This window comes from Zalophus californianus, chromosome 1 (genome assembly GCF_009762305.2).
Source record: "Zalophus californianus isolate mZalCal1 chromosome 1, mZalCal1.pri.v2, whole genome shotgun sequence".
NCBI classification, from domain to species: domain Eukaryota; kingdom Metazoa; phylum Chordata; class Mammalia; order Carnivora; family Otariidae; genus Zalophus; species Zalophus californianus.
Window position 1 is genome coordinate 163,030,482 of NC_045595.1, and position 72,089 is coordinate 163,102,570.

Genomic DNA, 72,089 nt, shown 5'->3' on the forward strand with positions numbered 1-72,089 from the left:
TCTTAGTAGATTGTTTGTTACGGTTTTTGTTTTAAGAATTTATATATATATTTTAGCTATTAGTTCTTTGTTGGTTTGGTAAATTTTCTGTCTGTGGCTTGTCTTTTCAAAGTCTTAACAGGGTCTTTGCAGAGCAAAAGTTTTTAATTTTGATGGAGTTCATTTTTATCAGTTTTTCCTTTTATGAGTTGTGCTTTTGGTGTCCAGTCTAAGAACCCTTTGCCTAGCTCTAGATCCAGATGATTTTCTCCAATTTTCTTCTAAAAGTTTTTCATTTTAAGTTCACGATACATTTTAGTTAATTTTGGGTAAAGTATGTGACTTAGGTTGAGATTCAGTTATTTTTTCCCCTCATGGATGTTCAGTTATTCCAGGACCATTTGTTGAAAAGACTTTTCTTCCTCCCTTGAGTGGCTTTTGCACCCTAGTCAAAAATAAATGTGTATTTATGTGGGTCTGTTTGTGGATTCTCTATTCTGTTCCATTGATCTGTTGTCTGTTGCTTCACTAACCCTGCACTGTCTTGATAATGTAGATATATATAATATTGACAGAGTGACTCTTCCCACTTATTCTTCTATTCAAAATTGGTTTAGTTATTCTAGAATCTGTGTCTTTCCAAAAAATTTAAAGTAAGCTTGTCTATGTATATAAAACACCTTAGTGAGATTTTGATAGGAATTGTTTTAAACCTATAAATCAATATAGGGAGAATTGACATCTTTACTATGTTGAATTTTCCAATTCATGAACATGATCTGTCTCTCTGTTTATTTAGATCTTTGATTTCTTTTATCAGCATTTTGTAGTTTTAAGCATACAGATCTTGTACATGTTTTGGTAAGATTATTACCTGAGTATTTCAGTTTTTTGGAGCAATTGTAAAAGGTACTCTTTTTAATTTTAGTTTCTGCATATTCATTGTTAGTATATAGAAGTGCTGTTGATTTTGGTGTGTTGATCTTGTATGACTCCACTTTTGCTGAACTCATTTCTTAGTTCTACAGGTGTTTTTGTAGATTTCTTGGGATTTTCTACACAAAAAATCATGTTATCTGAAAATAAAGAAAGTTTATTTCTTACTTTCCATAATGTATGCCTTCTATTCCTTTTTCTTGCCTTATTGCAGGGTCTAGAACTATGTTGAATAAGAGAAGTGAGAGTGGATATCTTTGCCTTGTTCTTAATTTTAGGAGGAAAGCATTCAGTATTTTACTATTAAGTATGTTGTTAGCTATAGGCTAAGGTACTTCTCCCCATTCCTAACTTGCTAAGAATTTTTTTCTTCTTTAGTTGTTACTGTGGTAGGTTACATCGATTTTCAAATGTTGAAACAGTCTTTTATACCTGAAATAAATTGCAGATGGTTGTGGTGTTTGATCCATTTTATACATTCCTCAATTTGATTTGTTAATATTTTTGAGGATTTTTGCATCTAAATTCATAAGAGATATTGGTCTGCAGTTTTGCTTTCTGTTTTATCCTTGCCTGACTTTGATATTCAGGTAATACTGGCCTTGTAAATTGAACTTAGAAATGTTCCCTCTTTTATTTTCTGGAAGAGATTATGCAATTTTTCTTTAAACATTTGGTGGAGTTTAAACATTTGGCTTGGAGATTTCTTTTTTGGAAGTTTTAAGTTTGAATTTGTTATATAATTATTCAGATTATTTACTTAATTGAAATTTGGTAGTTTGTGGTGTTCAGTGAATTGGTACATTTCATCTAAATTGTTGAATATATGAACATAAGGTTGTTTATAGCATTCCTTTTATTTTTGAATGGTTTATCAGGATCTGTTTTGATATCCTTTGTTTTATTCTTTATATTGGATTTGTGTATTTGTGTCTTCTCTCTCTTTTATCTGTGTCAGTCTTGCTAGAGGTTTGCCAATTTTATAAAGTTTTTTGAACAAGCATCTTTTTGTTTCATTGATCTTTCTCTATTGTTTTCTTGTTTCCAATTTCATTGATTTCTGCTCTTTATTATCTCTTTTGCTTGAGCTGGGCTTATTTTGATCTTTTTTTTTTTAGTTTCTTGAAGTAACAATTTTGGTTTTTAATTTGAGACTTTTTCTCTTTTCTTCTGTAAGCATTTAGTGCTATAAAATTTCCTTTCAGGGGTGCCTGAGTAGCACAGTTGGTTAAGTGTCAAACTCTTGGTTTCAGCTCAGGTCCTTATCTCAGGGTTGTGAGATTGAGCCCCATGTCCAGCTCTATGCTCAGTGCAGAATCTGCATGAGACTCTCTCTGCCTCTCCAGTTGCCCCTCCCCCTCTCTAAAATAAATACATAAATCTTTAAAAAAATAAAATTTCCTTTCAACAATATTTAGCTGTATTCTACATATTTTGATACATTGTATCCTCATTTTCATTTAGTTCTTTGTATTTTAAATTTTCTTTGATACTTCTTCTTTGGCCTATGGGTTATTGAGATGTGTCATTTAATTTTCATGTACTTAGAGATTTAAGTTGACTTGCTGTTATCAATTTCTATTTTGATTCCATTGTGGTCAGAGAACATACTCTGTATGATTTTAATTCTTTTAAACTTGCTGAGGTTTGTTTTGTGACCTAGGATTGGTTTAGCTTAGTGAATGTTCCATGGGCACTTGGAAAAAAAGTGTATTCTATCTTGTTGGATGGAAGGCTCTATATATGTAAATTAGATCCTTTTGAATTACTGTGTTCAGATATTTTATATCATTGCTGACTTTCTGTCTAGTAGTTCTTTCAACTGCTGAGTGTGGGATGTTGACATCCCTATCATTTGTCTACTTTTTTTTTTTTTATCTCTATTGGTTTTTGCTTCATGTATTTTGAAACTTGTTTGATATGTACACATTTAGGATTATTATTTCCTCCCAGTAGACTCATTTTTTTTATCATAATATATTGTCCTTCTTTATCCTTAGTAATTCCTTGTTAATTTTCCTTTTTCTGAAGTATATTTTATCAGATATTGATATAGCCACTTCTGATTTTTAAAAAAAAAATTAATTTTGCATGCTGTATCATTTTCCACCCTTTTATTTTCAACCTACCTATGTTGAATTTGAGGTAAGTTTCTTATAAACAGCATGTAGTTGCATCATATTTTTCTATCTATGCCTTTTAATTGATGATTTTAGACTATTTATATTTTAGGTAATTATTAATATTTTAGGACATGTCTGTCATTTCATTGTTTTCTGTTTGTTTCCTTTGTTTCTCATTTTTGTGTTTCTTTTTACCTTTCTTTGTGTTACTTGAACATTTCTTAGGATTCTATTCTTAGTGTTTTTTAACACATCTGTTTGTATAGATTTCTTAGGGGTTCCTCTGTGTATTACAATGTACATATGTTTATTATCACAGTGATACCAGTATTTTATCACTTTAGTTGCAATGTATATCTTACTGCTGTTTAGGTCCCTTTACCTTCCTTTCTTTTAAATGTTATTGTCTTGAGTATCAGATAGTGTTACAATTTTTGTTTCAGTAATCAAATATGATTTATAAAATTCACAAGGAGATAGTCTATCATAGTTCTTATGTATTTTTTAAAAGATTTTATTTACTTATTTGACAGAGAGAGAGATAGTGAGAGCAGGAACACAAGCAGGGGTAGTGACAGAGGGAGAAGCAGGCTTCCCGCCTGAGCAGGGAGCCTGATGTGGGGTTCCATCCCAGCACCTTGGGATCATGACCCAAGCCAAAGGCAGATGCTTAACCGACTAAACCACCCAGGTGCCCTGTAATTCTTATATTTGTGTTCTTTCTTTTGTTCATTCTTACTTCCCAGTGCTCCAAGATTTTCTTTCATCATTTTATTTCTGTTTGTGGAATTTATTTTAGTCATGTTTTACAGTTCTGTCTGCTATCAACAAATTATTTCAGTTCTCTTTCATCTGAGAATTTCCTTATTTTCTCTCTATTCCTGAAGGGTAGTTTCACTGGTTATAGAATCCATAGTTGACAGTTATTTTCTTTCAGCACTTGGAAAAATTTTGCCACTTTCTTCTGACTTCAGTGGTTTTATATGAGAAATCAGCTATTTTTCAAATTAGTTTTACCTATACATATGTTATTTCTCTCTGGCTGCTTTTAAGATTTGTTATTTGTCTTTAGTTTTCAGATGTTTAAATATAATGTATCTTAGATTGAATTTCTTTGGATTTATCATATTTGGGTTTGCTATGCTTCTTGGATCTGTAGGTTTATGCCCTTTGTCAAATTGGAAAGTTTTCAGTCATTATTTCTTCAAGCACCTTTTCAGCCCCATTCTTCCCTATTCAGAGACTCCAGTGACATGAATGTTGGATATTTTGCTATTTGTCCAGGTCCTTGAGGCACTTTTTTGGGGGGGCTGATTTCTATTTTCTCTTTGCTATTCAGATTGTGTAAATTCCATTGTTCACTGAGTTTATCTTCTGTTCTCTTCATTATACCACCTCGCCCATTCATAACCATTCATCGGGTTTTTACCCTCAGTTTATTGCATTTCTCAGTTTTGTTTTATTTGGTTATTATTATTATTGGTATTTTAAAACTTCTGTTATTTGCTGAGACTTTCCATTTCTTTGTTTGTTTTAAGAGAATTTGTAATTGCTTGTTGAAGTATTTTTTGTCACTTGTTTGCAGACATTTTCATGTTCTTTATATTAAGTTTCATGTTACTCCTCTCTCTCTCTCTCTCTTTTTTTTAAAATTGTAGTTTGTTGAAGTATTTATTATGATGGCTGCCTTAAAATCATTGTCAGATAATTCCAGCATCTAATTTACCTTGTTGTTTGTGTCATTTGATTTTTTTTCCCACATTCAAGTTATGATTTTCCTGGTTCTTGGTATGAGAAGTGATTTTTTTTTCTCTTTTGTTGTGTTCTGTATATTTTGGTTATTATGTTAGGAGACTCTGGGTCCTATTTAAGTCTTTATTTTAGTATGCAGTCATCTTGTTAAGGTTTAGTTTTAGATCCTGGCCTGCTTTTTGGGTTGTGATTCTGGTGGATATTTAATTTTCAGAGCTTTTATGGTGCTATTTTCATTTGTTTAGTATCTGGTGCTGCCTAGGTTTCCATGGGTTTCTGATGGTGCTGCCTGAAGTGTCAAGGTGCGTCTCCAGCCCAGACTTCTGGTGCCTCTAGCTGGGAGAAGGGAGTCCAGCTCATGGGGTTGACAACCACTTTCTAGGCCAGGCACTTGTTTTTGCTCCTGTTGGTGCTACCTGAAGGAGGAGATTCTCTAGCCTGTGCGGACTAAGAGGCTTCCTGAACTGGGCCACTGGACATGGTAGGATTCCCCTTGCTGGTGTTTGGTGATTCTCGGTGGGGAAGGGTAGCCGCATTAGAGGAGAGTGCTTTGTCTAGCCTTTTACTGTCAGTGGGTTTTCTGATCAGTCTCCTCTGTCAGTATTGCTGGGTTCTTCTGGTGTTGTTGTTAGGACACCTAACAACACCCATATTTGATATGGGTGAAAAACGAAACTGTATGGGTCACCTTCTGTTGATAGGTAGGATATTGGGAAATGCTAGGCCTGGGTTGTTTTCTTCTGTTGATTTGAAGGTCATGAGAAACCCTACTGCTATATTTCTCCAGTCCTGGGTTCCATAATCAGTGTACTTCCTCTTTCTATGTTCAGGGTTCTCTTTTGGATACCTCTTGCATTATTTCCAGGGTTTATATTTGTACTTAATGGGAAGGAGCAAAAAGAAAGGAGAATATGGCATCTTGTCTAGTATGCACTATGCATTTTAAATCTAGGAACTGACCTCTGACATAGGAATAATTGCCTTCCTTCTCCTGCCTGCTATGTATGACATTTTTCCTCAACAATTGGTGCTATGGCTGTTAAGATGTTTTGAAAATCCTAAAAGGATTTTATCATGATATTAATTTATGGTTTGATAAAAATTAAAGACACATTTTAGAGAAGACTATTTCATGTTGTTTCCAGTGATTATTATTACTTTTTTCTTGTTTCTTCAGTAGTCCAATAAGACACTTTTGAGGTTTTCTCCAAGTCCAAAGTCAAACCTCATAGTTTCTGGAACCGTTATATTCATTTAAGAAATTTGCTTGTATTTCATCATTTGAAATCTTTAAAAACTATATGAATTCTGTATCTTATGCATTGTGATATAATATTAATATGGGGACTTGCATCATTTAGATATACTCTTATTTCATGATGTGCATATCCCTCTTTCTTTAATCATTCCAGACTATTCTTTTTGCTAGTGTTCTATAGTATCATTCATTGCATTGATAGTATCATTAAAATAATATTCATTTCAGTGGTAAAAATGGAAGAAAACTAGGAGTTGAATAAGGTCTGTGGTCTTTGTTATTTGTTAACATTGTACCATTTCCCCCCAAAAAAGGACCTATCCATCCTTAGACCTTTATTTTTTCTGAGTATAAGTTTTGTTCTTTTTATATTTTATATCATTAATCTTTGATTTTTATTCCAAAGTTTTTTCTTTCTTGGTCCCACAAGTCTTCGTAGTTCTCTTAAATAGAAGGAATTAGTCATTGTCATTATATAAGAAATAGGATTAATTTTTTCTCCAAATGTCAAAATAATACTGTTGTATATAGACAATATATTATATGATGTGCTGTCCATCATATACAATGATAGAAAGGATTTATTATTATCCCATGAGAATGGAGTCCCTTTGGATAACATATTTTTTTTCTAGTGTTGAAGGATTAGTTTTTATCCATTTGTATGTTCTGTCTTTTTTTTTTTTTCTTTGTAATCAGGGACACTTTTTTTAAAAAAAAAGATTTATTTATTTATTTGAGACAGACAGAGAGAGAGAGAGACCAAGAGAGTGGAGGGGAGGGGCAGAGGGAGAGGGAGAGAGAGTCCTAAGCAGATTCCATGCTCAGCATGGAGCCCGACATGGGGCTTGATCTCACAACATGACCCTGAGATCATAACCGAAGCTGAAACCAAGAGTTGAATGCACCACCCAGGCGCCCTGACATGTTTTTGATATAACTGTAGCTGTCGGGAATAACAGTAGAATTAGAATAGACCAACTAGTCATATGAGATTTGAACATGCTATTAGTCTCAAAGCAGAATCTGGATTGAGCTGGCTGGATACTGAATTATAGTATACAGAATTTTTGTCAACTGGGTGGGCTTTGCAATAGGGTCAGGAAGTTCCTTTTTGCCATACATAGATTATTTCAGTTTCTGGGTACTACACTCAATATTTTGTTCTACCTGTTCACTCTTAGAAATACATGTCATGAAGGAAAATTCATTACCTATGAAATTTATTACTTTCTCAAATAAAACTTATTTTGTTGATCACTCTTATTAATTATTATTATTATTATTTTATTCTTAGAGTGTAGTTGACACACATGTTACATTAATTTCAGGTGTACAACTGTAGTGACTAAACAGCTCTGTAGGTTACATTATACTCACCGCAAAGTGTAGCTAACGTCTATCACCATGCAACACTATCAACACCATAGACTATATCTCCTGTATTGTGTCTTTCATTCCTGTGATTTATTTCAAAGGTAGAAGGCTGTATCTCCCACTCTCCTTCACCATTTTGCCCATTCCCCCACTTTTTCCTCTCTGGTGACCATCAGTTCTCTGTATTTATAGGTCTGATTCTGCTTTTTGTTTGTTTATTCATTTTTTTTAAGATTCTGCATATAAGTGAAATGATATGGCATTTGTCTTTCCCTGTCTGACTCATTTCATGTAACATAATCCCCTCTAGGTCCATCCATGTTGTCTCAGATGGCAAAATCTCATCCTTTTTTTTTTTTTTTTTTTTCCATGGCTGGGTAATGATCACTCTTATTTTTAGACAAACCCTATGACCCAAGAGTATTTCTCATCCTTATTTCTACATAAACATATCTCCCCAGTTTTGATATTCTTTTCTATACTGTTCCATTTCTTTGGACAATGACTGTCTTGTCTAATGTGAGGAATTGCTTTACCCTCAGACCAGGAATGGCAGCAGATACCATAGTTAAGTATGTGGCTTTGTAATCAGAATGCATCCTAACTTCACAACTGGGTAACTTAGTTTTGTGACCTTGGGCAAGTTCATTAAGGTCCTCAAAATCTCAGAAAAAATTGAAAAGTTGATGGTTTAATTCTTGGTTACCAGCAGTTAAAACTGATCTATCATAGTTGAGTTCTGTCTGGCCTGGGGCCTGCTCCATAGGCCTCATCCAGTGGTGCACTTCTCCATTCCTTCCTCCCTTCCCTCCTTCTTTATTCTTTTTAAATTGAAACAAGATGAAATCAGAGAGGAAGACAAACCATAAGAAACTCTTAATCTTAGGAAACAAACTGAGGGTTGCTGGAGGGAAGGGGGGTTGGGGGAGGGTATGTGTTGTAATGAGCACTGGGTGTTATATAAGACTGATGAATCACAGACCTGTACCCCTGAAACAAGTAATACATTATATGTTAATTAATTGAATTTTAATTAAAAAATAAGTTAAAAACTGATATATAATTTGCATATCATAAAATCGGACATTTAAAGTGTACATTTATTTATTTTTTATTTATTTATTTTTTAAAAGATTTTATTTATTTATTTAATTGACAGAGAGAGAGAGAGAGAGAGACAGCGAGAGAGGGAACACAAGCAGGGGGAGTGGGAGAGGAAGAAGCAGGTTTCCCACCGAGCAGGGAGCCCGATGTGGGGCTCGATCCCAGGACCCTGGGATCATGACCTGAGCTGAGGGCAGTCGCTTAACCGACTGAGCCACCCAGGCGCCTTAAAGTGTACATTTTTTTAAATGGGTTTTGGCATTTTCACAAGGTGGTGCATCCATCACCATTATCTAATTATAGATAATTTTCATCACCCCAGAAGGAAATCCCATACCCATTAGTATTCTCTGTTTCTCCCTCCCTCAAGCCCCTGGCAACCATAATCTATTTTCTGTCTCTATGGCTTTGCTTATCTGGATATTTCGTATAATGGAAACATAAAATATATGGTCTTTTGTGTTTGTCATCTTTCACTTAGCATAATGTTTTCATTTTCATGTTATAGACTGTAAAATACTTCATTTCTTTTTGTAGCTTAATAGTATTCCGTTGCGTGGAATGGATAAATCATATTTTATTTATTCATTTATCATTTGATGGATATTTGGGTGGTTTCCAGTTTTTGGCTTTTTGGTGCTGTGAATATTCATGTATAGGTTTTTGGTAAATCTATGTCTTAAGTCTATCGGTTATGTACCTGGTGGAATTAATGAGTCATATGGCAACTCTGTGTTTAAGTTCTTTAATTTTTTTGGTTATGTACTGGCTCTTTTATTTTTATTTTTAATTTTTAAAATTAAAAAAATTAGTTCCAGTACAGTTAACAACTAATATAGTTACATTAGTTTCAGTTGTACAATATAGTGATTCAACAATTCTATACATTTCTCAGTGCTCATCAAGGTCAGTGTACTCTCAGTCCCCTTCACTTATTTTACCCACCTTCCCACTTACCTCCCGTCTGGTAACCATTAGTTTGTTCTCTATAGTTAAGAGTCTGTTTTTTGGTTTGTCTCTTTCTTTCTTTGTTTTGTTTCTTAAATTCCACATATGAGTGAAAATGTATCTCTGACTGACTTATTTTACTTAACATTATACTCTCTAGATCCAGCCATGTTGTTGCAGATGGTGAGATTTCATTCTTTTTTATGGCTGAATAATATTCCATCGTGTGTGTGTGTGTGTGTGTGTGTGTGTGTGTGTTTGTGTGTGTGTGTGTATACACACACATATATACAAATACACACACACCATGTCTTTATCCATTTATCCATTGTTGGGCACTTGGGCTGCTTCCATTATTTAGCTATTGTAAATAATGCTGCAATAAACACAGAGTGCATATTTTTTGAATTAGTGTTTTTGTATTTGTTGGGTAAATACCCAGTAGTGGACTTACTGGATCATACAGTAATTCTATTCTTTATTTTTTGAGGAACCTCCATATTATTTTCCACATTGGCTATTTGCATTTTCTTGATAATTACTGATATTGAGCATCTTTCCATGTGTCTATTGGCCATCTGTATGTCTTCTTTGGAGAAATGTATGCTTATGTCTCTGCCCATTTTTAACTGGATTATTTGGGGTTTTTTTTAGTGTTGAGTTGTGTAAGTTCTTTAGATATTTTGGATACTAACCCCTAATTGGATATACATTTATGAATATTTTCTATTCAGTAGGTTGCCTTTTTGTTTCTTTAATGATTTCCTTCACTGCACAAAAGCTTCTCATTTTAGTGTAGTCCCAATAGTTTATTTTTGCTTTTGTTTCTCTTGCCTGAGGAGACATATCTAGAAAAATGTTGCTATGGCCAATGTCAGAGAAATTACTTCCTATGCTCTCTTCTAGGATTTTTATGGTTTCAGGTCTCACACTTAAGTCCTTAATCCACTTTGAGTTTATTTTTGTGTATTGTGTGAGAAAGTGGTCCATTTTCATTCTCTTGTATGTAGCTATCCAGTTTTCCCAACACCATTTGTTGCAGAGACTATCTTTTTGCCATTGCATATTCTTGCCTCCTTTGTCATGGAATAATTGACCATATAAGTGTGGGTTTATTTCTCGATTCTTTATTCTGTTTTGCTGATCTATCTGTTTTTGTACCAGTATCATACTGTTTTGATTACTGTAGCTTTGTAATGTATCTTGAAATCTGGGATTGTGATACCTGTTGTTTTTTTTCAAGATTGCTTTGGCTATTTGGGATCTTTTGTGATTCCATACAAAATTCAGAATTATTTGTTCTAGTTGTGTGAAAAATGCTATTGGTATTTTGATAAGGATTGCATTAAATCTGTAGATTGCTTTTGATAGTATGAACATTTTAGCAATATCAATTCTTCTAATCCATAGCATGGAATATCTTTCCATTTGTGTTGTCTTCAATTTCTTTCATCAGTGCTTTATAGTTTTCAGAGTTCAGGTCTTCTACTTCTTTGGTTAAATTTATTCTTAGGTATTTTATTCTTTTTGGTGCAATTGTAAATGGGATTATTTTCTTAATTTTTCTTTCTGCTACTTCATTATTAGTGTATGGAAATGCAACAGATTTCTGTATATTGATTTTGTATTCTGCGACTTTACTGAGTTCATTTATCAGTTCTAGTTATTTTTTGGTGGTCTTTAGGGTTTTCTATACATAGCTTCATGTTATCTGCAAATAGTGAAAATTTTATGTCTTCTTTGCCAGTTTGGATGCCTTTTATTTCTTTTTCTTGTCTGATTGCTGAGGCTAGGACTTCCAGTACTATGTTGAATAAAAGTGGTGAGAGTGGACATCTTTGTCTTGTTCCTGACATTAGAGGAAGGCTCTCGGTTTTTTCCCATTAAGGATGATGTTGGGTCTATGTTTAACTTTTTAAGGAACTAACAAACTGTTTTACAAAGATGCTTCACTATTTTATAATCCCAGCAGTATATAAAGGTTCTGATTTTTCTCTGCATCCTCACCAACACTTGTAATTTTTTTAATATAGCAATTTTTGTGAGCGAAGTGGTATCTCATTGAAGTTTTGATTTGCACTTCTCTAATGAGTTCGTTAGAGCTAATCTCCCACCTTTTCCAAATATATTGCACTATTAACTCAGTACAAGCTTGTCTACCTTTGCCTTTATTTTTTTAAAGATTTTATTTATTTATTTATAGAGGGGGATGGGCAGAGGGAGAGGGAAAAGCAGATTCCTGCTGAGCTGGGAGCCCAACATGGGGCTCAATCCCAGAGCCCTGGGAGCATGACCTGCGCCAAAGGCAGAGGCTTAACTGACTGAGCCACCCAGGCACCCCGCCTTTATTTGTTTGACCTATTTTTTCTATACCTGGAATGCCCTATCTATATCTCTTTGCTAACACTTTTCATCCTTGAAGGCTCATGGCTAAATCAATACTTTATCCATGAAATAACTCCTGATACTTCCATAAAAATGTGACCTTGCAACCATTCAAAACTCCATAGCATTTATGCTTTCTTTATTAGAATTATTTTATCACTTATTATAATTTTATAGGGGTCTTATACCTCTGTATAACAGATTTTAATTTATTTAAAGGGTAGTTTTTGCAATTTTGGTTTTCCCTAAAGCAACAATATATATCTTGTCTGTCATAGATGACCAGATATTAGTGAACTGAACTGACTATCCTGCAACCTTTTCTTTTCCTTTTTTGTTCCATAGTAGTTTGGGCTATTGATACTTCCTATTTGTCCTAATTTGATAATATTTTAATCTGTTTGCCTGACTCCATCTATTTTTAATCTAATCAATCTACATGTTGTGTGGTAATAATTTTACAGGCCAGGGCAATTCATGCTTTTTTTTTTTGTGGCTCCAAACATACTGTTTACATTCTAAATAAGATCCAGCCTACTGAGTAAGGTACCCAAGACCCACCTATCTGCTTACCTTATCTGCTCTATGTGTTCATCTTGATTCCCTGAACAAGCTCTTTGGTGTCATGGTTCACATAGAAAGAACATTAGTAAGTCACACTGGGGTAACTGCACACAATTACTTACGACAATGGTAATTGGCCTGTGGTCTTTGGCTGTTCCAGTCTTCACCCAGCTGTCCCAAGAGTTAAGGAAAATTTATTTAATCACAAGCATAACCTATTTATGACACACCTTGGAGGAAGCTTTGTACCATGCTTTTGCTCATGTCCTCTTTCCTGGGAAACTTCATCCTTTACCAGTTCCATGGGGCCCTTCATCCCCTCCTCCCAGCATGGCTTCTGTTTTCAAAATATATACCAGTCTTTCAAGGCCTGACTCTGATGTAGCTCAAAACCTTTTCTGATTTCTTCCTCTAAAATTATTTTATTTTTTCCATGAAATTTTATTTTACATTTTCCATAAAACTACAAATAATCCGTCTCATAATTAGTTAATTCTTGTTACCTTTCCTTTCTCCCTTCAACCTTACTAGGTTGAAGAGTCTTTGATTTATGCTCCATCTCACATTTTAATATTGCTTAGCAGACAAGGTAGAGCCTTTACATATTAGACATGGAATAAACATATTTTTGAGTTGAATTGTTGGGTATCTCCTAAAAGTAATATTTTATGTCATATGTAGAATAACTAGATTGACAGTATTTCTAGCCATTTCTCTTTAAGAAGAAATGAGTCTTGATTTTCTTACATCATTTCTTCCAAAATCATTACATCACTGTTTTTCAAACTTTAGTGTACATAGAACAACCTAGAGGACTTGTCAAAACACAGATTGCTAGGTCCCAATCCCAAAATTTCTGATTTAATAGATGTGGGGTGATATCCAAAAGTAGCGTTTCTTTTTCTTTTTTTAAAAGATTATTTATTTATTTATTTGACAAAGAGAGACACAGCAAGAGACAGAACACAAGCAGGGGGAGTGGGAGAGGGAGGAGCACGGAGCCCGATGCAGAGCTCGATCCCAGGACTGCGGGATCATGACCTGAGGCAGACGCTTAATGACTGAGCCACCCAGGTGCCCCCAAAAGTAGCATTTCTAACAAGTGTGCTTCTTGTGCTGATGCTGTCAATTAAGGGATTACATTTTGGAATGCTGCATTAGGTTACAGATATACTTATCCTGCTTCAGGGAACCTTGTGAAAATATTTAGAAGGATATTGTTTTGCATATGTGTGACAAAATAGTATTGTTGGGGAATGCATTAAAACCAGAGGTTAGGCTTCCTGGCCTCAACCTTTCTTTGTTAGGGTGATACATAGAAAGTAATGATATTCTTTTGGGATTTACTCTTTTGCAAAAATACTCATACTTTCAATCTGCAAATATATAATACTGTGCTAAAGAAGATTCTCCTTGTGGTCTATGGATCAAGAAACATTCTTAGAGCCTTTGTATGTTCCTTATCATCCACTCAAAGCCAGAGCTCATCAAGTCTGCATTATATTTGTGCCCAAGTTCTAGAGGAGAGAGAGAGAGAGGAAAAGGGCCAGGTTCATTGTCAGGCCTCAATGCCACCTTGAAAACTGGTGATTACAGCAAACATGTGCAGTGAGGAGAGTACAGCTGTGAGTGAGAGAACATTCATGTTCCTGGTGCCACATGGTTTCCCTCTTATGCCCTGTGGAGTGTCTTTTCCCTGTGCAGAACAGTCCAATGGTCCATTATTAAAGGCAGTGTAAAGCTGTGAATTTACTAGGGTTTTGTGGACAACACATGAAGCTGGCCATCATTTATAACACTGCTTTTGGGATAATGCGTTCTGAGTTCCAAATAGCCAATTTGCAAATCAACTCAGGCAACACAGCCTATCTGCAAATTGAGCACTGCTTGTGTTGCAGTTTCTAGAGCGTGTTTGTTCTACTCATTTCCTAAAATGGTCCATTTATATACAGCAGGGCAAAATACAAGCAGGTGCTTAGTTTGTATAGAGGAATTGACAATTTCCTACAGCTAGACATTGTTTATTCACATAGTGTGGAGACAATGATATAAAAACCTTCTTGTGGTAGTTGCAGATTTTTGTTCTGGATCAAGGGAAGGCTAAAGGCTATGTCTGTGTTGGCCAGCACTGCAGTGTGGCAAGTATTCTAAAGCCACTGTGTAAGTAGTGGCCTCTCTGGTTTGTGTTGGCCGAATTAAGACCCTTAGGAAGGAAGGACCAGGACTAAAGGATTACCCTGGCTATGACCCATCGGGGGGGGTTCCAAAAACAGTGACAAAGAGGGTTATGAGCGCTCATTTTTACCAAATTCTGTGTTACAATGATTGCACAGTGTCAACAATAATAGGTCAGTGAGTGGTTTTGAGCAGGGAATGTGGTAACTTGTCACCAGATGGGGTCCTCAGGAGGCCAACTCTGAGGCAGAGATTACCATGCAGGATGTTTGTGAAGGAGGGCTCTTAGGATTGGTATCTCTAAGAAGGTGGGGAAGCAGGACTGAGCTGAGGGAGAAGATGGGCTGTGATACAGTCACCACAAAGCTTCCCTTGGCCAGCCCTGCTCTGATGTTGGAATGACCTTTCAGAATTTTTTCTGGTGTAGGCCAATGGGATTGGCTTTTATTCCCCTGCACCCACCAGTTTTGGGATACAGGGGCACCCTCCAGAGAAAGGGTATGACTTTGGCTGAGGAAATTCCCAGAGAGGGCCTGCCATCAGGGAGGTATCCATCCTTCGGTTCAGAAGCAGGGCCTGGATGGCAAAACAGAGCATCCACCTGTTTGGGAAAAGGAAAATGTGTGGGGTCTTGGAATCAGCTCTCTGTGTGGGGTGAGGAGTGGCGGTCCACGGTCCCAGTTGAATAGGCATTATAGGGCGCAGTGAAAAGAACTGGAATAGCACAATATGAACCTGATTTATTGATTTATTATTAATTCTTATAATAGTCCTAAAAGTAGATATTATGAACTCCACTTTACTAAAGGAGTCTCAGAAGGAAAAGTGGCTTGCCCACAGCCAGGTGGATGATAAATGCCCGGAGCAGAATCTGATAGAGTCTCTTTCCAAAGTTCCTGCTCTTTCGATTCTGTTCCCTGAACATATGCAGGAAATTAAGTCACACCAATTTTCACAACCAGGGCAAATCCTGGAGTGACCTCAGACTAGATAAGCACAGGCTGTGGGACCACTCCTGAGCGCACACTCGGGGCCAGAAGGTTCCTAACAATTAGCTCTGGAGGCCTTGGTTTGAGCTTAGTGCACAGATGAGCAGACCTCGGGGAGGACAGATCAGAGATGTGAAACTCCATGTTTCCACCTCAGAATGAGGTCATCCACTGACTGAAATGTGATGATTCATTATGGCTGAAACAGGCTTGTGAATTAAATTCACACTACACTGAGCTGTGCAAAGGAGTAATAGCTTTATTTTCTGTAGATCAGATTTTCTTTAAGAACTTCCTTCTTTCTAGTTAGTGAGGAGGTAGAAATAAAACACCTAAATTTAGTCATTCAAATGCAATAATTTATGCAAACTCTTAGGGTAACTTAGAGTCTTATTAGATGAAGTTCCAGTCCCTCGTGTTTTCTTTCCAGAACAATATTGGGGTGTATGGAGGTGGATGTGATCTGGCCCGCTGGTGCTAGGGAAGGATAGTGGGGGCCCCAGGAGCCACGGGCAGGCCCCAGTACTGCCTCCTCTTCTCTGCCAGCAATTTCTCACCTGCCGCTAAGGTCTGCGCAGGGCAGGTTGAGGTCTGTCTGCTCTGGCTCCATCATGTCTCTGAGGATTTTCCTGAAGACTCAGCTTCCCCTTGCCTTTGATGACCCTGTGGGCCTCCGAGCAATCTGCTGGCAACTAATTTGATTTTTCAGCTCTCGTCTTTCCTCCTGCTTCCTGTCTCTGGGCCATTTGACCTTTTGTGCCAGCCAGCATTATTTAGCTGCCTTCTGGGTCCCTCCACAGTGCATGTGGAGACCTCTACCTACTGTCCCTGTCTCTCAGGAGCTGAGGAGGCTCCCAGACAGTCAGGTGCAGGCGTCTGTGACCACCAACAATGCTCCAGCTCTTCCCCTGGAATCGCCACCCCTCAAGCTGATCTGAGGATGGCCGATTACATCACCTCCCTATCTCAGACAGAAGTGAGGTCAAAGCACGCTGATTTTTGGCTTGATATTCAGTCTTTCTCTTGAAAAAAGGCTTTATTTGCGTATAGCTGACACACAATGTTATATTAGTTTCAGGGGTACAGCATAGTGACTCAGCAACTCTATATGTGATGCTGTGCTCACAAGTGTAGCTACGGTCTGTCACCAGGCCCACTGTCACACTATTACTGACTGCATTCCCTATGCTGTGCCTTTTCTCCCCAGTGACTTATGCACTCCATCACTGGAAGCTGTTTCCCACTAGCCTTCACCTGTTTGTGCCCATCCCTCCCCACCCTCCCCACTGGCAGCCCCCAGTTCTCTGTATTTCTGTTGGACCCTCAGTCTCTCTAACGCGGCTCCTGCCTCGCCTGGAAGGGAGGGCAGGGCGAACGTTTGCTCTGTTTCTTTCTTCCTCTCACAGACTCCCCAGGGCTGCAGGGCCCAGCTCTTAGGTTCCTCCTCCTGACTCACCGCAGCTTTCTCCTTTCATCTTTTTCTCTTACAGGGCAGCAATAGTGCAATTTCATATTGGGAGACAGAGAGAAGGTCGAAAGCGCCTTGCCTTAATAATGCCAGATGTTCTTTCTCTGTCAGCTATGGCACATGCAGTGAATCATTTGCGTGGGTCTGTGCTCCCAGGTTTCTCCATGCAATGCATTCTTACTGATATTTGCCCTGAATTTTTACTGATTTAGGCATCAGAATTAAACATTTTGCCAAAGTGGAGGAAAAGCCTTTCTAAAACTTTGCATATAGTTAAATTGCTGAATTCAATAATTTAAGAGAGTCCCTTGGCTGCTTGATTGTATGGTCAGAGTAATAAAAAAAAAAACGCTGTAGTTAAATTTCTCAGAAATTGAAATATTCATACACTAAGCCATTTCTGATACAATTGTAATGGGTACTTTTTAAGCCCACAGTATATGGTCAGATGTCTAAGAGGTCAAAAGAGCAATTTTAGATCATTAATATTAATGAGCGCTTTAGTCATGCAATTTCCTTTAAAATCTCATCAGTATGTAGTTTACTTTCATTTCCTACTGATAGCCCATTTCTAACATGTGACAGCTTACCAGTGTTCTTAGCAGTCTTGTACTCTGAAGTGCTGTGTGGTTGACAGACTTGTTACTCATAGTGTCATCTATGGACCAGCAGACCTGCCATTAGCCTGGAACTTGTTAGAAATGCAGAATCTCAGGCACATCCCAGACCTCCTGAATCTGAATTTGAAGTTTAACAAGGTCCCCAGGTGATTTCTCTGCACATTAAAGTCTGAGAAGCATTGGTCATCGACATTGGTGAAAGCCCTCTAAAGAGACACCATCATTCACTCAGTATATGTGTTAATAAACTGTTTATGGCAAATAATAAAATGGAGTGGAATCAAGCCATCCCTCTGCACTCTGGTTCTTACAATATTACTTTTCAAATCCGTGCCACTTCTTTCCCCCAATTAAAATACAGGCAGCTGTTCCCTTGCTGCACCTGGGTTATGCCTGGTCCGGGTTCAGTTAGGCTTCTGCATCAGTGAAGCCAGCTGAGAGCAGCTGTGTCCTCGCTTCAAGTCAGCAGTTTCTTCAGGCCACCTGTTAAAACAAGCGACCTCAGAACACTCCCAGCAATCTTGTCTCCAATCCTTTCCTCCCCCGGCCCCAGTAACAGCCCATAGTCATTGAAAGCAACATAAATTACTTGTCAAAAGTAAATCTCTATGAAGAAATGCAGCTGTGTTGTATGGAAGGGGCCTAATTGTACTGACTGGTTCCTTTCCTCTTCAGTCACTTAAAACCACAGGAGAGAGCAGTGGGACGATGGGTTATAAAACTCCCCGCAACCCCACCGGGAGGGGCCTCTACAGCCAAAGCAAAATGAACATCTAAACAAAGATTCTGCTAATGTAGGCCAAGCCCAGAACTATCAGGATAATTGAGGATAAGAGTTCCTTTGTTCTCTCTTCCCACTCCCTGCTATTTTCTCCTGTCTCAAACCTCCATTTAGCCTTATCCTCAGCAATTGCCCTACCTTTTTGGCATTCCAAGAATACCTCTCTGCATCTACCTCTTCCTGTGTACACCCACCCCTTCCTGCTCAATAGTCTTTTGTGACTTGGTTAACTCAGTAATTACACTGATTTGGAGTCATGCCTATAGTTCAGTTTTTTCATCACAGGGGACCAGAACCAGTAAATGGGCACACTTGTTAGCATGGAGCAGAGGTTTAAGGAGGCAAAAGGGCAGTGAGGGCACAGAATCCAACGTGCCTGGTGATAAATGGAAGCTTTTGGCCTTTATTAGAAAGGCCCAGGATGCTTGGGTGGTTCAGTCAGTTGAGCATCTGACTCTTGGTTTCGGCTCAGGTCATGATCTCACAGTTGTGAGATGCAGCCCTGCCTCAGGCTCCACGCTGGGTGTGGAGCCTAAGATTCTCTCTCCCTCTCTTCCTCTGCCCCTCTCCCTCCACTCTCTAAAAAAAAAAAAAAAAGAAAGAAAGGCCCAGCAATGATAATAAATGAAGATAGCAATAGCTGCATTTGAAGACCCATGTCATGCTCAGTTACTTATTACAGAGCTTTGAGGCCGTATCATTATCATCATCACCATCATCAGTGCTTTAGGAAACTAAAGCTCTAAGAGATTAAAAAGAATTCCACAGTTAGTCAACTATGGCATCAGATTCACACCCAGGCTTGACTCCCAAGTCATTGCCCTTGTACAATGGTCTACTTCCCTTAGCGTCTTAGCAGATTGGCATAGTGTGAACACAGACATGTCAGCAACAAGATGATGCATGGAAATGCAGCCAGGTAGCCATGTGGTGGGCATTAGGAAAGTCTGGTTGGAAGTGATAGAACATCTGCTATGGCTTTAGGGTTCATGGGCAGGATTTGAATGCTGAAAGTATTGGCATTGGCAAAAACCAAGTAGGGTCCAGTCTTAGGAGAATGAGGGCTCTTAGCAGTTATAAGTTGCAGGCCCTCTATCCAAGTAGAAATAATCATCTGGAATAGAACATGGGGACTGAGTCCTAACAGCCAGTTACTAAGAAGAGCTAGGGAAAAGGATAAAGTGGGAACAACAAAGAAATGGAAAAACGGATTTCATTTTCACTTGAGATACAGACCTGTGAATTGTGGAATTTGCTCTAATGGTTATAGAACTGGCCCCAGACCAGGGTGTAATGGAGTCTGAAGGTGGAGATTCAGACCAAGAGGGAACCTTCTGGGGTTTCCTTCTGTGTTAGTAGGAATTTAAGTGGAAATTACAGACTCAATTTAAGTATAAAGAGGATCCTCTAAATCAGGACTCTGTGATGGGATAGAATGTTGCATAAAAGGTGTTATCCTTCCTATCTCTAGGACTTTTGAAAATGTTTCTTTGCATTTAATGACTTTCGTTGCACTTCTTCACTCTTACTGTGGCCCCAAAGCCCTTCTGATGTGCCCCCAGTCTAACTGCTTGACCTTCCCTTTATCTATTTCACTCACTGTTGTCTGTCAGGGTTGCTCAAAGGAGGTGCTGGTATTTTGGGTGGGAAAGTTCTTTCTGGAGCAGGACCACTTTGATTAGTGCTAGATATTTAGCATCCTTGGCCCCTGTTTATGAAATAGCAAGACCACCAGGCTATCATGTGACAATCAAAAGTGCCCCTCTACCTTTCTGATACTCCAGTGGAGACTCGCTCTGTGGCTTTTTGGTATTCCTTCACTTTAACATGCCAAGCTTATTCCCATGTCAGGGCTATCACATTTGCCTTGGATATTGTTTTATTTTTTATTTTTAATTTAATTTTATGTTAAATGACGTTTGGTAGTACTTCTCATTTTTCAGTCTCCATATCACTTTCTCCAAGAGCATGTCCCAGCCCCCATTCTGAGCATTTATCATGATCTGAAATTACTTTCCTTGTTTTGCTTCTTTATCTTTCTCTTTTCGTCTCCTATCACTAGAATGATATCTTTATGAGAAGAGGAACTTGTTCTTCACATTCATCCCTATATGTTGGCACTTTGAGTACGTGTAGATAGTAGGTCCTCAAGTATTTTTTGAGTTTTATGAATTAAAAAATTGAATTTTGAGTATTATGAAGGGACAGATGATCACTTCCCGAGATCTTATATAAGAGATTTCTTTTTTAAAGTTTATTTATTTTTAAGTAATTCTACACCCAACATGGGGCTGAATCACAACCTCAAGATCAAGAATTGCATGCTCTTCCAACTGAGCCAGCCAGGCATCTCCTATATAAAAGATTTCTGCATAGCATAGAAAATTGGGTTCCCTATCAACTGTAAGATCCTGCTGCATTCTTTTCTATAGCTTCTGGAGTGTTTGAAGGAGAAGAAATTCTCCTTGGCTAGCCTCTAATGTCCCATTTGCATTTATTTACCTAAAGATAAATGTGACTATATAATTAACAGCATAATTTAAGTCCCTCTTTTGGAAAAGACATTTTAATGATAAAAGACCTTACCTCATCAAGATAAAACTGCAGGACATGGATTCATAAATATGACACCCAAAGATTGAACATACCCCAGTCCTTCCAGGATGGTTGGGAAGATAATGGAATCACTGGAGAGTCCTGAGCAAGCATCTTGACATAAAATTAAATTAAAAATAAAAAATAAAACCCGCAAGAAGTCATTCATCCCATTTTTGTTGTATATCCCCTGTATTCTTGGCATTCTGATGGCCCTGGGGGAATGGCAATTTTGGGGGATCATTTCACCCAGTTTCCAGTGAAATCAGGGATGGCCCCACTGGCCACTGGCTTACTTGGTTCAAAAGCATGTCTGTCCTCCTACAACTTAGGCTTAGAGGGAATTGGAGTCTGGTTGGCCCATGAATACCATTGTTTGCAGGTACCAAACAGCCTTTTTGTAACCCAGGCCCCAGGGGTTCTTTGAGGGTCAGTAGTTCGAGTCTTCTGAGCAGAGCATGGCTGAGGTTGCTTTATGTTTAGTCTGTGAATGTTTTCAATTCATGTACACATCTCCTTCCTGGGTCAAATGGGCACCTGGTTTCAGAAATCAAACACTTCACAGACCTTAAACTCCTATTCCTCCTCTGCTAGTCCTTCCTGATACTTTTAGTCCCACTCCCACCCTTCCCTCCTTTGCTGTGTTCCAAGGGTGTTGACCCTTGCAAATGACATTCCCCAGATCTCTTGCCAACTAGTTTCAGTTGGGTTAGGCCGGTGTGAGGCACTGGAGCAGACTGGAGAGCAGAAGGAGGGAGCCCCTGCAGGTTTTCCCTTCTCCCTGCATCAGTGTCCAGCACTGGCTGTGTCTCCTCTCTAGACAGCTCTTGCTAGGTGACCTCTACCCTGAGCTCCTGTAACACCATTTGTGAGGGTAAACCTAACATGTTGGCTTGGCTAGGCTGTGGTGCCCAGTTGTTAGGTCACACTAGATGTGGCTGTGAAGGTAGTTGTGGATGTAATTAACATGTACCATCAATTGACTTGATTGCCCTTCATAATGTGAGTGGGCAAAGACTGAGATTTCTCTAAGAAGAAGCAATTCTGCCTCAAGGCTACAACATCAAATCGTACCTGAATTTACAGGCTGCCAGCCAGCCCTAAAATTTCCAACTTGCCAACCCTAACAGTCACATGAGCTAGTTCCTTACAATCTCTCTTTTCCTTTTTCCTTCTCTCTCTCCCTCCTAGGTTCTGTTTCTCTGTAGAACCCTAGCTAATACACTACTTCTTCCCATTATCTTCCCTTCCTTATGGGTCTTAGTGGCTTTCTAGAATTGGTACTTCTAGAACTGCCTGACTCTCCACTGAAACCTCTTTAGTGCTTCCAGCTCCTTTGTGAACCAGTTCCCCGCATTCAGTTTTCTCTTTTGAAGTACAGTGTGGTTTTTCCTAACTGAATTCAACTTTATTCTAAGGAAGCTTCTCAAGTCATTCAGAACTTAAAGTGCCCTTCTCTTAGGACAGGTAGCCCTGTTCCTTTAGCACCTAAATAAAAAGGGATATCACTGAAAACCTTAGAAAAAAGAGGAGACCATATTACTATGCCATTCTCTGCTATTGCTTAGTGAAAAAATAACACTTTGGGAAGAACAAATATTATTGAGTGTGGCAGCCCTTTGGTTGACCAGGTCACTGAAGGAGTGAGTGACTTTGGGTATGGATGTCAGTGAGGGTGGGGAGAGGGAAAGTAGGTGGGTGAAGCTGTGACTGAGTGTGAGAGAGGGAGGGTCGAATGGGGTAGGTGGGATTCAGTGTGAGGGAGTGGCACTGGGTGTTTGTGTATGAGTCAGTAGGACTCAGCATGGGAACTTGTGTGTAGTGGGACTTGGTAGTATGTGTATGTGTGTATTGTGTGTATGTGTGACTTGATATGTGTGCCCACATGCATGGGACTCCAAGTGAGTGTGGGTGAGTGTGTGTGTGACTGGGGTTGGGAATTTCTGTACCAGAGTGCAGGGACTAGGTGTGAGTGTATGAGTAAACTTGTGCTTATGGACTGAATGTTTGTGTCCCCCTGCCCCCCCACCCCTGGAAGTTCATATGTTGAAACTTAACCCTTGATGTGATGGTGGGTTCTTTAGGAGATGCTTCATCTCTCATGAATGGATTAGTGTTCCTGTAAAAGAGACTCCAGAGAGCTCTCTCTCACCTTTCTACCATGTGAGGATACAGCAAAAGACATCTTTTATGAACCAGGAAGAGGACTCTTACTGGACACCCAATCTGCTGGCATCTTGATTTTGGACTTCCAGCTTCCAGAACTGTGAGAAGTAAGTGTTTATTGTTATTAATTCACTGAGTTTATGGTATATTGTTATGGAGCCTGGACAGACAAAGACAGCTTGCAGATATGATGGGGAAAGTCTGCATGAGTGCTGCAGGTGAGCAAGTGTGAGTGCATGCAGAGGAGAGAGACTCTGTTAATGAGGTTGGGTGAGTGTGACAGCAAATGACAGAGTGAGTAGGATAGAGTGGGACCAGGTGTGAGTAGGACTGTGTGAGATTAGGTATGAGTGTGACTGCATGGGACTAGGTGTGAGTGTGACTTTGTGGGACTACGTGTGAGTGGAACTGCATGTGACTAGGTGTGAGTGGGACTAGGTGTCACTAGGTGTGAACTGGAACATTTTGTGACAGGGTATGGCTGGGTGTGTGACTATGAAGAGTATCAATGGCCCTGAGTATGAGTGTGGCTCCATCCTGAGTGTGCAGGATGGTGAGTTTATGAGGGAGAGGGACCAGTGACTGTGTGACTGAGTGAGCTGACTAGCCTGAGTGTGAGTGTGGGGGGCTGAGTGAGACTGAGCAAGACTGAATGGAAGTCCGTGGGCTGACTAGTTGTACGTGTGAAGGAGTACGAGTAGGATGCTGTGGCAGTGAGCAGGAATGTGAATGAATGGGGCTGTTGTAGGTGATTATATGAGTAAGCATGAGTGGGGCTGAGTGATTGTAAATGGCAGGACTGGATGTGAGTGAGTGAGTGTATAAAACCAAGGGCCTGGGGGTGGCTGCTTATGAGGGTGAGTGAGCATGTGCCCCTGGGTGTGTTGAATGGGACTGAGTGTGTCGGTCCACATACTGGTACCGCTGGGAGTCAGACAAGGGAGTGGACTGAAATCAAGTAGGCATTTGAGGATTAGGGGACACAGTGAAGTTAGAATCCAATGCAAGGAAGTCACTAACTTGGCAGGAGCAAAGAGAGCATAATTATTGTAGAATAAGTCAAGGAAAGGAATAATAAAAAAAAAAAATCATGAGAACAGTAGGGCCGGGTGAGAGAATAAGGTCATCCTCTACCCAGCAACATCAGCACTTGCACCCCATCAGGACAGAAACCAAGCAAACACCTGGGTAGTAGACATGACCTGCCAGCTATAGGGAGAAACCCACTTAGATGCTTCTTGATAGAGCACAGACGAATTCCAGGCTGTGGATCATTTCAGTGCTCATTGATGAGACCAGGAAGATGGTTGTAGCCCAGTGAGGAGGGAGATGAAGTCCTGACAAAAGAAGTAAATTGTTTAGTTAATCGAGCTTTTTATTTTCTCCCTTCTCACTTCCAGCATCCATACAGACTTCAAAAGTTTCATTCAACATAGGAATCCCAACACACACATCAAAGAGGTTTGATGAAGCAGACTGGTCTTGTCAGTATTGAACAAGCATTGCCTCTCCTGCCCTGCTCTCTTTTTTTCAGGTTCATTTCTGTTACAGAGCTAATTTCTTACAGTTAAAAGTGCTTCTTGGTCTCAGTTAAGGAAACAAATTGAATTGAAAGTCTGGGTCATAGCCACATGTCAGGTTTGTTTGCAGTTAAGTTATATAATAAGTTATTTAGAGGGAGGTGTGTCTTTCATATATAAATAACCAAATATTGATATGGCCACTAGATAACATTTCTGTTGAAACCAAAGAATATAATATACCATAATTTCTAGATGATAAATCAAGGGTTTGTTAGCTAAGTTCTAAGGACATATGAACTAAGGTCCAAGAACTCCCTGAAATTTTATGCATCAATATGAATACGCATTTTTCTGGATGAAGCATCCATAACATGCATTAAAGTCTCAGAGGGAGGCTTTTGACCCCCAAGATTATGAACTACTGTTTTAGAGATTACCACCATAAAGACATTGAGTTTCATTGTGGGAATTCTGTCTTTGTGATTTCACTAAAGCTGTTCCTGCTGCTTTGACTAGTGCTGGTTCTGTCTGAGCCTTAACTTAACCTTCAGTGGGTTGCTGTTATTAGAAATATTTGCAATCCTTAAAGTCAACATTAAAGGTAGACAAAAGAAGAGGGAATTTGCCATCTATTTACACTAAAAGCAATATAAATAAATTCAGTTTGTATAATTATTATATATACAATTGTATATATACATATATATATAGTTGTACCAGTTTCCATGGCAGCTACTTCTTTAAAATATTCTACTCTTATAATACTTAGGTTTGTTAATTTGATTACCTTATTCTCAGGTATTGGCATACCCATAATTTTGTTCGTTTTATATAATATTCTTTCAAAAATGAGAAAAAACTCTTTGACTATTTCTTTTTATCTGTCTTGTGATGACCAAGAAGGAGTTGCATCTAATTTTAATAGGACGTATAGGGTAGATCCAGATTTTGTGGGAGCTGAAGCTTATAACAGCTTTAGGCCCCTCTTTAAGGAAAATAGTATTATGAATACAGCAATGCTAGGGATTTACTCTGGGCCTTGGGCAAATGAGAGGTCCTGAAGTTTAGGCTTGATTAGCAACTGTATGTGAATACATGCACATGGGGAACAGATCTATTTAACTTCTTAATGTTGGGGTCAGGGATTAACTTTGGTTATTTTACTTTAATTTGAAAATAACTCTACCCTTAAGAAGAGAGCTACCTGGTCAAATCATTTGTTCAATGTTAGCTTGAGGGATTTATATAAATTTAGACTATGCCTGAATCCACAAGAATTCAAGTACCACAAACATCTAATACCAAATGGGCAGCTAAGAGGAGAACTGATTCAGTTTACAAGTTCAAAAAAAAAGGGAAAACTGACTCTAGAAACTTGTTCTTTGAAGATGCTCAGAGAAGTGTCCTGGTTTAGAAAGAAAAAAAACACAAAAAAAGAAACTTTGTTCTAAAAGGCAGGTTTTTGCTTTAGGAAGAGGGTTGCTTCATAGTCATTGGCTCTGAATAAATTAGTAAGGAGAAATCAGTGTTATCATAGAGCTATCAGTGGGACTTAGTTGTTGCAAAAATCATGGTGAATGGGATGATAGAACAAGAGAGATTGGAAGGAATTACATGGAAAAAAATGTTTTATACAAACAACATTGGTATGAGCATACAAACACAATTTCCAAATGTGCTATTAATAATTTCATTTTATAATTAATTTGTAGGCTGCTAACAATTCTGAATTTATTGAATAAATAATCTCATTGCAGCAAAATAAAGCTTGTCTGGCTTTGGGGAGCAACAGGCTTAGGAGAAAAACTTGTAAAGAAATTCTTACTATAAGGTCAAGGTCAAAACATTGTATTTCTTCTGCTTCACTGCATAATGTAAAGATGTCTGGAAAGGAGCCAATCAATTAAAAATATAGCTAGAGGGAATTGTTCAGGGAGAAGGTTTGTGGCAGTAGCAGCCCATGAAAACATTCCCTTCTCTGTCTTCCCAAGTGAAGAATAAATCCTGATTAGCCCTTTATTAAAGAAGGGTACTCATTTGCCAGTGAAATGTAGAACTTGCATCTCCTGAACAGCATGGTATCCAATTATCCTTATAGAAAATAATTTTATTTTTCTGTTACACACTTTAAAAACATGTTTCCTTACGTGTGATTATTCTTTTAGTGTATACAAATAACCCTATTTAGAGTAATATTTAAACTCTGCTTTGAATTTCTTGAGAGTTTCTGGTTTGATTAGGACACCTGAGTCGATAAAGTAAGATGTTATTTTGGTGACATAGAAAGAATACACAAAGGGTGGTCTCCACCCAGGACTCATAAAACTTGAAAATATACATAATTGTGAGTCTAATCAGTATAATATATGTGGTAGTCATTAACAAAATTCTCCCAGTGTGTCTGTCTCTTCACCTTTTGGGTTCATGGTACGATTGAATTCCCTATTTCTGCGGTCCTTTTATATTTAGGTTTGGGCCACGTGACTAGTTCTAGCTAAATATTTATGAGCAAAGATGACATTTGTTATTCTGGCTGATTGCAAGGCTTTTTGCTCTGTGATGTTTGAAATGGTGGCAGTTCTGTGAGTCTGTGTTTCTGAATGGCTAAGAAGAGTAGAACGCTTGGTTAAGCTGTTATGGATATGTAACATAAGAAATAAATCTTTTCTTTAAATCATTGAAAGTTTGGGGTTGTTATCACAGCATACCTGAGCCTACTTAGACTTCTGTAATTATCATAAGGGCAGATTTGGGGACAATTTACCAAAAGTATAATTCTGGTGACTTAGGTTGGAGAAGAATCTCATTTGATACTTGGAGCTGCCATCTCTAGAAATAAAGGTCAATTGTTTACATTATTACAGATTGCACTTTGTTTTTTGACTAGGACTCCACAGAGTTTATTGTACTATGAAAATTTTAGGACCTTAAGCTGCATAAATCACTTGGAAAATTCATTTTTTTTTCAAATTTTATTATGTTATGTTAGTCACCATACAGTACATCATTAGTTTTTGATGTAGTGATCCATGAGCCATTGTTTTCGTATAACACCCAGTGCTCCATGCAGCACGTGCCCCTCCTTAATACCCATCACCGGGCTAACCCATCCTCCCACACCCCTCCCCTCTAGAACCCTCAGTTTGTTTCCCAGAGTCCATAGTCTCTCATGGTTCATCTCTCCCTCCGATTTCCCCCCCTTCATTTCTCCCTTCCTTCTCCTAGTGTCCTCCCTGCTATTCCTGATGTTCCACAAATAAGTGAAACCATGTGATAATTGACTTTCTCTGCTTGACTTATTTCACTTAGCATCATCTCCTCCAGTCCCATCCATGTTGATGTAAAAGTTGGGTATTCATCCTTTCTGATGGCTGAGTAATATTCCATTGTATATATGGACCACATCTTCTTTATCCATTCATCTGTTGAAGGGCATCTCAGCTCTTTCCACAGTTTGGCTATTGCGGACATTGCTGCTATGAACATTGGGGTGCATATGGCCCTTCTTTTCACTACATCTGTGTCTTTGGGGTAAATACCCAGGAGTGCAATTGCTGGGTCATAGGGTAGCTCTAGTTTTAATTTTTTGAGGCACCTCCACACTGTTTTCCAAAGTGGCTGTACCAACTTGCATTCCCCCCAACAGAGTAAGAGGGTCCCCCTTTCTCCACAACCTCTCCAACATTTGTTGTTTCTTTCCCTGTCCATTTTTGCCCTTCTAACTGGTGTAAGGTGGTATCTCGATGTGGTTTTGATTTGAATTGCCCTGATGGCTGATGATGAACATTTTTTCATGTGTCTGTTAGCCATTTGTATGTCTTCTTCAGAGAAGTGTCTTTTCATATCTTCTGCCCACTTTTTGACTTGATTATTTGTTTTTTGAGTATTGAGTTTGAGAAGTTCTTTATAGATCTTGGCTACCAGCCCTTTATCTGTAGTGTCATTTGTAAATATCTTCTCCCATTCTGTGGGTTGCCTCTTTGTTTTGTTGACTGTTTCCTTTGCTGTGCAGAAGCTTTTTATCTTGATGAAGTCCCAAAAGTTCATTTTTGCTTTTGTTTCACTAGCCTTTGGAGATGTATCTGGAAAGAAGTTGCTGTGGCCGATGTCAAAGAGGTTACTGCCTATATTCTCCTCTAGGATTTTGATGGATTCCTGTCTCACATTGAGGTCTTTCATCCACTTTGAGTTTATCTTTGTGAATGGTGTTAGAGAATGGTCGAGTTTCATTCTTCTGCCTGTGGCTGTCCAGTTTTCCCAGCACCATTTATTGAAGAGACTGTCTTTTTTCCATTGCATGTTTTTTCCTGCTTTGTCAAAGATTATTTGACCATAGAGTTGAGGGTCCATATCTGGATTCTCTATTCTGTTCCATTGTCTGTATGTCTGTTTTGTGCCAGTACCATGCTGTCTTGGTGATCACAGCTTTGTAATATAGCTTGAAATCAGGCAACGTGATGCCCCCAGCTTTGTTTTTCTTTTTCAATATTTCCATAGTGATTCGGGGTCTTTCCTGATTCCATACAAATTTTAGGATTGTTTATTCCAGCACTTTGAAAAATGTCATTGGAATTTTGATCGGGATGGCACTGAAGGTATAGATTGCTCTGGGTAGCATAGACATTTTAACAATGTTTATTCTTCCGATCCATGAGCATGGAATGTTTTTCCATCTTTTTGTGTCTTCTTCAATTTCTTTCATGAGTGTTTTGTAGTTCCTAGAGTGTAGATCCTTTACCTCTTTGGTTAGGTTTATTCCGAGGTATCTTACGGTTTTTGGTGCTATTGTAAATGGCATCGTTTCTCTAATTTCTCTTTCTACGGTTGTGTTGTTAGTGTATAAGAAAGCAACTGATTTCTGTGCATTGATTTTGTATCCTGCCACATTACTGAATTGCTGTATGAGTTCTAGTAATTTGGGGGTGGAGTCTTTTGGGTTTTCCACATAAAGTATTATGTCGTCTGCGAAAAGAGGGTGTTTGACTTCTTCTTTGCCATTTTGAATACCTTTTATTTCTTTTTGTTGTCTGATTGCTGTTGCTAGGACTTCTAGTACTATGTTGAACAATAGTGGCAAGAGTGGGCATCTTTGATGTGTTCCTGATCTTAAGGGAAAGGCTCTCAGCTTTTCCCCATGGAGGATGATATTCGCTGTGGGTTTTTCATAGATGGATTTTATGAACCAGAGGAATGTTCCCTCTATCCCTAGACTCTGAAGAGTTTTAATCAGGAAAGGATGTTGTATTTTGTCAAATGCTTTTTCTGCATCAATTCAGAGGACCATATGGTTCTTCTCCCTCCTCTTATTAATGTGTTCTATCACACTGATTGATTTGCGAATGTTGAACCACCCTTGCATCCCGGGGATAAATCCCACTTGGTTGTGGTGGATGATCCTTTTAATGTATTGTTGGATCCTATTAGCTAGGATTTTGTTGAGGATTTTGGAATCCATATTCATCAGGGATATCAGTCTGAAATTCTCCTTTTTGATGGGGTCTTTGCCTGGTTTGGGGATTAGGGTAATGCTGGCCTCATAGAATGAGTTTGGAAGTTTTCCTTCTCTTTCTATGTTTTGAAACAGCTTCAGTAGAATAGGTATTATTTCTTCTTTGAATGTTTGGTAGAATTCCCCAGGGAATCCGTCAGGCCCTGGACTCTTGTTTTTTGGTAGGTTTTTGATCACGGCTTCAATCTCGTTACTGGTTATTGGCCTATTCAGGTTGTCAATTTCTTCCTGTTTCAGTTTTGGTAGCTTATAGGTTTCCAGGAAGGCCTCCATTTCATCCAGATTGCTCAGTTTATTGGCATATAGTTGTTGATAATAATTCCTAATAATTGTTTCTATTTCCTTGGTGTTAGTTGTGATCTCTCCCTTTTCATTCATAATTTTATTAATTTGGGTCCTTTCTCTTTTCTTTTGGATAAGTCTGGCCAGTGGTTTATCGATCTTATTAATTCTTTCAAAGAACCAACTTTTAGTTTCATTGATCTGATCTACTATGTTTCTGGTTTCTAATTCGTTGATCTCTGCTTTAATTTTAATTATTTCTCTTCTAATGCGTGGCTTAGGCATTGTTTGTTGCTTTTTCTCTAGTTCTTTAAGGTGTAGAGTTAGTTGGTGAATTCAGAATTTTTCTATTTTTTTGAGTGAGGCTTAGATGGCTATGTATTTCCCCCTTAGGACTGCCTTTGCAGTATCCCATAGGTTTTGGACCGATGTGTTTTTGTTCTCATTGATTTCCATGAATTGTTCAAGTTCTTCTTTGATTTCCTGGTTGACCCAAACATTCTTGAGCAGAGTGGTCTTTAGCTTCCAAGTGTTTCTGCCAAATTTTTTCTTGTGATTGAGTTCCAGTTTTAAAGCATTGTGGTCTGAGAATATGCAGGGAATAATCTCAATCATTTGGTATCGGTTGAGACCTGATTTGTGACCTAGTATGTGATCTATTCTGGAGAAAGTTCCATGTGCGCCCGAGAAGAATGAGTATTCTGTTGTTTTAGGGCGGGATGTTCTGTAAATATCTATGAGGTCCATCTGGTCCAATGTATTATTCAAAGCTCTTTTTTCTTGTTGATTTTCTGCCTAGATGATCTGTCCATTGCTGAGAGTGGAGTATTGAGGTCTCCTACAATTAACGTATTGTTATCAATATGACTCTTTATTTTGGTTAACAGTTGGCTTATGTAGATGGCTGCTCCCATGTTGGGGGTGTAGATATTTACAATTGTTAGATCTTCTTGTTGGATAGACCCTTTAAGAATGATATAGTTTCCTTCTGTGTCTCTAATTACAGACTTTAGTTTAAAATCTAATTTATCTGTTATAAGAATTGCTACCCCAGCTTTCTTTTGAGGTCCGCTGTTATGGAAGATGGATCTTCATCCCTTCACTTTCAGTCTGGATGTATCTTTACGTTCAAAATGAGTCTCTTGTAGGCAGCATATGGATGGGTCCTGTCTTTTTATCCAATCTGCAACCCTGTGCCGTTTTATGGGAGCATTTAGGCCATTCACGTTGAGAGTGATTATTGAAAGATATGAATTGTCATCATGTTGCCTGTGAAGACGTTGTTTTTATAGATTGTCCCTGTAAATTTCTGTTGTATATCACTCTTGGGGTCTTTCCCCTTTTATAGAACCCCCCCCCCCCCTTAATATTTCTTGCAGGGCCGGCTTAGTGGTCACATATTCTTTCAGTTTCTGCCAGTCGTGGAAGCTCTGCATCTCTCCATCCATTCTAAATGAAAGCCTTGCCGGATAAAGTATTCTTGGCTGCATGTTCTTCTCTCTTAGTACCCTGAATATGTCTTGCCAGGCCTTTCTGGCTTGCCAGGTCTCTGTGGATAGGTCTGACGTTATTCTGATGTTCCTCCCTCTGTACGTAAGGAATCTGTTCCCCCTAACTGCCCTTAAGATGGTTTCCTTGGTTCTAAGATTTGTAAGTTTTACTATTACATGCTGGGGTGTTGGCCTGTTTTCCTTGATCTTGGGAGGAGTCCTTTCTGCCTCTAGGACGCGAATGTTTGTTTCATTCCCCAGATTAGGGAAGTTTTCAGGTACGATTTGCTCAAATATATCTTCTAGTCCTCTCTCTCCACTCCCTCCCGGATTCCAATTATTCTGACACTGGAATGCTTCATGGTGTCACTTATTTCTCTCATTCTATTTTCATGGATTCTGAGTTGTTTTTCCCTGGCCTCCTCTTTTCCCTTTCTATTATATTGTCTTCCAGGTCGCTTATTCGTTCTTCTGCCTCACTTACCCTAGCTGTTAGATTATGTAGATTGGATTGGATCTCATTGATAGCATTTTTAAGTTCTGCCAGTTCAGCTTTCATTTCTGCCCTTAGAGACACTATGTTGCCATTAATTGATTTCTCCATTCTAGCCATTGTCTTCACAATTGCTAGCCTGAGTTCTCTCCCCGGCATCTTGATTATATCTGCATCCATTTGTAAATCTGCGGCATAAGTCATAATCTCTGAGTCTTTTCTATTTTGGGGGCTCCTTCTCCTAGTCATTCTGTTGAAGGGTGTTTGAGGGAATGCCTAGAGTCCAAATTATTGACCAGAACCCAAGCAAGATGGACCTGTTTTCTAGGGAGCTTAGGGTTGCCGGCCTCTTGTTTTCCCAGCTTGTCTTCTGGGGGAGGGGCCTGCCGCGCTGTTACTCAGGCAACCCTGTTTGGGCGGAGTTGCCCTGGCCCCCTGTGGCGGGGGATGGGCTCAGCGGGAATCAGTTTTTGGGGCTTTTGTTCTCTGGTGGCTTTCCCTGGCAGCTTTCCATGTCTCTTCCGCGAGTCAGAGCAGAAGAGACGGTTTCCAACCCTCTGCCTCAGAGCAGAGAGACCACATTCTGTTCTTCAGTGAGCTCTCCAGGCGACACCGTCTCCGTTTCTGTCCGTGCTGCTATAAACTGCGGTGTCCTGGGTTGTGTGCCCCTCTGCAGCACCCCCAATCCTGCCTACAGGTCGGAGCACATCTCTGCCCTTTGTGGTTCTAAAACTGCCAGCCGCCCCCAGTTTGCAGGCATGACCCCGCCGCTCTGGGTTTCCGCCCCTGGGGGCTGCCCTAAAGTCCTTCCCCCACCTCCCCCTGAGGCTACTGGTCTGCAGAGTCTGTGCCCTGTCCCCAGCACGTGAGGCTGTCACTCACCAGCGGTGTAGGATCCCCATGGCCAGGCTCCCTCACGCTGCTGTTTATCCTCTGATATCTGCCCGCGGAATCACGGCTCCCCGCTTCCTACCTCAAAACCAACTGCCTGCGATATCTGTTTGTAGAGATCCAGATCTTTTTACATCTCAGGCTGGTTTCGTGGGTGCTCAGAGTGGTCTGATAGATATCCAGCTCAATTCCGGGGACCAGTTGAAATAGGGTCCCCTACTCCTCCGCCATCTTTCCTTCCCCCTGGAAAATTCAGTTTTGCCTCTAGAGTTGTTCATGGACTGTTTTCAGTAGTAGAAACCAGTTCTCACTGCCTAGGATACCCCATTAAGCAATGCTAGTTTTTTTCTTAGCAAAGTTGAAGCTTTAACTAAACATAACCTTGATTTATAATATATTAATTTGATGCAAAAATTAATAGATTTATTTTGGGGGGTCTGTCATTATACACATTTTATTGATGTAGAATTTTACAGCCACAGATAATATGATCAAGGGTTGGGGGATGCCTAAAAATGCTGTTTGTTGGCAGAGTCTAGATGACTCTTAATTTCCAACAGAATGTCACTTTTTTGAAGCAGGAGCCAAATGTTGTATTGTTTTAGCCAAGCTTCTTGAAAGATTAGCCTATAATTTCCTTCCCTGCTGTCTGGCATTTTTACTCACTGTTGTAAAGTTTTAGTCACCATGTCTTCGCTAAGCCTGCTCTGGAAAAGGTCTCTCATTTGCTCCAAATCACCAAGATCTTTTGACACATTTCAGATTCATTATTTTGATTTCTTTGCAAGCTTTTGATACTGACCCATCGTTTCCTTCTTAAAACTCTTTGCTCCCTTGTTCCTTGATACCACTCTAGCTTGGAGTTTCTGTTTGTCTCTGTATGTGCTCAGTCATGGGCACAAGAACTATACTGAAAATATCCTCCTGCTGCTGCTTTGATTAGGAACCTCTATGGGACTCCTACATTCAGCAAATGAAGCAGAATTCACGATCTTCCCCTCCCCAAATGTCTCCACCTTAAAGTCTGTTCTTTTTTATTTCCATTCTTGATGAATGAAACTTCTATCTGTTGAGCTATTAAAAACCAGAAACATGGGAGTCATTATTGATCCTTCATATATAAGTGTTAAATCCTATTGTTTCAATTGCCTAAATATCTCTGGAATTTATCTCTATATTTTTGGTAAAGTTACCATATTTCTTTTTGTCTTTTTTTTTTTTCCATGAATTGATATAGCAGCTTCCTAACCAGTTCACTTCCCCCTTGTCTTAGTTTTCTGATTTATCTTCCACAGGGCATTCATAATGATCCTTCCAAAGACAAATTAGAACATTTCACTCCTTTCAGCAAAACCCATCAGTGGTTCTCCTTTGATTTAGAATTATACTCCAAATTCTTTGTGTGGCACATGTGCCCCTTAGAAATATTAGCTCCCTCCATTTTTGTTTTCTGCTTGTCTCTTTTATGTATACTCTGGAACTCTGGAATTCTTTAGGTCTCCAAATATCTATATTTTCTTTTACCTTTCAATGAGGTTGTTCCATCTACTTTATAATCATCTGTTCCAGTGTGTCCAGAATTTACCTGGTTTAGCCTTGAAGTCTCCTCTTTGCCAGGTAGCCCCTCATCCCCAGGCAAATAGGGATGGTTTATCACTGTAGCTCAGAATACTCCTTTCTCTTCAGTTTTCCTGATTTGTTCTTCAAGAATGCTTATATTGACTTCTTCTAAAATCCTGTTTCAACTCAATTTTTCTTGTAGGATGAAATTTATCTGTGGGGATTACCATAGTCTACTTTAATGTGGTCCTGCTACATTTTGTGCTCTTTGAAGAGAGACAACTTTGTTTTGTTCATCTCTGCATCTTTATCTCAGACATGTCTAGCACAGTGTTTAGCACATGGTAGGCCACTGATAAAGATTCCTTGTACTGTATTAGAAAAAACTCATGGCATCTATCTTAATGCTCTAGTGAATATCATAAATACTTTGCCGATTAGTCAAATGTTTCTTTTGTTTTCACTTTGAAATAAAATGTGTTAATTTTCCTCATCTAATTAACTGCCATTATTTAACTCAAAAGTAGTGATGATTTTTCTTGTTCTTTTAGTAGATCCACCATCATATATTTAACACTCATTGGAACATCTCTCCCCTGTTTCTTCTGTCCCAAAAGATTTAGAGATGTTTGGAATACTTCAGTGTATTTTCAAAAAAGGATTTCTTAGAGCACCTAATTATGGCCAAAAATGTACCAGGTACTATGAAATGCTAGGTATAAACCAAGGAAATTTGACTTCTGTTTTCCAGAAATTTACAATCCAGCTGGGAGGTAAGTGTGTAGAATTAACGACAGAATATTTTCTTAAGAATTTCATTTGGCACATGAATCTGAGAACTAAAGATCAAAATTATGGATATATAGTCTGCTGTCCTGAGGATCTCTTTCTATAACATATAAAATGTGCAGCTGATAGAGATGGATAGAGTGGGGTATTAGAAAAAACCCCTAGCTTACCTCCTATGTTTCTCCTTTACTCTCACACAACTACCACACTGACCACACTTCCGGTCCTAAAATATGTGGGGTTTTCCCCCACCAAGCAATTTTCTACAACACCATTGGGGCACCCTGCAACTTAATTCTGACACTGTCTACCCAGGGATAGCATCATATCCCACAGGTTAAGGGCGCAGTCCCACAAGACTGTTTTCATCCCACTTCAGATGCCAAGTGCAAGTTCAAGTTGTCACCTGTGCTTCTGACTCATAGGCTATAAACCAGAGGTTTCCATTACCTCCTTCCCAGGTTTGATTAATTTGCTAGACTAGGTCTGGGAGGGTCCCAAGCACAGGAGCTTCTCTTCTTGTGGAATGGGGTGTACCTAGCTGGCACATCGACATGTTCACCAACTGGAAAACTCTCTGAACCCCCATACTATTGGAATTTTTTTAAAAAAAGTCTTTATTTATTTATTTTAGAGAGTGAGAGTGTGTGCACGCATGCACACACACACACACATATACACACGTGTGCATTGCAAGCAGGGGGAGGAGGAGATGAGGAGGGAGAGGGATAAGCAGATTTCTTGCTGAGCACCGACCCCAGTGCAGGGCTCAGGGCTCCATCTCATGACCCTGAGATCATGACTTGTACCAAAACCAACAGTCAGATGCTTAACCGACTGAGCTGCCCAGGCACCCTACTATTGGGATTTTTATGGAGGCTTCATTATGTAGGCTCATCAGTTATTAACTCCATTACCAGCTCCTTTCCCCTCCTAGAGAATGAGGGGTTGGGAGTGAAAATTCTAAGCTTCTAGTCATGGTGTGGTTTTTCCAGTGACCCGTTCCCATCTGGGAGCCATCCGGAATCTGATCAGAACCAAAGACGTTTGCATCACCCAGGAAACTAAAGGCTTTTATGAACCCCATGTCAGGAACTGGGGTCAAAGACCAAATATTAGAAAAAAAGGATGCTCCTGGTACTTTGTCACAAGAAATTACTAGGGTTTTTAGGAGCTCTGCGGCAGGAGGGAGAGGCAGAGACTATTGTATGCATTTTCATTATTTTGTAGGTATTTAACTTCTTAGTTATCAAACACAACCCAAAAAGGCATACTATCTGAAACACACAACAGAATCTTTCTCTTTTCCTTTCATTGATTTGTTTTAAATTTTAGCTATGCTATTTTTATTTTAATTTTTTTTTTTTTTTTTTTTTTTTTTTAGATTTTATTTATTTATTGGACAGAGAGAGACAAAGTGAGAGAAAGAACACAACAAGCAGGGGGAGAGGGAGAGGGAGAAGCAGGCTTCCCGCAGAGCAGGGAGCCTGATGCAGCCTCCATCCCAGGACTCTGGGATCATGACCTGAGCCAAAGGCCAACGCTTAATGACTGAGCCACCCAGGTGCTCCTCCTATTTTTAATTTTAAAGAACTTCTTGTCTCCCATTGTTCCTTTTCAATGGCACTCTTTGTTATTAATATAAACTCATTTCTCGGAAAATGTTAATGATAGGTTTTTAAAAACACTTTATTCTATCCTGCATTGTTTTTGTTGTCTCTGTAGTCATACTTTGTTTATTTTTCCTGTTCGAGGATTCTCTCAAGGCTGGTGTTACTTGGCTGTTTAATATTAAGAGTGAGGCAATAGAAAGCTGATTGAAAGCCTTGGGTCAGAGAGGCTTATCTGCTGATGCCTTATTCTGAGAGGACTCAGCCTTTTCATTAGGAGCTTTCCAATTTGTGGTGTCTTCTCTTTGGGACTATTGGATTTTTTTGGGAGAGGTATGGAGGAATCCTCTAATATATTGTCCTGGGTGAGGATTTAAGCCCAGCTTGTGGCATTCTAGAAGAAGGGGGCTGGGGATTACTATTCACTGGGGATTACTATTTCAGAAGTGAAATATCACTTCTACCTGTTGTCTGTTCCATGTTCCCCACCTCCTACACTTTAGTTATGTCTGAAGCATTCAGGGTTGATTTCTCCAGAGAATAAGCCTCTCATCTTTTAGGGAGGGTGGTAGGGGGTGATGGTGGTGGTGAGGATAATCACCAGGTTGGAAGGGGTGGCTGGGAAAGGGCTGTGGATCTAACCTCTTTATATATAAACTTTTCTTTGAATTTGTCCTTTCTGGTCACTATAAATGCAATAGAGTGTGTTGTTGGCACTGCCACCTCTGCAGAACACAGCCTATGGATGAACTGGAAACCAGCCTTCTTTAGGAATTCTGGAAAAAATCACGTGGCCAAACTGCCTAATCACTACAAAAAAATACTGTGCAGGAATCTCTTTTTACTAGTTTTCAGAAGGTTAGTTTCATGTAAAATAAAGACACAACAATAAATGCCTTAACATTTTTCAAAGACCAAATTTCCACTTGATATTTTTGTCTTATTTGCTGTCAGATGTGACTAAGGCTTAAGGTTTTTTTTTTTTTTAAGATTTTATTTATTTATTTGACAGAGAGGGACACAGCAAGAGAGGGGACACAAGCAGGCGGAGTGGGAGAGGGAGAAGCAGGCTTCCCGCTGAGCAGGGAGCCTGATGCGGGGCTCGATCCCAGGACCCTGGGATCATGACCTGAGCCGAAGGCAGATGCTTAACGACTGAGCCACCCAGGTGCCCCAAGGATTAAGGTTTAAAAATTTTTTTTTTCCATTTAGATATAAAAAAAGAAAACCCTTTCAATCTTCATGTTTTGTTGATTCTACTTCGTAGTTTTCTTACTTCCAATTGCCTGTACCCTGGTCAAACCACCCTCATTGCTCACTGTTCTGATGAAAATGGCAAATACCTTTCACACCTGCACTGCAGCCTTTCTTGGCTTATTCCAACCCATTCCCCACACTGCTGCCATAGTGATGGCTTCAAATCAGGCATAGGTATAACCCTAGAACAGAGATTCTTAACCTGAAATCATCCATGATTGGTGAAATTTAGAAGTCTGTGAGCCCTTTGAATTATAGACAAAAAATTGTGTTTGTGATCATTTCAGGGAAAAAGTGTTGGATTTTATCATATCTTTGATAGAGGCTAGGATACTCCCAAGTAGATTTAAGATGATGAATAATAAAGAGAACAGCTGATGATCTACACACACACACACACACACACACACACACACACACACACACACACACACACAGAAAGTCTCCAGTATTTATCTGCAAACATGGTTGCTAGAAAACCACGTGGCATCTGTGATTGATTACTCTTCTTTTCTCCCCAAATAATGCTGGTGAAAGAATGACTGGTAGTGAAGTGTCTGTCAGAGTGAACCACAAATATGCTCATTAGGAAACAGGCTATTAAAGTAGATCAAGTATAAATATATTTTGCACATCACAAAAGACACCTAAATTAAGGAAAGCTGTGGAGGAGCAGATAGCCACTTTTCAATTATATATGATCAATGTGGTATTTTTTGATATCTTACTCAGTAATTGAAAGGTCTGGAAATACCATACCTGCCTACGTCATTTGGGGTCACTGCTTTTAATAGAGGCAGTGAGTCTAGAAATCCTACCCACCTCAGAACAATCATGCTTTGACTTTTTCCTATTTGTGCAATTACCGAGATTGCACCTCATTGAACACTTTCATGTTTATGCACATGAATATTTACTGAGAAATAGACCTGGGCATTAAAGAAAAAAAGTCATCCAGCTTCCTTGACTTCGTCAGGTTGTTTGTGGAGAGGCTATTTCACAAACACACAAGCTACAAATCAAAGGGATGTGACACCTTTTTATATTATCAGGCAACATGGTGAAGAAAAAAATGAAATGGAGTTTGTGAACTTTATTACTCAGGATGACAAGTTAATATGTGGGTGATGGTGTGCTGCTCCTAAATGAGATTTGTTGCATCCTCGGAACTGTGTAAAATGTCTAAAGAGAGGGAAGTTTCCATGCCATAGACAGTAGCATTGACTCTCCTGAGGAAGTTAGATCGGAAACTTCTAAGTTTGCAATCGTTCGCAGGCGATGAAGTGTGTGAAGTGGAGAGCAGGAAGAGACTGTGCTTGCATGAAGAATTTTAATGACTGAAAGTTTCTTTTCTTATTAATTTCAACATAGAAAGGGCAGTGAGATAAGGAAGTCATCAATCTTGCAGACATCTTTTTCCCCTACAAAAGGCGATGGTTGATTTGGTACAAACATCATAGAGCAGGAAGCCAGAAAATAGAATCAAATCAAACATGATTTTATAGTTGTTATTATTCCTGAGAATATCTGTGCTCCCATAGGCATATGTCTTAGATAGGAGAATAGATTGGAATTCTTGGTCTGTGCATTGAGGGGCTGTTGGTCATCTGGAACGGATTTGCCTATTGGATGTGACAGGGCTGCTCTAAGAGGACTTGCTGTGTCTGCTCTTGGACCTACTCGTGATTCAAGGCTGTGTTTCCTCTTTGCACATAAGACAGGTGAGTTACGTTACTTGCTGGGTAGAAAGGATGGTAGGAGATGAGTTACCTGAAACTATCTGACTCATTATTATCCCCTTCAGTATTGACATAATGTTGGAAGAGGATCACTGAATCAGATAGAACTAAAGCATTCTTTTCAACCTTCCTGTTGGGGTCTTGTCTGTCCTGCCATACTAGACTGTGTAGGTGGAAAACAGACAAACTCAAATTAATTGTCTGATTAAAGGAGCCAACTCTTTTTTTTTTTAAAGATTTTATTTATTAGAGAGAGAGAAAGATAGCACATGCATAAGCAGGGGGAGTGGGAGAGGGAGAAGCAGGCTCCCCACTGAGCCAGGGAGCCCGATATGGGGCTCTATCCCAGGACCCTGGATCATGACCTGAGCCGAAGGCAGATGCTTAACTGAGACACCCAGGCACCACCCCCCCCCCAAACTGTTTCAATTGTGATACAAATAAAGGGTGTTTGTTGATTTCTATATGTATACTTTGGAAGAAATTGTTATTGCATATTCACTTATATTTTCCAGAGAAGACATGGAAGTATTAGAGAACCCTTTGAAATCCTCGTTAAAACCTAAGATTGAGGATTATAATATTTTTCCTTTTTTATGGGTATTCACAGTTTAAATAGCTTTATATTTTTACTTTTTCATTTGACAAATGTAAAATAATAAATTTTGTTCCCCATTGTGGGTGCTAGAATAGGATCATTGACAGGTTGCTTGGAGCTGTCCACCTGGCCCAGGATTCCTACCTTTTTTCTGAGATGGCACTAAAATATTTGACCTAAAATAACACAGTATTTCCCAGATCAGACCCTCCTTTATTAAATAAAAAACAACACCCAGCTATGAAAGAGTAGAATATGTATTTGCAGTGTACTATTCCTTATTAAATCAGTGACCAAAATGACCGTAAAGGGACATTTGGTTGAATCCAAGAAAACATTATTTGAAGACCTATTATATGTTGAACTCTGTGAAGGGCATTGGGGAGAAAAAGGTAAACATTATACCACCTACAAATTAAATGAAGATATTAAGCAACTCCAACACAATGTGATAAGTGCTATGATAGGGAATTTGGTTGTGTGACTTCAGTGTCAATGGATTTCTGATTCAGTTAATCTCATCTGCCCAAGAAAATATTTTTGTAGTGAGTAGCTCACCACTGGGAACTACTATTTATTAAGTTGTCATTTACTTGGATAATTTTACCAGGTATTGCTTTAAAGATGATATTGAGGGAAAATAAAACTATTTTTAGTAGAACCATCTTTGGCTTTTTAACTGTGATACTCATAATGTTTAGTGAGTACATGGTGCATATGTAGCCTCCTGCCCATCTGGTCTTTTGTTTTCTGTAGGATCTAGTATAGTACTAAAGCCAAGTCCTCACTGGATTAATTTTATCACTCTTCCTTGGGCCATTTTTTTTTTTTTTTTCCAAATGAGAATGTTTACTGAGTATAAACTTAATTGCATCATAGGTTTCAGAAAAAGTACTGTGGCTGTGCCCATGGTTTGCTCCTTATCCTAAGACTAAAATTTAATTGATCTTTTTTTCCTCAGAGACTTTTTCAGTTTTATTTTTTACCATTTAGAAGAAAGAAACAGTTGCATGTTCCAATCCAGGAAGTCCCTGAATTTCAGAACTCTGAATGAAGGGCAAGAAAAGAAGAATTAAAAAATGGGATTAGTGGGAACATACCTTAACATAATAAAGGCCATGTATGAAAAGCTTACAGCTAACATCAGACTTAATGCTAAAAAACTGAGAGCTTTTCCTCCAAGATTAGGAATAAGACAAGTGTGTCAACTTTTTTTTTTAAGATTTTATTTATTTATTTATTTATTTATTTATTTATTTATTTATTTACTTATTATCTGTTTGAGAGAGAGAGAGAAAGAGAACATGAGGACGGAGAGGGGCAGAGAGAGGGAAAGACGGAGAATTTAAAGACTCCATGCTGAGTGTGGAGCCCAAGGTGGGGCTCCATCCCACAACCCTGAGATCATTACCTGAGCCAAAACCAAGAGTTGGATGCTCAACCAGTGGAGCCACCCAGGCACCCCAGGGATGTCCACTCTCATCACTTTTATTCAGCATAGTACTAGAGTTCCTTGCCACAGCAATCAGATAGGAAAAAGAAATAAAAGGCACCCAGATTGGTAAGGAAGAAGTTAAACTGTCAGTCTTTTCAGATGACATATTATAGAGAAAACTTTAAAGATTCCACCAAAAAACTATTGGAAGTAATAAATGAGATCAGTAAAGTTGCAGGACACAAAATTAATACATAGAAGTCAGTTGTGTTTCTATGTACTAGTAATGAAGTAGCAGAAATAGAAATTAAGAAAACAGTTTCACTTACAGTTGCACTAAAAAGAATACCTAGGAGTTAAAGAGGTGAAAGACCTGTACTCTGAAAACTATACAATATTTATGAAAGAAATTGAAGATGATACAAACAAATGGGTAGATATTCCATGCTCATGGATTGGAAGAATTAATATTGTTTGTTTTTTTTTAAAGATTTATTTATTTTTTAACAGAGAGAGGCAGCGAGAGAGGGAACACAAGCAGGGAGAGTGGGAGAGGGAGAAGCAGGCTTCCCGCTGAGCAGGGAGCCTGATGTGGGACTCGATCCCAGGACCCTGGGATCATGACCTGAGCCAAAGGCAGACGCTTAACAACTGAGCCACCCACGTGCCTGGAAGAATTAATATTGTTAACATATCCACACTACCCAAAGCAATCTATAGATTCAATGCAATCCCAATCAAGATACCAACAGCATTTTTCACATAACTGGAACAAATAATACTAAAATTTGTATAGAACCACAAAAGACCCCAATAGCCAAAGTAATCTTGAGAAAGAACAATGCTCAAGGTATTACAATCCTAGATTTCAAGATATACTACAAAGCTGTAGTAGTCAAAACAGTGTGATATTGGCACAAAATAGACACATAGATCAATGGAACAGAATAGAAAGCCCAGAAATAAATTGACGCTTACATGGTCAATTAATTCATGACAAAGGAGGCAAGAATATATAGTGGGGAAAAGACAGTCTTCCCAAAAACTGGTGCTGGGAAAACTGGCAGCTATATGTAAAAGAAAGAAGCTAGACCACTTTCTTACACCACACACAAAAATAAACTCAAAATGGTTTAAAGACCTGAGTATGAGATTTGAAACCATAAAATTCCTAGAAAAACACATAGGCAATAATTTCTTTTTCTTCTTTTTCTTTTTCTTCTTTTTAAGTAGGCTCCACACCCAGCATGGAGCCCAATGCGGGGCTTGAACTCACAACCCTGATGAGATCAAGACCTGAGCTGAAATCAAGAGTCAGACAATTAACTGACTGAGCCACCCAGAGACCTCTTAGACAGGAATTTCTTTGACATCAGCTTTAGCAACATTTTTCTATATGTCTCAGTCAAGGGAAACAAAAGCAAAAGCCAACAATTGGGACTACACCAAAATAAAAAGCTTTTGCACAGCAAAGGAAACTATTAAGAAAATGAAAGACAACCTACTGAATGGGAGAAGATACCCAAAAAGGAGGTATCTGATAAGGGGCTAATATCTAAAACATACAGAACTTATACAACTCAACACCAAAAAAGCAAATAATCTGAATAACAATGGACAAAGGACCTTAATTGACATTTTTCCAGGGAGACATACAGATGGCCAACAGATACATGGAAAAATGCTCAACATAACTAATCATCAAGGAAATGTGAATCAAAACCACGAGATATCACTTTATACCTATCAAGAATGGCTAGAATAAAAGAGACAATTTAAGTGTTGGTAAGGATGTGGAGACAAAGGAATTCTCATGCACTCTTGGTAGGAATGTAAATTGGTACAGCCACTGTGGAAAACAGTATGGAAGTTCCTCAAAAAATTAAAAATAGAAATACCGTATGATTCAGTAATTCCACTACTATTTACAGAAACACTAATTTGGAAAAAAATACATGCACCCCTATGTTTATTCCAGCATTATTCACAACAGGACATGGAAACAACCCAAGTGTTTATCAATAGATGGATGGATAAAAAAGATGTGATAAATATACACAATGGAATATTAGTCATAAAAAAAGAATGAGATCTTGCTATTTGCAGCAACATGGGCAGACCTAGAGGGCATTATGCTAAGTGAAGTAAGTCAGACAGGGACAAACACCATTTGATTTCACTTACATGTGGAATCTGAGAAAAACCAATAAATAAGTAAACAAAAAGCAGAAACAGATCCATAAATACAGAGAACAAACTGATGGTTGCCAGAGGAAGGGGGTGAGGGGATGGGCAAAATGGGTGAAGGGAAGTGGGAGGTACCGGCTTCCAGTAATGGAATGAATAAGTCAAGGGAATGAAAGGAACAGCACAGGGGATAGAGTCAGTGGTCATGCAATGGCGTTGTATGTGACAGATGGGAGCTACACTTATGGTGGGCAAAGCATCACATATAGGTTTGCTGAATCACTGTGGTGTTCACCTGAAACTCATGTAACTTTGTGTGTCAGCTATACTTCAATTAAAGTAAATAAATAAAAAGGAGAAGAATTAGGGCTACCTGGTAATCTTCTGTTTGTGTCTTAGGTCTATCTTCTTCATGCCTGCTACGTCAGGGACTGCCACTAACACCTAAAACTGTGTACCAAGCCTTCCTCCATAATAACCTTCTTGTCACCCCCAAGGAGCCTCCTTGGCTCATCACCCTCTTGCCTTTATAGCTTTACTTCCCCTTGTCATCCTGTCTGTCAGGATCTGCTCTTAGCACTGTTCTGGAAACCCCATGGGGCATGATCTCTTCCCCTTATCTCCAGCCCTAGCACTGGCTCAGCTCTCTCTAACTATGAGCATGAATGCCCTGTCCCCTTGCCCAGATCCTCAGTGGCATAAACTGGAAACCAACGTGTGTGCTGTCCCCAAAAGAAGTCAGACCACGTTAACCTAGCAGAAGGAGCGTGGTCTTCCCATGAGTGGCCACAGCAAAGGAGACCTTGGATACAGAGAAGAGACTCACTGGAAGCTTTCTATGACTAGACACAACTTGTGTCTTTTTAGTTAAGAACCCCAGGGGACTTGGGGGAAGGCTACTGAATAGCTTGAAATGATGGGAATTATATATTGTATAAGTGTTAATTAATAATATTATTTAACCTGATATTTGATACAGGTTTCTACTGCCCAGTGTTCTTTTTTTTTTTTTTTTTAATTGCCCAGTGTTCTAAGTCTGTCTGTTTTACAGAATGATTTCTCCTAAGTAAATTGTCTTACTCTTCTGAGGGGAGCCTAGGTAGCCTAATCTTAACTGTGGGGAACTCATAGAGTTCTCTAGCTCCTTGAGGGGTGTTTAAAAATACATAAAGCAAAATTATATCACCTTAAGTACATTATGAATTTAAAAGCACACAGCCCTGCCAGATTTTCCTTTGCCTTGGAGAATGGGAATAATTATATTGTAAGTGCAAACAAAATGAGGTTTCTCTCACAGGCAGATTTTTGTGATTCCACTCTGGACTTTTGTTTAGAAATTTTGTTCAGTTTCTTAGAGGAGCTAAATAAAATTGCTACAGAGAGGCCAGAGGGGGGCACCAAATAATCATGATTGATAGAGTGGTTTGTCTGAGCAGTTGTGGGAGGCTCAGGCATCAGGCTCCTGAAACCTGTGTCTGTTTTGACCATTTTGGGCAGAAAGCACATTGAAGTTTTTCTGTTTACTGAATTATTGTCAAACCAGGAGCTAACATCCCTGCTTTAGAAGCTTGCAAAAGTACTCAACTAATGGGGTAGCAGCAGTTGGCAGGATCTGTGGTTGCAAACATTTTAGAAAGCCTCTGCGCTCTTAAATTCTTATTTCACTAATCAGAGCTGAACCATAGGAAGAATTGAGAAATTGCACCATGTCCTTGGGAGATACTGGGTTGGGTCTTTCTCGATCTTTCTCTCTGAGGCAGAGAAATTATTGGCAGTGTTCTAGCTTTAATTGTTCTTGGTAAGTTTCCGAAGTGTCTCTTTGGTCTTCAGGATGGGGGATAAATTTATCACATTTAAAAATTCATTTTTACCTTGGGCTATTTGAAAAAAGTCTGCGTCCTTTGCCTTAGGCAGGATTTCTAAGCTGCAGATAACTTTCAAAAGTGTTCCAGCACAATTGTTACAATTTCTCTTGTGTGGAAAAGTTGTGTTTTGTGTAGTTGGTACTTACTACCCCTTGTGGTCTGTAGTTTGCTTATATGTCCTTATTTGTGGTGGACCAAGTTGAGGTAGGGTGGGGGCGCTGAGATGAGGGCAAAGAGATTGGAATTATCCTCTGTTCAATTGAGGAGGATATAGGTATGCTTACTGTGTTCTTCACCAACACTCAAAGGGTTCTAAGTCTTCTTGCAAAATATATGTGAATACCAAAAGTGATTAGTTATGATCCTGTGGAATTTAAGACTCATTTAACTTCAGATTCCCATTTATCCCCAGTTCTCCTTTTCAACTTTCTGTATGTTCAAGGGGTGTTTCTTTTTTTTTTTTTAAAGATTTTATTTTATTTATTTGATACGGAGCAAGAGAGAGAGCACAAGCAGGAGGGAGGGGCAGACGGAGGGAGAGAAGCAGGCTCCCTGGGGAGCAGGGAGCCCAATGCTGGACTCGATTCTGGGACTCCAGGACCATGACCTGAGCTGAAGGCAGATGCTTAATGAATGAGCCACCCAGGCGCCCCTCAAGGGGTATTTCAAAATCTTTTCTGTCTTGTAGGGTAGCATCTGTGCTTATTGTTTTTCCCATTATGGTAGTGCATGACAAGTGAACCAGTGCACACAGAACAGTTCTGACTCAGGGAGATAGAGCCTGTGAGGATCCCAATAAACGCCAGCCCCTTCATATGTCACATTTTGTTATTTTTTTTTTTTTAAAGATTTCATTTATTTATTTGAGAGAGGGAGGGAGAGAGAGAAAAAGCATGAGCGGAGGAGGAGGAGGAAAGGGCAGAGGGAAAGGGAGGAGCAGGTTCTCCACTGAGTGGGGAGCTGGACACGGGGCTCGATCCCAGGACCTAGGGATCATGACCTCAGCTGAAGGCAGACACTTAACCAACTGAGCCACCCAGGTGCCCATATATGTCACATTTTAACTTGAGGTTTAAGAACCTGGTCTCTGGAGCCAGACTACCTGCGTATGAATCTAGGCTCTGCCTCTTGTTAGCTGTATGACTTTGGCAAGGTGCTCAGCCTCTTTGTGCCTCAGATTCCTCATCTGTGAAGTGGAGTAATATCATAGGGTTATTGTGAGAATCAAATGAGTTATTATATGTAAAGCAGTCAGACAGGACTCTTGGTATGTAGTGTTTCAGAAGTACATGCTAAATTAATGTTTATAGGCATTGTAAAATCTATTATACCAGTCTCATAAAATATTTATTTCTCCACAGAAATTTGCCATCAGGTGAGTTTTTATATGGGTACATATTGACTTAGGTGTTTCCTGCACTCAACTTCTTGGCTGGTATTTTAGGCCTCTACCACTATCACTTATGCCAAAATCTTGTACAAAGATCATATTACAACTGACTCCTCAACATAATTTATTTAACAAACATTGATATAGCACTTTCTATGTGCTCCACACTGTTTTAAACACTATACAAATATTAACTCATTTAATCCTCATTATAACATGAGAATACTTGTTGAATTTCAATTAAGTGATGTGAGAGATCCTTTATCCCAGTGTCTGACATGATGATCCTTCAGTAAATATTTGTTGAAGGAATGAATACCTGTGAGTGACTCAATCAATCAGTCTATCTTGTTTGCTATCAAAAAGCAAACAATACACCAGGATGTTATATTAAGTGGCCTGGAAACTGGAAACAGTTGAGACATTTCTTGCACAGCTGTATTCAGTTTATCCCGAGGGGCTCAAACAGCCTAACTGTTCCTCTCCCTTTCTCAGTATTAAATCACTTTCTACTTAATATTAAGTTTAGATGTTTATACATCATAGATTAGGTAAAATCTTTTGTGATTTGTAGACTTTTATACTCACCTATATTGATAGTTGAATATTTCTGTTTTTATCATAATTTTGGATTTTGAGCAGGAAGTATTAGGATTCTGTTTAAAACATTAAGATATGCCAATTTTCCCTCACTCTTTGAATTGCATCCTTTATTTTTGTTCTAATTTGGGAAGACATATTTGCATCATATTTCATTTGTCACTGTCCTGAAAAGATTAGCCAACAAGCACTTAATATTTTGTAATGCTTTATCATAATTGAAAACATCTACATATTAAGCCTGAGGAATAAATTACCTTAAAAATATGTCAGATCTATTCAGCATCCATTTGGGAACACTTGAGTGGTAAATGCCAGTTTTTATGAAACGACAATAAATGTTTTTATTCAACATGCTATTGCCCCAACCACTTGTAGACTCTTTTTATAGTCACCAAATTAGTTGCATTTAACTTTAAATTGTATTTGTTGAAGCACTGTTAACGTGATAGAAAAGAATCAGTGTAATAACAACCTAAGACTTCAGTAGTCTCTGTGTCTGCTTTCTCTTTTCTCTCTCTGTCTCTAGCTACCAATCAAAATATTTATCTTTTCCTAATTATGACAAGTATCTGGTAAAGTGGGATTTACATTTTTTAATGGAGCTTTTGAAATGTGGCAACTGAAGGGCATTTGGAAAAGTGTAGGCAAATTTGCATGAGTTCAGGTCCCTTTGGGTGTTCTGAAGAGGTAGAGTTGAGAGATCAAACTCTGCAACCTCTTATCTCTGAGGTGAAATATTATTGATACTGCTGGAATAGACAAGGGTGATTGTGAACAAGTCCTGGGTTCAAGGAAGTCAACAAGTCTTTTAATAGAAGTCACAAGATGGTACAGATAACAGTTGGGGAGTGGACTGCCCCATGCCTCATCCAGGGTTCCGAGGCAGAAGGTGAGTTGGAGTTTATGAATTGACAGTCCATAAAATCTGTCCCAATCCCACCATGTAGCTGTCAGGCTTGTTCCCGTGACCCTAAAAACTCTAGTCCAGTTTGGACACCCTTTTCTGTGTGCAGCCCTCAGTGGGGAGGGCCAGTCTTCTCCCTGCATCAGTTTTATTCATGCAGTTAAGGCCAGAGTCATAAAACGGGGATATCACAGGAAAGTCTAGATTTCAGCTGTGTGCTGAAGCCTGACATTTTGACAATATGGACAGTGTGCAGGCCCTGAGATAGGAGCAACAGTTTTCCCCTAGGGGTTGGGACATCGGCCAGCTTCAAGGGAAACATCTGAACTCTGTCCACCGAGATAAGAGGTACAAACTGTTGGTCTTAAATCCCTGTAAATGTTTTAGAGGATTCCTGGACATTTCAGGATGATGGTGTGGGGCTGGCCTCCTGGAAGAAAAATATTGGACTTGTTTATTTGTTTATAAACCCTATCCCTGTAAGTATTTGCAATGTTGTGATTTATAAGGAAAATGTATATGTGACCATCCAGATGACCAAAACATATTTCTCATATATATTTGGTCTTCATCCACAGTTCCTGACTCACAGCTCCCAAAACCCTTGGCATTTCCTCAGTGTTGAGAGTGACAGAGGTGTTTCTTTAATGTTAATGAGGTGACTTTTGGATCTCAGGAGAATGAACAATGTGATTAGAGGATTGGAACTTTTGGTTCTAGCCCCAGACCTCTGGGAAAGGGAGAGGGCCTGGAAGTTGAGCCAATTGCTGGTGGCCAATGATTTAATCATTGTAATGAAGCATCCACGAAAATCCAAAAGGATAGGGTTTGGAGAGCTTCCAGGTTGGTGAACATGTGGAGATTCAGGGAGAGTGGCATGTCTGGAGAAGGCTTTGCAGCTCCATGCCTTTTTCTCATATCTCCCTCTATGCATCTCTGATACCTGGCTAGTTCTTGAGTTACATCCTTTTACAATAAACCAGTGATCTACTAAGTAAAATGTTTCTTTGAGTTCTATGAGCCATTCTAGCAAATTAGTTGAACCCACGGAGGGGCTTGTGGGAACCTCTGATTTATAGTAACAAGCTTGGCTTGTGATTGCCATCTGAAGTAGGGGCGTGGGGGCCAGTCTCGTAGGACTGAGCCCTTCACCCGTGAAATCTGATGCTATTTCCAGGTGACTAGCATCAGAACCGGGTTAAGTTATGGATACCCTGCTGGTATCTGAGACTGTTTGTGGGTGAGGGCAAAGCTCCCCCTGACATGTTGGAATTGGGGCCAGGAACCCCAAAGAATATTTAATAAAAAATTAGGTGGCTCAACAAATATTTGTGGAAAAACTATTAAATAGAAGTAGAAGCTTGAGTATTGTGCTTCAAAACACCACTATGGGTCTCATTCACATGCTGATATGTGAAGGTGGGCGCTCAAGTCCCAGTTTACACGTATATCCACCCTGCAACATTCTGTAAACCCTCTACTGCTCTTTCTGCCTCCTCTTGATGATGTCTGCCTTTTTTTTTTTTTTTTTATGTCCACCTTTCTAATCGTGGGATTTAGCATGCTGGCCTCAGCCCCTCACACCTCCATCACGTCAGATTGCCCCGCTCACCTCCCTGCACTTGAAGGGTTCATCGTCACCTTGAAATACCTCTCATGCCTCACCTATTCTTTTTCAGCTCTTCACCTTTAAAGTTGAATGAACCTTTTTTGGCTACTTTTCCTCAACTTTTCCCCTTTTTCTAAACTTCTGAAACTTCTGTGTCTTGATAGATTGAAAGCTTTTTTAAGAGTAAGGACCACATCTTTTTTTATCTTCTGTTTACTGCACTGTGCTCGGATGATGTACCACCACAGACCAGGTTTACAGTCCTCATTTGCTTAAGCTGCTTTGTATTCCCTGAACAAACTCAATCTCGGGCCTTGCAAATTACAGATGACTTCAGATTTTTTTTTTTTAATGGAACAAAGAACCCCCCTTTTTTGTGTTATTTTGTTTTATATTTGTCTTTTTCAAACTCTTCTTGACTCTAATCGTGGCAAAAACCTTGAAATAGTTGGAAGTTTTCTCTCTGGTGGACAAAGGTGCTCTGCGATTAGATCTTCTAAACATAACCAGTCAAAACCTATTATCCGAATAGGTTTTCTAGTAAATTATTGGAGAATGTTTATTTAAAGTCTTCTGAAAAACTTTAAAATTGGTCTGATGAGACAGATCTATCTTACCATGCTACAATGCTCGAGTTTATGATTATCATACCGGTGAAATAATTTACTTTCACAATATATATTAAGCTCCCTGGGGCCTTAATGTCAGGCATATTGTTAGGCACACATAGTAGGTTCTTAATAAATATTTAATGGAAAATTAATGTATTCTAATATATAATTTTTTGAGTGTGCTATTCCATTTTGGCACATTGCCAAATGTAATTGACTAGAAAATTCTGTAAAGTACTCATTTATGACCAAATTTAAAACCTCTTTGAGGTTACTAGAGGTGCCTTTGTCTTCACACAGCTAGGAAGAAAATAAGCTGTTTTATATAGAGATTATATTTAGTTGTTTTCTTAGATTCACAATAGTCCATTATTATAATTGTATTTTAGCACAGACTGATAAATAAGACATCAACATTATTATCTTTTCTCTTTCCAGTTTCAATTTTTCCTTCTTCTTAACAGAATTCTTTCTCAGAACTATTCATAAGCATTTAAATTAAATTAGTATTCTTTAGGTTACATGTGATATAAATTAATATTCTCTCTGGATAAGTGGTTGATGATTATTTTCATAGTTGTGTTATGGACTTTGGTATTAGTATTACTCTAAGAATACATCATTTAAATTCTGACAAGATTTTAAAACATTTTCTTCTAAGTAATGCCTACCAATTAGTCCTTTCCTTTTCTTGTTAGTCTAGGGCTGTGACTGAATACCAGATAGGAAGAGGATCATAAATTTCTGTTATATCTAGATCTAGATCAACAGGAGGACCTATGGGTAAGTAGAAGTATGGTTATGGATGGATTCTGGAGCCTACTTGCTAACATAGGCTTGTGGCTGCGGACTTTATGGGGTTAGCTTTTAATCTGCTGTCAACTAGCATGATATCACAACTGCCGTAAGAAAATAAACACATAGTCTTATGAGGATGACTACATTGACCTTACCCTTTCTCTGAATGACTTGACAGAAGATCTGATTTTCTATGATGCAAGAGAAAAATAGCAATTGCAGTGTTTTGCTGCATAAAGTATGTTCTGGTTTAAATTATTAAATTAGTGGCATATAAAGTTATTATCTTGTTTGAACAAAAATCTTATTAAATTGAGCATATTTTTACTTCACAAAATGAAATTAAATTTTTAGATTGTTGTTTTTCTTTTCAGTTGGAAATTTATTGAGTGAATAGAAAACAAGTCATACAACTTTCCGAAGAATATATTACATCTTTTTGCATTTTGGTTTTCTTTGGCTTTGTGTGGTTTTTTAGAAAATCTTGTAAGTTGATTGTATTAAAGTAGAAATTGAAAGAAAATAACCAGACATATAGCAGTAAATTTGCAGAAAAAGACTTCTTTAAATGAATGTTCACTGCAGTATTACTTATATAAATACTTGGGAACTACCAAAGTCTCCAACAATAAATATATTGTTAGTAAAACTGTGACCTTTCCAATAACGGACTATTAGGTAGATTTTAAAAATATTTTTGAAGAAGTTTTAAAAGCACAGGACATTTTTCCTAAGGTAAGAAAACACATAACAACAACAACAATAACAACCAACCCAGAAAACTAGCTGCATATACAATAGAATTTTAGTTTGGTTTGTAAAGACAAACAAATGAATGGAATAAGGCAAAGCACTGAGCACTTAGAGGGTCTTATCATATTTAATCTTTACATGAACCCAGTGAGATTATTTGGGGAAACTTAGAAAATTCTACAGTCAAGGACTGATTCTCTGGATGACTAATTTCAGGAGATCATTTTAGAAGTTGTAAGTCATAGGTCAGCAATTTGGAGACATGTAAATTGTGTATTGGAAGAAATTAAGTATGTACATGTAGTAAATGTAATTGATTTTAAGAATGTGTTTTTTTCGGAGGAGATGTGATAACTGCTGTTGTTGGGCCTGGTTCTTAAAGTATAAACTGGCCAAGTATGTGTAGATGTCAAAATCCCTACCTCTGTAGCTTTTAGGTTGTCTGTTCCTTAACACCTTCAGGCTCCCATAAGAAAAACTGTTTTGCCTCAGTGATATGGAGTAGTCTTTTTTATTGAGCTTGAGTTCCAGTCACGGTGATTTTTCCCTGAGGAACTGGAGAGGAGCCATTTTCCCCAATGCAGAACTAAAAGACTCAGCATGATTGGAGCCCAAAGTTTCTAGAATTTGCCTTTGCCATTCTTCTGCTCTTGTTGCTCTTCTCCAGTCAGCTACTCTGACATCTCAAGGGTTAAAGATTGTATCATTTGTTGAGCTAACAGCTTTCACTTATGATTTCAGGGATTGGGTAAATGGCAGCAATAAAATGTTTGTGCTAGGATATCCATTTTCTCCTGAGACTCATTATATTATGTTGTGGTGCCAGTGCATGCATGTGCAGGCCAACTGGTTTTAACACAGAGGAGAATCAGGCTTTGATTCTTCACTTGAGAATTATACCTAAACATTGGTTAGTAACTTCATTTTGCATATGAGTAAAATTAAGACATAGAGAAGACCGCAATTTGCCTAAAGTCACACCTCTTCTACTCATGACAGTCAGGATTTCAACCCAGCTCTGTCTAGCTTCAGAGATCTTGGTTATTTTAGTACCAGGATCATAGATAGTTTTCTTTTTTTAAAAATATTTTCTCTATTTTCTACATCTTATATGGTGGTACTGCTTCCATAAATGAGTAATAAATTTTTTTTATGTTTTTTATAAGTAATAAATGCTATGAAAGTAGAGATAAAACATTTTTATGTAATCTGAAGAAGGGAGAAAGAAGATATTTTTCCTATTAATGAGAAACACGTCCCTGTTTCTCTTTTCCATCCGGGACTGTTTGCTGTGATTGCACCTGCCATATTGTGCTGAAATGACCTGAAGACAGATGGAAACAATGTGCTCTACAAGGCTGAAAATATCTGCCTTGACTTACAGTTTCATTAAAGCTTGTGTGATCAGACTGTGCAAAAATTAGCGTATATTATTAACTAAACTCATCAAGTGCTAATGACTTATAAAACATAGAACAATAAAAACAAAGCAGAAGATATTCTTTAATATTCACTACTTGATTTCTTCAGGTTCCAACAGGATTCCATTTAGCTGTAGAAACTTGAATACCAATCTACAGGTATATATTCCTTTGTGCTCTTTGGGCTAGGTGTGCTTGCCCCCTGGGAAAGAAACAAAAGTTTCAGAATACATTTTTATTCATGAAGGTGCTCTCTTTAGATTTTTGAAGAGAAGAACTTCTGGACCGATGAGTAAAATATGTTACTTCTGAGACGTCTGCCATCAAGACAGGCAGCCAGTGTGCACTTTAATGACCTTTCCACGGTCACAACTGACACTGACACTGACACTGACCAAAAGGATTTGGGACAAAGAGCTGTGTTCACCTGTACACCATTTTCCAGCTTTACCACCAGCTCTGCATTGTGTGCTCCTGTATTTGGCTTACGCAGATGTTTGTAGCTATGAAAATAGAATGCTTCTTTGCTACTTAAGGATTCTGTCCTGGGCAGGGGAGGGGAGAAGCAAGATCAAACTGTTTCGGCAGGCAAGCTCTTTGATAAGGAAGCTGTGTGGCCCAAGAGCTTAAAGTCAACAAAGCAGGAACAACTGAGATTCTGTATCTATTGAAACATCTCCAGTTGAGCCATGTTTGTAGATGAAATAGTTTAAAGGCATTTGCAAAGCATGTTCCTTAAAAAAAATTCATTTGCTTCTGACAGTTATGTAAAACTTCAAGTACTTTGTAAAAAGCCCTCAATGTTGAATGATTGAAGGTTGTTAATGGAAGACTAGGCAGTGAAAAACAGCTGGGAGTTGGAGAAATGGAATGGTGTTCAGAAACACAACTGATTGAGGCTGTCTCTGGGGCAGGGCTTAAATCACTGAAAATTTGAATGAACTTCTGAAGAGTAGCCTGTTTTTGTTTGGGTCCTACAGTATAGGATGGTCAGCTTTAAAGAGTGTCTAAGAGTGTGGTTCCAAGAAGCTCGAGGGTACACTGCTGCTGTGAATCCTGACATAAGTGTCAATAACAAACTTCCAAAGTGATAAGTCTTTTGAAACTGTTAGTTCTTAGCGAAACAGCTTGGAGGATCTTTTGCCAATGCCCATTAGTTTTAGAGCAATAATTAGAAGATAATTAGCCTAGCAGCTCTCTCAGTGATTTTATATTAGGAGTGATAAATATCAATATTTATCTCCATGGTTTCAGTTCTTCTGTGTGTATTTGCTTTGTACCAAATCGGGGTAACTTGGGCTATTTGGGATGACTGATGTGGACCGCTAGGGGGAGGCACCCCCCCACCCCGACTCAGCCCAAGAATATTGGTGACTCTGTGGCCTCAGCATCCCACAAATGGGATGAAATAGCAAAAGAGAAATCCTCTAGTGATTCTTTCAGGGATTAGTTCATGTGAACAAATGGAATATTTCACAGAGATCTTAACCGATCAAGGAGAGGAACTTCTTTCTGTATGAATGCAACCTGAAAATTCTACCATAGCAAGAGTGTGATAAAAATCCCTCCACTGATATGGCTTACAGTGGATAAGGGATGTAATACAGTAAAAAAGAAAAAAAAAAAAACAGGCTCACAGAGGAGATTATGCAGAGCCGAGAGAAGTTTTCTCAGGTAATAAACACTTGCAGTTAGGATTTTGCAGAATGTTTGGGAAGAAAGCGAAGTCACAGAAATGCAGTCGGAGGAGACCATGTTGAAATGATGAATTTTGCCATCTGTAATAAAGAGACCAAAAATTACTTTTGGATTGTATTGACATTGATGGAAAAAAGGGACCGTTCCACTAGATATTTGTGGTGGAAGTTATCATCAGTATTAAATGCAGACAGGGTCTGCAGATGAAGAAAATTTGATGACTACCAGGGACCAGAAGCCAAACCAGAGTAGTGCTGTGTCATTTCCTCTGGCTTCCCGGATTCCCCAGGAGGAGCAGCTGGATGCTTAGCCCAGGACCATCCAGCTTAGCAGCTGGATGCTTTGAGGGAGTGCAAAGTTAAGTGTGTTTGAGGAAGAGAGAATCTTAAGCTTTAGTATCAGTCACAAAGCATTTGTTATTCAAAAGCTCCTGTGAAATTAATTTAACAAAGAGCCCTTTGGACTGATTTGGCTCTAATGCCTACTGGCCTAGGTCAGCAAGCCAAAATTTAAATCTGCAAATGCCTCAAAGTTACAAAATTGAAATGGCTAAGGAGAACCAATCACAAACCACTAACTAGGCTTTAAGCTGCAGCCAATCAAATGATTTCCTTTCTTTGCTTCTGCACTTTCTCTCTCTCTCTTTAATTCTGTCCCTGAACCACTTCCCGTTTGGCACTGCCCTATTGGAAGTGAAAAATGCTCAAATTAACTCTTAAAATTTCTGGTATGTCTTTATTTTTTAATACCTCTCTCGAGTTCTAATGAGGGTACACCCTTTAGGAGGACCTTTATTTTGTTGAGGTGGATGACGGGTAAGGATACAAACTGGGGAAGTTAAGGAGGAACCAAAATGTCCGGTTTAAAGAAAGCAGATTGATATCTTGGAGCAGATAGTTCTGTAAGCTGAGAGGGGTTCGCAGATGCAGAGAAGAGTTCCAGGCACTTTAATAGGAGAGGAAGCTGAGAGTGATATAAAAGCAGGTTAAAGAAGAGCATTTCTTATGTTTTACAGGGCAGAACACTTTCTTTCATTTCCACATGGACACTTCATAAAAATGACATTATTTGTATTTGGAGTTACATTTGTGTGTGGAGATGGGACATATCAAGCCTGACCCCAGGGCACATTTGAGAGGAGAGAAAGGAAGTCCAGTGAGGGCTGGTCTCATGTGGCTTACAAGTGAATAAATTGAATTTTAAGCTGTATACAATTCTTCTTCTATAATTTATAGTGTATGTTTAGTCATTCTCCATTTTTGTTTATCTTTATGAAATACTTATTTAATCTCCCCCAAATGTTATTGGGTATAATTAACTGAATTGAGGAAATTTCTGCTGACAGTTGCAGTCAGGGAGTCTGTGTCTAGAGGGTAGAGTGGGTGAATAGACATTTTATAGAATGGTTCCAAAGAAAGTTTCATTTCTTTTGGTGTTTGCTGAACATAATATGCCTACAAGTTATCATTATTTGCAGATTAATAAGATAGTTTATAAGCTTCTTATCAATTTTGTCAATATGTAGTTTTCTTTTTTTTAAAGATTTTTTATTTATTTATTTGAGAGAGAGAGATAATGAGAGATAGAGAGCACGAGAGGGAAGAGGGTCAGAGGGAGAAGCAGACTCCCCGCTGAGCAGGGAGCCCGATGTGGGACTTGATCCCCGGACTCCAGGATCATGACCTGAGCGGAAGGCAGTCGCTTAACCAACTGAGCCACCCAGGCGCCCTATGTAATTAGTTTTCTAATGAGGGATTGTTAGCACATAAATAACATACCAAGAGTGTGTCTTGTCCACTTTAGTAGGTCAAATACTTATTGAATTGGTGATAAAAGCAAGATCTAAATTTAAGAACACTTTATGTCCTTCCTCAGTTGAAGGTTTAACGCAAAGTTTGAAATTAAGGTTCTGTGTAATTTATTGGATTTTTAAAAGATTTGTGCACTTTTCCTAAAAATGCTTTGAGGCATTAACAATAAAATTAATTTAAGCATCTGCATCTACTTACAGCAATAATGATATATTCAAATGGAAGTTAGGAGCATGCAAATCAAGCAAGATACCCAGTTAACCCTTGGAATATTGAAGGGTGCCTTGCAAATACGTAGTTATTTTTATAAGGAAGAGGGGAAACCTTTCTTGTGTCCTCTTTTTTACATCCTTTGCACTTCTCTTGATAAAGCAGCCAAGACAACAAACTAATGTCTGTCAGTGGTGGTCTAGAAGCTAGGGTTCAGGGGCTCCTCTTGGAGTGTGGATGCCCAGGTCTTTCCTTTTCTTTTGTTCCCTGCCAGAATCCCTCCACCCTCAGCCTGTGCAGGGGGTTGACTCTGTGGGCCTGCAGCTCACACACGCACCGTAACCCTTGGCCACGTGCCTGCTGCCAGGGTGCTGCAAGCACCCACCATTTTATAAAGTGGTCTCTTCAGTCGGCTGCCAGAGGGTCCTTCACATTTATGCTTTATTTATTAAAAATTGTCTAAAACGTGAGAAAGGAAAGTAGAAACATGCAGCTCAACTCATGAGGGGAATAAGAGAAGCTTTGAGATTTTTCTCTAACTGATTTTATCAGGCACCGTGACCCCTTTTTGCTAGTGAGGTGAAAACTTAAATTTGATCATGAGCGATAATTAAGTCTCTTCTGGCTATAACAGCCTCTTTTAGATAAATATTCCATCTGTTCAAAGCTCAGCCTCACTGTCAGGGCTGTTTTTTTCCTTTCAGGTGGTACCACGTCCATCTCTTCCTTCCCAGGAAGGCAGGTCTGTGCGGGAGGAGACTAAGTCCTACTTGCTGCGATGGGTGGGAAGTAGTGGACTGGGGGTGGGAGGAAGCTCTGGTGCAGCCAGACCTCTGGGGGAGGGTGTCTTGTTCTGCTTGTGTGTGGGCAGAAACGTCTGCCTCGCTGCCTCTTGTCATTAACGTGTCTGCTACTGTTTTCTCAGCGTAGTAGTGCAGTGGGCTCTAAAAGGTTAGGCTGTTCCTAGCATTTCTCCATTCCCCACCTGCACATTTCTTTTTTAAAAGATTTTATTTATTCATCTGAGACAGAGAGATACAGAGAGAGAGCATGAGCAGGGGGAGAGGCAGAGGGAGATGGAGAAACAGACTCCCTGCTGAACTGGGAGCCTGATGTGGGGCTTGATCCCAGGACCCTGGGATCATGACCTGAACCGAAGGCAGACGCTTAACCATCTGAGCCATCCAGGTGCCCCCCACCTGTACATTTCTGATGCCCTGATTACCTTTGGTGATGACTCCCTCTTACCCCCAGCTTGGCATTTGGCCCTTTGGCTCCCTTCCTCAGGATCACTTTTCTCTCTGTGCTACCCCAGCAGGTGAGCTCTCCAGGCAGCAGCATCAGCTGTTCCCTCTGGGACAAAGGAAGCTTCTGGATTACTTACATGTCACACCAAGGCCACAGAGGATGTGGGGTACCATGTCAGGCCCTCCCTCTGTCAAAGCCTGCCATTTTATTCCTCCATAGTCACCCTGCTTTGGCAAGGTTGGTTGGAGGGGTGGCCTTCCAGGGTTCCACGTGGCACCTGGCTTCCTTTTTAACTAATCTAGAGTATATTTCTTGCCCTTCAATCTGATGCCAGAATCAGATCTGTAGGTCTTTGTAACCTCTGATTTCCACTGCTCTTTTCCTCTTATTTATTCTGTGAAGAAGGAGCCATTCATATATGGGAAATATAAAGGGGAGAAAAGAAGTGATCAGTTCCCTGTCATCTTGAGTCAAATTCATGTCTGATCTCAGTTCTCCCATTTTTGCTGTATGCTGTGGCATCAGACTGTGTGACGTCTGTAAGCGCAGATGTACAGCCCGGGGTATGTATGCTAGCAGGTAATTGGTAGGGGGAGGAGAAGGAACACAGGGCATGGAAGGAGGGTCTGTCACAGAAATCTTTGACAATAACTTCATAGTGGCAGCAATCAGGAATGCAGCCCTGTTGCCATCTGGAAGTATGGATTTACTTTCACTTGCTGTATTCATCTCAGTTGAGAAATGAAACCAGCTCAATAACTTTTGTTTGCTTCTTGCCTTTAACTTTCTTAGTGAGAATGGGATAGGAACCAGTAGATAATTTTATTTTTGCTGTGTTCTTATACAGCAACAGCATTAGTTTGCTAGGGCCACCATAACATAATACCATAGACTTGGGTGGCTTCAACAACAGAAATTGATTTTCTCACAGTTTTGGAGGCTGGAAAGTCCAAGATCAAGGTATCCACAGGTTTGGTTTCTTATCAGGCCTCTCTCCTTGGTTTGCAGATGGCTGCCTTCTCTGTCTTCACGGGACTTTTCCTCTGTGTGCAGTATCTCTGGTGTTTCTCTTCTTATAAGGACACCAGCCATGTGGAATGAGGGTACTACCTTCATGGTCTCATTTTAAATTAATTGCCTCTTTAAAGACCTGTTCTGAGGGAATCAGAGTTGGGACCTCAACAATTGAATTTTGGGCTGAATATAATTCAGCCTGTAGGAGCAACTGTATTCTAGGGAATTCAAAGTACTTTTAAATCATAACCATTACTGAAACAAATGTTAACACCATCACTACTTTTCAGACTATAAAACACAAGAATAGGGAATGGTTTGTTAGAGATTCCAAAGCTCAGGAGAGAAAGTGAGAACTTTATTCAGTGCTCTTAGAATGAGTGGGATATTGCTCCTGCATTTTTAATTTTATTCTTTTAATTACGTGGATAATACCTTAAAATGTGCTTGGTGAGAAAATTTCAAACTATACAGAAAAGCATAAAGCATTATTGCCTCCTTTATTTTATATTTAGTTTCCTCCCCCACCAGAAGTTAAACATGGTTGTTTTAGTATCTACTCTTCCAGATAAATAATATTTATACACAAATGTGTGCAGAGTTCTAAATTTATATATATATATATACTTTTAAGATTTTATTTATTTATTTGACAGAAAGAGACACAGCGAGAGAGGGAACACAAGCAGGGGGAGTGGGAGAGGGAGAAGCAGGCTTTCCGTAGAGCAGGGAGCCCGATGTGGGGCTCGATCCCGGGACCCTGGGATCATGACCTGAGCCGAAGGCAGACGCTTAACGACTGAGCCACCCAGGCGCCCCTATATTTTGTTTTTTCAGCGCGGCATAATACTATATGTATTGTTGTTTGGCTTGTTTTTTTCACTTAACATGGTGCTTGGAGTTCTTTCTCTGTTAGTATAAGCAAGGTTTCTTAACCTTGGCACGGTAGGTATTTGGGACTGTATGATGATTCTTTGGAGGCGAGGTGTCCTGTATATTGTAGAATGTTTAGCAGCATCTCTGACTGTCCTCACTAGATGCCAGTAACACTTCCCCCTCTGCCAGTGGTGACAACCAACAATGTCCCCAGATGTTCATTGCCAAATGTCCCCTGGTGGGCAAAATTGCTCTCAGTTGAAAACCATGGGTATAAAAAGATACCCTTAATTTTTAAAAAACTGCTGTATGGTATCCAGAGTATGGGTTCCTTCATAGTTTATGTATCTGTGCTCCTATTGATGGACATTTAGGATATTTCCATTTTATTACCATTAGGAGGAAACCTGCATCTTTACATGTGACTCCTAATATTTCCATCCTTACATGTGACTCTTTCCTCCTTGTACTAACATCACTTTAGATTAAAAGGAAAAAAAAAACCTGGAAATTTAATTGCTGGGTAAAGGAAGAGGCACATTTTATATTTTGATAGATGCTATCAAATTATCCTTCAAAAGCTTTGTCCACTTCTCCACAGCCTTGCCACAACTGAATAGTATCAAACCTTCTAAATTTTGCTAGTTAATAGAACTAAAAATTTATATCTTGTTATAGGTCCCTAATTACTAAAAGTTGAGCATCTCTTTATTTCCATTTCCATGATCTATTCATATTTCTTGCCCCTTACAGTTTTTATGAGTGGTCTGATCTGTAGGAGTTCTTCATATGTATTCTGATTCCTAATCCTTCTACTGCTACATACATTGCAAATATTTTCTCCTAATCTGTTATTTGTTTTCTAACTTTGTTAACAGAGCCTTTTATGATTACAAATTTAAAATTTTTAATTTTAAAATGCTTAACCATTTTAAGCACTTCAATCTTATTTAAGGAAGCCCTCCAAACCTCTATTATGTAATACTTTTTATTTTATTCCTCTTTATATATATTGTATTATGCTTCACTTTTTATCTTTTAGGTCTTTAGTCATCTGTAATCCATTTTTTGTAAATGTTTTCCTACAGTGGTATTTTCTCTATTATTGACCCAAGCATTTGTATAAACAAATTTGAAGCTATATGACCAATCTGTATATGGGTCATCTAATATAAACCTAATAATAGAGCACAAATAAAATTTGCATTTCTTTTTTTTTTTAAGATTTTATTTATTTATTTGACAGAGAGCAGAAGCAGAGGGAGCGGCAGGTAGAGGGAGAAGCAGGCTCCCTGCTGAGCAAGGAGTCCAGATGCAGGCTCCATCCCAGGACCCTGGGATCATGACTGACCTGAGCCAAAGGCACACGCTTAACTGCTTAACCGACTGAGCCACCCAGGTGCCCCAAAATACGCATTTCTATCCACGTTAAAATTTATTTAAAAATCTCCTGTCTCTCTTTTACATAGAAATTCATGGCATTTGGGCAGGTGGATTTCTGACTGTTTTCCCTGTTGCCTTCACCATTCCTGCTCACTGTCTGGTGCAGGTAATGTAATAGAGCTCTCCCTCGACAGGGAGCAGAAAGAGCAGGATTCTGCTGGTTTGTAGCTGGTGGCTCCTTTTCAGAGAGCAGAGTCACCTCTGAATTCCTCCTCCATTTTGCTCTGGGGGCCAGCCCCTCTTGAAGTATATACCATGCAAGACAGGTCTTTTTTTCATTCCTGGATTAGTCTGGCTGGTTTCCAAAGATGCAGGGCCATCACATAATGGAGAGCATATTCTTCTTGGATTGCACAACCTGAATGACTAGCTGAGGGTCTGGGAGGGCCTAGGAGGCAGGGATTTGAAAGGGGCTCCTGAAAAGGGAGCAGCCCATTGCCCAAAGCTTAAGCAGAGATGGAATAAATTAGTGGTTTCCTTCCATCTCATTACCGATTCTGCCCTCACACTGAATGAGTTCAGACCTTTTCATATTCACTGCAGATTAATTAAACTTTGCACTCAGGAAGGAGAACAATGAAAGAAGTAGAGTCTGGAAGAATGTAACACTAGTGAGACTGTACATGAAAAAGAACAAAATACAAATATGAGTGGGCGGTGACATCTGTTTCTTCCTTTCTGACCCCATCTCTTACCTTCCGCACCCAGCCTTCTCACTTGACCTGACCCCCCAGCTGCCCTGCTTTTCTGCCTACGTCGCAACGTGTGCCCCTCTGACCGGAGTGCTCTTCCCCAGGGTTCCAGGCCCACTCGCTCACTTTCTGCAGTGTGCGGACACAGGGAGCCCGCTACTGAGAGCCCTGTGCCCTGTCTAGGCCATCACACACCTGCCTGCCTACCTGGCTTAGGTTGCTTTCTCTGCAGCTCATCGTACCTTCTGCTGTGCTGTATATGTACCCATTGTGCACCCTCACCTAGGCACGTGGATTGCTGTCGGCTCCCCTGACTGGAGTGTAAATGGGAAGAGGGGGTTTTCTGCTTCTTGGGTTCATGCTGTATTTTCAGGTCTTGGCTCCCAGCTGTTGGCACTCAGAACATTTTTGTGCTGAATCAATGTCCCCATTGAGATTACTCAGCTAAGGTGTGGGGAAAGAAGGTGTGATACATCCTCTGATCCCTGATTGTCTTATTAGGAACCCTGAGGTAGTATATTTAAAATGGAGATGACATTCTGGGATGAGGTAAATACACGTCGAGTGTACATTCTGTTTGTGTCATGTACTGTATATCCGACTTGTGGGAGTTTAAAGGGCATATTAAATTTGCTGAAGTAAATGCTATTGTCAGTAACTTTGGAGTTTTGTGAGATTGGAAAGCAGAAACAGGGGAAGCAGCATTATTGTGATAGATTCCACTGGCCTGTGGCTAGTGTGCAGCCTCTCGATGAGGCCATTCATGCAAATCTTCTATTTCAGGCTCATTTCAGTAAGGTGCAATTTTAGTCAGAGATTTCTTTTTTTGGGAATAATGGAATCAGTAAAAGATTAGCAGGATGTTCCTTGAAAACTAACAAATCAGCCAACGGACTGCATATTTAGGTAAAGGTAATACTTGTTCGTTTGTAGTACCTGTTTCCCAATAATTACGAACATGATCTCTTCATCTTGTGATATTGCTATGTGAAAATAGAATCAACTGTATACAATTTTCATGAATGCTGTATATACACAGAGGGCCAGATAAAATCTGTGAATCCTGCTTTCCTGTTTTGTATCTTTTGTTAGGATGTTTGAATCTTTTTATCATATAAAATAAGAAAAATGAAATACATAGAGTATTGCATTGAAATCGAATCCATTTCCAAATCCTGTCTCAAATGCGAGGTTCTTAGTGAGCTTATCCTGAGCTCCTCAACCAGTTTGAAGCTTTCCTACCTTAGAACAAGGAAGGACTTTGGATTTTCCTAAAAGTGCTTGCTGCCTTTGTATTCTAATAAACCATATACATGTCCCATTTGCTCCATGAGATTGTGATTTTAAAATTTATAGTTGACACAAAATAAATGTTGTAAATGTCAGCTTCATAATAAGATGAAGTGGGATTTTTTAAATTATATTTAGGACACAACAAATGTTTATTTAGAATAGGAAGATGATTTAACATTTATCAAACTGTGTGACTAAACGCTGGGAAACGAGAGCCTGCCTTTTGCTCTCAAAAGGCTCTGGTAAAAAAAGCATTAAAGTGAATATCTGGACTACATGGGGAAAATAACAAAATGAGAATAGTGAGCAGAATTAAATTCTTAATTCCAGTATTTAGGCGTTGCACTGTTTCGAAGAGTTCTCACTGCAAAACTGTGGCACAAAAGGAGGGCAAACATACATGGAAAGACAAATTAATGGAAATTTTCCTTTTCGTGAACAACGCAATTACTGTAATTACTAAGCTGAATATTTAAGCTTTGTGAAAAATCTAGTGTTTACAGCTTCTATATGCACTGGCAAGATGACTGCTAGGACGATCCCATCCTATAATACCTAGTCTTATTCCAGTGATACTAAGGGTAAAATAAGAATTCACTTGGATAAGCTAACAAATTGTCTTGTCTCTAATATTGAGTTGTTTGCTTTTTTTTCTCTTGAAATCTTTTGCCTGTTTTTGAACATTTCAGTGTTGTCTAAGAATTCTAAGGTGGATAGAAACCTTGAGACTCCACAGGCCCACTCAGTTACACAGCCCTGAGGGCCTGGTCTCCTGTCAGGGGCTGGAGGTAATCCCCACTGAATCATCAGCTGTGAGCTTTCTTCTGCTAGGATGATACTCAGGAATGGGTTAACTAATGCTTTCTTGGAAACTTTAATCCAAGTGGGATTTGTAATGCTCTGGCTCTATTGGTTCAGTTTAAATGTCATCTATTTAATAGCTATACTGACCTAATGAGATACTACGTAGAGACTCATTTAGAACTTATCAGTTCAGCAGGAACCCTTAGTGGGATCCAAAAGACACCTTGTATTTTTTGACGATTGTGAAATGAAGTGGGGAATCATTTCTAGTGAATGTAAATGAAAGCCAGGGCTATAGATGATATTTTGCAGAAAACAGTGTCCATAAAACCGTCAGAAAAATAAACTTTCCTTTGGTTAAAAACAGAAAAACTAAAAAAAAAAAAAGTTTCTAGCCACGCCTAAATTATATGACTTACCTGGATGGCCGTTTTCAAGGCAGTGTTTCCTCCCTCCTCCCCCATAAGCAGCAACTAGGTATTTAGACAGGCAGTAGAGCTCTAGTATTTATTTCTGAAAAGAAATTCAGGAAAAAATGTCTTAGAAATGGAATGATTTCCTCTCTTTCCTATCTAAATATTCATATACTTGCTCTTCCCTCTGCCAGGGACACAGTATTGGATACCAGCCTATTACCAAGGATAATGTCAGGATTGCACACTTCTTTCTGCATGTCATGCTTTTATAGGGCATTGACTCGAGAAATAATCACCGACAATTACTAGTGTTAGTTACATAGTATGACAGAGACCCTTAGACTATTATCCTTCCATGGCATTTTCATTACAAATCCCATTAAAATGTGATTTACTGTCTCAAGTACTTCATACATTATCCAGAATCGCTGTTCAAGGCTGATATTATAAACCACTCTATACCTTTCTTTTTTGATATATCAAACAAAACTAAGGCTTTATGTCCAGAATCTGTGTTTATGTCATAGTAAAAGAATGCTTATTTTGTCTTTAAAAGAAACTAAACTTTTATGTGAGACTGCCTTCAGTGGAGATTCATGCTGTTCATTTATTATTTTATTGTTTACATTAACCAGCACAGTCATGTTCTCTCAGGGCTCCCCTCCAACCCCCTAGCCCAGGGCCTAAGCACATCTGTAAAATGTTAGTTGTCTCAGGACAGGAGCTACATCTTTTGAAGCTGTTGTTTGAGTTTTTAGTATTTAATATCCATGGATACAAAGTACTAAGTGATAATGATTATAATGAAGATGACTCTAGGTTTTAATTCTAATTTATTGTGAGAATCATAACAATACCAGTGCTTTTAATCTCAAAGATCTCACTGCCTTTTAGATAATTTCACAAACCATCCCAGAATTTCTCCCTTTCCCCTAGATTAGTTCCTGCATATGTATGCAGTGGGCCACGAGGCTCAGGGACTTACTTATCTTTTTCTTTCTTTCTTTCTTTCTTTCTTTCTTTCTTTCTTTCTTTCTTTCTTTCTTTCTTTCTTTCTTTCTTTCTCTTTCTTTCTTTCTTTCTTTCTTTCTTTCTTTCTTTCTTTCTTTCTTCTTTCTTTCTTTCTTTCTTTCTTTCTTTCTTTCTCTCTCTCTCTCTCTCTCTCTTTTTTTCTTTCTTTCTTTCTTTCTCTCTTTTCTCTTTCTTTCTTTCTTTCTTCTTTCTTTCTTTTTCTTTCTTTCTTTCTTTCTTCTTTCTTCTTTCTTTCTTTCTTTCTTTCTTTCTTTCTTTCTTTCTTTCTCTCTCTCTCTCTCTCTCTTTCTTTCTTTCTTTCTCTTTCTCTCTTTCTCTCTTTCTCTCTTTCTTTCTTTCTTTCTTTCTTTCTTTCTTTCTTTCTTTTTCTTTCTTTCTTTCTTTATTTAAAGATTTACTTATTTATTTCAGAAAGAGAGAGAGAGAGAGCTAGGGGAGGGGCAGATGGAGAGGGAGACAAGCAGACTCTCCGCTGAGCAGGGAGCCCAACATGCGGCTTGGCCCCAGGGCTCTGAGATCATGACCTGAACTGAAATCAAGAGTTGGACACTTAACTGACTGAGGTACCCAGGTAACCCAGAAAAGAACTTTTCTAAGTGCTGAATTACCTACAGCCCCTGACAGGAGACCAGGCCCTCAGGGCTGTGTGAGTAGGCCTGTGGAGTCTCCAGGTTACTATCCACTTTAGTTCCTCCTTATTATTGGTAGATGATGAGAGTCCAGCTCCCAGGCAAAAACCTGTGGTGTGATTTTTTTTTTTTTTTTTTTTTTAGACCTGACCACAGAAAATAACAAAGACTCAAAGGGAAAGTTGCCCTTCTCACACCAGGCTTGGTGCACAGCCAATACATTGTAGTCTCTGAAGGGAGTTCCAGTCAAGGACTCTAGCCCCTGGCTAGCTGCCATGCTCTCATGCATTACTGGGTTCCTAGCCCAGGTGCCTCCATTCAGGGGCCTCTTTACTGGGGGACGTTGGCAGAACTGTTCTCTTAGTACCTCTGCTAAGACCTCTTTATCCAGTGGAGGGAGGAAAGCTTTGCAGACAGTATTCTCCATTCTGACCCAGTTCTTGGTATTTTTCCATTTCTAACCCTTCCCATTGCTCCTCCTTCTGGCCTCTAGCTTCTTAAAATTTCAGGAACTTTTTATTTGGGACTATTTTGGCAGGGAGATGATTCCCACATCTGGGCTAATCCACCTGACTGTGACTCAGTGGTGATCCATGGAGAAAAATGGAATAGTGAGGGAGCTGGCACTTACCCCGATTTGACTTCTTGCTTATACTATCACAGTAAGTGATTAAAGCCTTGACCGTTTTCATTTTTGGCTTGTCATCTTAATTGACAGTACCATTTAATCCAACATCTGGCAGCTCAGCTCAACTGAGCTTAGCTCTTGATAGTTGACATTACTTCTGCATAGACTCATCTCACCTCATCCAGTTTCACATCTGAATTCTAAACATTAGAATTCAAACCAGAAACCTAACCATTGAACCATACCTTGGAGTAGTATACAGAGAAAGGGAATCTACTTTTGAGTCTTACTAGGATAACTGATTTTGTAGTGAAGCCATCCTAATTATGGTGGTAAGACTCATCCCTGAACTGTGTTCCTTCATCTGTCTGCCATGCCCACCTTACCTTTGATATAGATGTAAATTTTAGCCAATATCTCTAATTAAATAATAATGATGTTTATTGAATGAATGCTTGGAGCCACACGCTATGCTGGGAAGATAGTAATAAAAAAATCTCACAAGTTCTGTATGAAATATTGGAGGAAAATATGGGTGGGTAATGCTTAATTAGGTGAGCACAGTATTATGTTTGCAGGAGATCCATTCTTTACAATAGCAGGGTGCTGGTTTGTGGTTGGTATATATGGAGATGATAGGTGGAAGACTCTGGGTGGCTGGCAAAATTTAGGTAGCATGATTATTCGGGCCATGTAGGTTGGAGCCCAGGGTATGGTACTAATTTCATTGAAATGTCAGATGGAAAACAAATAAAATGAGTCCTATAAATAGAAGCAATACAGTAGGTATCAGGAAAGGTTTTTGTGATGTGGGGAACTGTTGGTAAATTAATGTATGGTCACCCAGGCTAATCCCATAAACAGACTCTAACCCTGTACCTTCCACCTTCATCCCTGTTCATATAATCAGAGGCTGGTAGGCAAGGCAGTGAGGTTGCTGATCTCCTGCCCTGGTGAGGATTGGTTTATGAACTGGACCAGAAGGAGGGCATCAGTCACTCTAGTTGTATAGCTAGTAAGCAGGAAAGAAGTTTGAGTAGGTACTGAGAGCTCATTTATGATTGGCTAATCTGTTGAGTGAAAAGGTATGGATCTTAATATATTTAAGTACAAGGACTTCTACTTCCTATTTTGAGGTAAAAAGTTGCAAAAGACTGTTGTTTCCACTGTGAGAACAACCCAACAAATTCTAATAGCAAAGAGCTAATTAATCATAAGTGAATTAAATTCTAGAAAGGGATCAGTCCTTCCTAGCTGAGAAAGACTCATGGCTGCTGTTGTCCCTTGGGGAATGGCAAAGGAGGCATCTACCCACCTTAAACTGGGTAGAATGAAACCAGGTGAACTTTTAATAAACGTTTAACAAAGCATTCTGGTTCGTTGATTGGACTAAACCCTAAGAAGCCCTAGTCAGAGAGCAAAGCTATACCTGCCTTCCAATTTTGGCCTATTGAGAGTACAGAGACAACATGCTGAAGGGTGGGGGCATCAAAGGGGAGCTAAGAAAATTACCTTGAGGCACACAATATCTTCTTAGGGTTAAGGGCAAATCAAAATGCATTTTACCTGTAGTGCACTAAAGGCTGGAGGCAGAGCAGGAGAGCTGAGAGAAATCTCTCTGGTACACCAGGAATTTACTAATTACGAGGCAGTGGCCCACTGAAAGCTAGCGGCAGGACGGTAAGCTGGACTCTGGGACTCCAGAGAGGTCTTAAAAGCTGATGGGTAGATTATAAAGTATAGAGAGACCTTTGAAGCGTTACTGGTGTTCAAATCACAATTCTGATCCTGCCATTAAAATATTGGAAGCTATTGGTTACTAGAATTTGGGTAAAGCTTAAACAAATTCAAATAGCTCAAACAAAACAAATCAGCTCAACTACAGATTAGGCTGACTCAACATGGAACTAGCACAGCATAACTTCTGCTGCATTCTGTTGGTCAAAGCCAGTCAACAAGGCCAGTGTGGATTCAGAGGTAAGATAAATAATCTCCGTCTCTTGATGTGAGCAGTAGCATGCATGTATGGAGAGGAGAATTGTTGGGTCCATATCTGTAGAGTAATTATGATATTAAGCAGTGAATTTGTAAATAATCCATGGTTTTAAGAATGAGCCATAGTTTTAAGAATAAGCCAGAAGAAATTAGAAAATATTTCTGACTTAATGAAAATGCAAAAAATGTGGAATACAGCTAACACTGTACTTAGAGGAAAATTTGTAATGTTAAGTGCTTATAGAGTTAAAGACCTAAATGTGAGACCTGAAACCATAAAAATCCTAGAAGAAAACATAGGCAGTAATTTCTCTGACATTGACCATAGCAACTTTTTTTCTAAATATGTCTCCTAAGGCAAGGGAAACAAAAGTGGAAATAAACTATTAGGACCACATCAAAATAAAAAACTTCTGCACAGCAAAGGAAACAACCAACAAAACAAAAAGATAGCCTACTGAATGGGAGAAGATATTTGCAAATGACATACCCGATAAGGGGTTAGGATCCAAAATATATAAAGAACTTACACAACTCAACATGCACACACACAAAATAACAATAATCAATTTAAAAATGTACAGACATTTCCAAAGAAGACATGCAGATGACCAACAGACACATGAGAAAGTGTTCAACACTAATCATCAGGGAAATGCAAATCAAAACAATGAGATATCACCTCACACCTGTCAGAATGGCTAAAATCAAAAACACAAGAAATAAGTGTTGGTGAGGATGTGGAGAAATAGGAAGCCTTGTGCACTGCTGGTGGGAATGCAGACTGGTATATCCATTCTGGAAAACAGTATGGAGTTTCCTCAGAAAATTAAAAATTGAATTACCATATAATCCAGTAATTCCACTACTGGATATTTACCCAAAGAATACAAAAACACTAATCCAAAAAGATATATGCACCCCTATGTTTATTGCAGCAGTATTTACAATAGGCAAGATATGGAAGCAGCCCAAGAGTCAGTAGATGAATGGATAAAGAAGTGGTTTATATAGACAATGGAATATTACCCAGCCATAAAAAAAGAACACAATCTTGACATTTGCAACAAAATGGATGGATCTAGAGAGTATAATGCTAAGTGAAATAAGTCAGAGAAAGACAAATACCATATAGTTTCACTCATATGTGGAATTTAAGAAACAAAACAAATGAACAAAGAAAAAGACAAACAAAAAAAGACTCTTAAATATAAAGAACAAACTGGTGGTTACCAGAGGGGAGGTGGATGGGGGAATAGGTGCAATAGGTGAAAGGTATTACGAGCACACTTCTTATTGTGATGATCACTGAGTAATGAAGGTATAGTGTGTTGAACCACTATATTGTACACAACTAATATAACACTGTATGTTAACTATACTGGAATTTAAAAAAAGTATTATGAAGAGATACAGCAGATGATAAAGTAAATGGAATAAAATATTAACAGTATGTGCATCGGATATTCATATGTTTTGGTACTATTCTTAGTTGTGCAAGTTTTCTGTAAACTTGAAATTATTTCCAAATAAAATGGAGTATTAGTCAGCCATCAGAAAGGATGAATACCCAACATTTGCATCAACATGGATGGAACTGGAGGAGATTATGCTAAGTGAAATAAGCAGAGAAAGTCAATTATCATATGGTTTCACTTACTTGTGGAACATAAAGAGAGCATGGAGGACATTAGGAGAAGGAAGGGAAAAATGAAGGGGGGTTATTAGAGGGGGAGATGAACCATGAGGCACTGTGGACTCCG

General features: G+C 39.0%; 1 long non-coding RNA gene across 1 annotated transcript; it reads right to left on the reverse strand.

The window, feature by feature from the left end:
* Positions 1-18,022: 18,022 nt before the first annotated feature.
* On the reverse strand, positions 18,023-33,448 carry LOC113916174. The gene is made up of 3 exons (XR_003517859.1): positions 33,400-33,448; positions 24,448-24,557; positions 18,023-18,161 (listed from the first exon to the last, which is right to left on the reverse strand). It is a non-coding gene; the product is annotated as an uncharacterized LOC113916174 (long non-coding RNA).
* Positions 33,449-72,089: the final 38,641 nt, after the last annotated feature.